Source organism: Phyllobates terribilis, unplaced genomic scaffold, assembly GCF_046119375.1.
Source record: "Phyllobates terribilis strain yellow unplaced genomic scaffold, ASM4611937v1 Scaffold_11__3_contigs__length_659146591, whole genome shotgun sequence".
Lineage (NCBI taxonomy): Eukaryota > Metazoa > Chordata > Amphibia > Anura > Dendrobatidae > Phyllobates > Phyllobates terribilis.
This window is the reverse complement of record NW_027362771.1, coordinates 580,799,842-580,871,930: the sequence shown is the minus strand read 5'-3', so window position 1 is coordinate 580,871,930 and position 72,089 is coordinate 580,799,842. Positions and strand designations below refer to the sequence as shown.

Genomic DNA, 72,089 nt, shown 5'->3' with positions numbered 1-72,089 from the left:
CAGATTATGGATCCAGGGAAACTGCAGACAAAGCCGCGTCAGGGCTCATTCACATCAGCGTATATCGACCGCAGTTCTTGGTGACCCGAACATCACGTACGTGAAATGTGGAGACCGAAGTACAAGCGCCAGAAAACCCGCGGCTATACGGTGGTGTGAACAACATCTTCAAGGCGACCGCAGGTTCCCGGCCAAACTCCGAGGACGGACTTGTCGGCCCTATCTTCTATCATCTCCTCCAATTTCTACATGTTAGTGCCTCCTTCCTAAGCACTCTCACTTGTGCAGACCCTCCTTTATTCCTCCTGGAAAGGTACGAGCGAGGCGAAGGCTGCTTTGCTCGTCAGTACGGTTGTGTTGGAGCGCAGAACCGCACCGTGAGCGGACAAAAAACTCAAACCACTATAGATATTTTGGCTGCCAGCGACTTTCCATCATAGGCCACAATGTAAGCAGCCGGACTGGGACTCGCTTGTAGCCAGTTGTGGCCAAATCACAACTCAAAAATAGTCTCACGGATTTTAGGCTTTTTGGCCTCGTGACTTGTCTGTGATTGGGGGGGGTCCAGATTTCAGGGCCTTGGAACCTGCAGAGCAAGGCCTGAATGCCCTGTAAGTGGCGACTGCTCGGCCTCAGCTCCATCCACCCTCCATGGGATTTCCTGCAGGGGTCACTATTCCCGGCAGCCCCATAGATAATGAGGGGGGCAGAGACCGAGCCCAATTCTAGGGGGTCCCAAGGTCCCAGTTGCTGGACCACCTTTGTTACCCCCCTATGCTTTGCATATGATAGCGTTTTGTTTTTTTTTTGGGGGGGGGGGTTACCTTTTAAGCCACAGTCTACCCTGAGCCGACTGGCAGACACTACCATCTCCTGATCTGTGCTTGGAAACATCAGGTGACAGGTGGGCAAACAGCCTGGGGGCTACAGCAGGCTCACAGCCCACCTCTGAGGACAGCAAGGCTAATTTAGTCTATGTGCCCACGATGCAGAAATGCTCTGGATTTTTCCTGAGCGTTTCTGCATCTCCCTGGCAGAAAAAAACGCATGCGGACTGTGCATGCGGACTGTGCATGCGGACTGTGCATGCGGACTGTGCATGCGGACTGTGCATGCGGACTGTGCATGCGGACTGTGCATGCGGACTGTGCATGCGGACTGTGCATGCGGACTGTGCATGCGGACTGTGCATGCGGACTGTGCATGCGGACTGTGCATGCGTTTTTCCCACCAGGTAGAAGCGTTTGTCAAGCGTTCTTCACATGCATTTCCGCATGCAGATTGACAAGCGCTTTCCAAGCGATTTTAGCATCACTTGGAAAGTGCTTGACAACTTGGTCACACTATATAAATCCATGCATGGATTTATATAGTGTGACCGTAAAAGAATGGTAAAAAATAAATCTATACTTACCTTCTGATGGCCCCTGCAGTCTTGCTTCGCTCTGTCCTGGCTGCCGGCAGATTGCGGTACACTGAAGGACCTGCCGTCAGCGTTGCGTGACCCGTCACATGACTATGACATCAGCGCAGGTCCTCCAGTCCATCGTGAGCTGCCAGCAAGTGAAGATGAGCAACTCCATATACATGCCATAATTTATAACAAGGAGAAAAATGGAGCCTTCAATAGCTTAGAACAATTATTCAAATGTTATTACATATAAAGATTAAAATCAGTAACAAAAAACCCCCATATAACATTATGCAGAAAAAAGTGATCAACACAGACCTCAAGCTGTGAGTAGCCAGTGGCGCCAATTACAATGTGGTATCATGAATAGTGACTATGCCACAAGGGCATTCCTATACGTAGTACATACTGATAGTATCTAATGAGTCCATAAGTGAAACCCTGTGCCAAAGGGAAGGTATAGGACCTAGTGCATCTTGGTAGTTATCAATAGGCTCAAGGGAGAATACATATTAAATAATTGGACTCATGAACATACCCAGCAGTTGGAGATGGACGCCAATGGGACCGTCAACCTGGTGAGGAGATTCCCCACGTCCCCTACGCACGTTTCGCTTGTATAAATGACGGCTTCATCATGGGGGAATATGCACATACACCTTCCAGGACCTTCGTACACCATGTGATGAGTCACATGGTGTAGTCTCAGCCAATGGCTGATGGTTCTAACGGCGCACGCGCGCCCACTCATCCGAGCTACCGCCCCCCAGGCGTCAACACGCGGACGACCTGCAGATATGCCGAGGACCTGCAGGTTTACAGAGTGTTTTTCACACGACCGGTTCCCTTTATAGACGATCTCCCCCCTCTATGGAGACGGCACTTTCCCAAATTCTAGTGCATGTTTTCTAGAAAACTGTCTGCAGACTATTACTCCTGGGAATGTGGGAGAAAGTCTGCGGCTTCTTATGGTTGTCAATGTGATTGCGCTGAAGTGTGAAACAGCACCGTGACTATTGCCGGTAGGACCGAGGGATGGTGACATCTACTCACAAATTACCAGGAGGAACAACAGAAGATCCTAAGCAGCAATGCCTAATGGTGAATTACAAGCAAGACGTGTCTGGAGAGGGGGCACACTGTCTCCTGGAGGGTGGGATATATGGGGGTCCTCCCTCTCTCCTGATAAGGAGCGTCTCTCCCTGTAGGACCCCTGGGAGGCAGGAATTTGTGGGGGGGTCCTTCCTCTCTGTGGGACCCTGCTATAAGGAGTGTCTCTCTGGAGGACCCCTGGAGGGTGGGAATACATGGGGGTCCCCCTTCTGTCCTGATAAGGAGCGTCTCCCTCTTTGCGGTACCCCTGGGAGGTGTGAATATATGGGGGTCCTCCCTCTCTGCGAGACGCCTAGGAGGGGGGGGGGGGGGATACACGGGGGTCCTCCCTCTCCGCGGGACCCCGGGGGGTGGATACACGGAGGTCCTCCCTCTCCGTGGGACCCGGGGGGGGGGGGGGGGGGGGATACACGGGGGGTCCTCCCTCTCTGCAGGACCCCGAGGGGGGGGGGATACACGGGGGGTCCTCCCTCTCTGCGGGACCCCGAGGGGGGGGGGGATACACGGGGGGTCCTCCCTCTCTGCGGGACCCCGAGGGGGGGGGGGATACACGGGGGGTCCTCCCTCTCTGCGGGACCCCGAGGGGGGGGGGGATACACGGGGGGTCCTCCCTCTCTGCGGGACCCCGAGGGGGGGGGGGATACACGGGGGGTCCTCCCTCTCTGCGGGACCCCGAGGGGGGGTGGATACATGGGGGTCCTCCCTCTCTGCGGGACCCCGAGGGGGGGGGGGGGGGGGGGGAGTGGATACATGGGGGTCCTCCCTCTCTGCGGGACCCCGAGGGGGGGGGGGAGTGGATACATGGGGGTCCTCCCTCTCTGCGGGACACCGAGGGGGGAGGTATATGGGGGTCTTCCCTCTCTGCGGGACCCCGAGGGGGGGGTAGGGGGTGGATACACGGGGGTCCTCCCTCTCTGCGGGACCCCGAGGGGGGAGGTGGATACATGGGGGTCCTCCCTCTCTGCGGGACCCCGAGGGGGGTGGGGGTGGATACATGGGGGTCCTCCCTCTCTGCGGGACCCCGAGGGGGGGGGGGGGGGTGGATACATGGGGGTCCTCCCTCTCTGAAGAACCCCGAGGGGGGGGGGTGGATATATGGGGGTCCTCCCTCTCTGAAGAACCCCGAGGGGGGGGGGGGTGGATATATGGGGGTCCTCCCTCTCTGAAGGACATCAAGGGGGGGGGTGGATACATGGGGGTCCTCCCTCTCTGAAGGACATCAAGGGGGGGTGGGGTGGATACATGGGGGGTCCTCCCTCTCTGAAGGACATCAAGGGGGGGTGGGGTGGATACATGGGGGGTCCTCCCTCTCTGAAGGACCCCGAGGGGGGGGTGGATACATGGGGGGTCCTCCCTCTCTGAAGGACCCCGAGGGGGGGGTGGATACATGGGGGGTCCTCCCTCTCTGAAGGACCCCGAGGGGGGGGTGGATACATGGGGGGTCCTCCCTCTCTGAAGGACCCCGAGGGGGGGGTGGATACATGGGGGGTCCTCCCTCTCTGAAGGACCCCGAGGGGGGGGGTGGATACATGGGGGGTCCTCCCTCTCTGAAGGACCCCGAGGGGGGGGTGGATACATGGGGGGTCCTCCCTCTCTGAAGGACCCCGAGGGGGGGGTGGATACATGGGGGGTCCTCCCTCTCTGAAGGACCCCGAGGGGGGGGGTGGATACATGGGGGGTCCTCCCTCTCTGAAGGACCCCGAGGGGGGGGTGGATACATGGGGGGTCCTCCCTCTCTGAAGGACCCCGAGGGGGGGGTGGATACATGGGGGGTCCTCCCTCTCTGAAGGACCCCGAGGGGGGGGTGGATACATGGGGGGTCCTCCCTCTCTGAAGGACCCCGAGGGGGGGGTGGATACATGGGGGGTCCTCCCTCTCTGAAGGACCCCGAGGGGGGGGTGGATACATGGGGGGTCCTCCCTCTCTGAAGGACCCCGAGGGGGGGGTGGATACATGGGGGGTCCTCCCTCTCTGAAGGACCCCGAGGGGGGGGTGGATACATGGGGGGTCCTCCCTCTCTGAAGGACCCCGAGGGGGGGGGTGGATACATGGGGGGTCCTCCCTCTCTGAAGGACCCCGAGGGGGGGGTGGATACATGGGGGGTCCTCCCTCTCTGAAGGACCCCGAGGGGGGGGGGGTGGATACATGGGGGGTCCTCCCTCTCTGAAGGACCCCGAGGGGGGGGGGTGGATACATGGGGGGTCCTCCCTCTCTGAAGGACCCCGAGGGGGGGGGGGGTGGATACATGGGGGGTCCTCCCTCTCTGAAGGACCCCGAGGGGGGGGTGGATACATGGGGGTCCTCCCTCTCTGAAGGACCCCGAGGGGGGGGGGGGTGGATACATGGGGGTCCTCCCTCTCTGAAGGACCCCGAGGGGGGGGGGGGTGGATACATGGGGGTCCTCCCTCTCTGAAGGACCCCGAGGGGGGGGGGGTGGATACATGGGGGGTCCTCCCTCTCTGAAGGACCCCGAGGGGGGGGTGGATACATGGGGGGTCCTCCCTCTCTGAAGGACCCCGAGGGGGGGTGGATACATGGGGGGTCCTCCCTCTCTGAAGGACCCCGAGGGGGGGGTGGATACATGGGGGGTCCTCCCTCTCTGAAGGACCCCGAGGGGGGGGTGGATACATGGGGGGTCCTCCCTCTCTGAAGGACCCAGAGGGGGGGGGTGGATACATGGGGGGTCCTCCCTCTCTGAAGGACCCAGAGGGGGGGGGTGGATACATGGGGGGTCCTCCCTCTCTATGGGACCCCTGGGGGGGGGGGGGGATATATGGGGGTCCTCCCACGCTCGCTCCCTCCTATAGGGGATGGGGGCGGCTTCTGGTTGTCACTGACCATAGTGGAGGACATAGAGGATAATGATAACCGCCTGAGCCCATAGGAGGCGGAATGTGATGCCATCCCCGGTGTGAGGCGCCATACACCGCCGCCATTGTGCAGCATCACACACATACAATGAGCCGGGGCCGCACTCACCATTATACAGCGCGATCTCCCCTTCCCGGGCCTCCAGCCGCAGCTCCCGCTGCTCCGCGTGTCTCTGTATCTCCCCGTTCGCGTCCCCGATACTCAGGAGCCGCACGCCGGGAAACACCGACACCGCCGCCATCTTTACAGAGGCGGGCTGAGAGGACGGCGCTAGGAATTATGGGGAAGGAGGGAGGAGAGCGGCGAGAATGTTACGGGGAACAGCGACACCCAGCGGTCAGGAGGGAGAAATGCAAGGAAGAATATGCAGACGGGCGACATCTTGCGGTTAAAATTGGGTAACGCATGTTTTACGGGAATCTTGTTTCAGAGAGTAGAGCGCTAAGGGCATCTATAGGTGGAAATGTGGAATTGCACGTTGAAATAAACTTTTTAGACCCTTTTTAAAATTTGTGAGATTTTATTTATTGTTCTGCAAAAGGGAAAAGACAAAAATACACATTGATCTATATTTTCTATGACAGAAACAGCATATTATTGATTAGGCAAATACGCTGCCATACAAAGCCCCAACTAATAGCCCCACTTACGTGTCACATGTGCTCTTATATAAATTGCCAGCCGCACGGGCTCCTGTATGTGTGAGCTACAAGCCCCACATAAGGGATTGATCTCTATAAATACGCCAAACAGCCAAACCACTGACAGGTCAAAGAGAGAATGTTTATAGTAATCCCACGAGGGCCGGACCCTCTCCCCTCTGTACCTGACTGTCACTATTAGTTTGTTCATTGTAATTTGTATTTGTGTTTTATGTGTAACCACTCATGTACAGCACCAGGGAATCAATGGTGCTCTAAATAATAATAATAATAATAATATTATTATTATTATCAGGTGACAATGGTGCAGGTCTTGTGGTGTGCTCCTGACGCGCCCCCTGGGCCGTGTGTGTGTGGGGAACCCAAAACCGGACCTTTTGTGGATGCTGGGGGTTGTAGTCTCCGTGGCGGCGACCCGGTCCGTGACCAGGGCAGTCAAACCAAATGGCGGTCTATATACTGAATGTCCGACTACGCCACCCGTGGATTGCGGTCAGAGTGAACCGCCGCTGCAGGGCAGACCGCTGAGGCTGGTGTTGTGGGTGCAGCAGAGCGTAGCATAACTCCCCACGGGAGGAGTATAGCCTCAGGGCAGCAAGTGTGGAAGTTGGGGGTGATGGTGCGTGGGAGCAGCAGTAACGACACAGAGTCCTGTAATGCAGTCCAGGGGATTTACTCACAGTTCTTTATTCACGTTACTCCAGCTGGTCATAACGTCCCACGTCGTACTGTGCTCACCAGGTGAGGGGCTCGGCCTACTCCCAGATAACTTTGGAGCGTTTCACAGGACCCCTTTTGTGTGTCCTTTCTCTGGCCTGTCATACCCCACCAGTGACCTTGTTTCTGTCTGGCTGCCTTGGGCCTTCTCGGGTAAACGTTGGTGCCGTTTCCCTGACCCTATGTGGTGCCTTTCTAGCGGGTGTAGCGAGGGGCTGCGCCACATAAAATGTCACAGCCTCCGGTTTCTAGCTGAGGGTCGTTTCCTGCCTCCACTAGTTTCGGGGACCGGTCTCCCCCTTTGGCCTGACCCCCTACGCAGGTACATTCGGGCGTGCGGTGGCGTCCACACCCCTGGGGTCCCTTCGTTCCTTGTTCCTGGAGCCTCCTCCGCTCCCTTTCCTTCCTTCTCCTTCCTCCAGGCTCCGGCCGCTCTCTCAGGCCTGCCTGCGGAGCAGAGCTCGGTCTGAGCCTCTGCTCCCTGTCTTCTCCTCTTACTGAACTCACCCAGAACTAAGATGGTGCCCACCTTTTATACCTTCTCCTCAGTGCACCCAGGAACTGCCCTGTCCCTCCTATGCACTACAGGGTCTCCCCTTCCTCGGTGTTCCCTCCCCCCACTTCAGCCAGGGACAGGGACTGTCGTGTTCCACTTGGAGCATATCGGTCGCTCTGCCCCCTGGAAATGTGGTGTAATGCATGCAGGTGTCGGGGTCCTGATCCACACTCCATCCTTACCTGGAAGTGAGATATCGCACATCTGGATGAGATGCAATACCTCTGTAGCGACCGAACCCTCGGGGCAGGTCTTGTGGGGTGTTCCCGGTAAACAGCAGGTCTTGTGGGGTGTTCCCGGTAAACAGCAGGTCTTGTGGGGAGTTCCCTGTATACAGCAGGTCTTGTGGGGTGTTCCCGGTATACAGCAGGTCTTGTGAGGTGTTTCCGGTATACAGCTGGTCTTGTGGGGTGTTCCCGGTATACAGCAGGTCTTGTGGGGTGTTCCCGGTATACAGCAGGTCTTGTGGGGTGTTCCCGGTATACGGCAGGTCTTGTGTGGTGTTCCCGGTATATGGAGGGTCTTGTGGGGTGTTCCCGGTATACGTCAGGTCTTGTGGGATGTTCCCTGTATAGGGCACGTCTTGTGGGGTGTTCCCGGTATACAGCAGGTCTTGTGGGGTGTTCCCTGTATACGGCAGGTCTTGTGGGGTGTTCCCGGGATACGGCAGGTCTTGTGGGATGTTCCCGGTATACAGAAGGTCTTGTGGGGTGTTCCCTGTATACGGCAGGTCTTGTGGGGTGTTCCCGGTATACGGCAGGTCTTGTGGGGTGTTCCCGGTATACAGAAGGTCTTGTGGGGTGTTCCCGGTATACGGCAGGTCTTGTGGGGTGTTGCCAGTATACGGCGGGTCTTGGGTGTTCCCGTTATATGGCGGGTCTTGTGGGGTGTTCCCGGTATATGGTGGGTCTTGTAGGGTTTTCGTGCTATCAAATTATTAGTACCTACCAAAAGTGGTCCAAAGAAGGTCAACCAGTAAACCAGTGACAGACTTATGGGGGTCCAGTCATCACCGATGTATTTAGGGAGTGAAGGATAACCCGCCTGGTTCTCTCCCATGGAAGAGCAACTGCTGATTATGATAGAAAGGTGTCAGTATGCGCAGAGCATCACGGCTCGTTGTGTACGGGGCTCTGTAGCCTCAGATTGGATAGACTAGCCATACTGACCACTACCCACTTACAGTGGGCACAGAAACATCAGAACTGAACCATGGAGTAATGGGAGAAGGCGGCCAGTCTGATGAATCACATCAACGTCATGCCCGGGTGCGTGTGCATCACTTACCTGGGGAGGAGATGTCACCAGGAAGGATGCATGTTTGGAAATAATACTGTTCTGCAGGCCATTGCTCCTCTGCAGGCTATCTGTCATCTCAAAATAAGGGGGCAGAATCAGGGGCGCACATTGACATCATGGGGCCCCCTCAACAAAAGGAAAAAAAGTAATATTCGGTGGGGTCACAGAAGAGCAGATCTCACAACCTTCCAGCCGTTACATAGCCATTTTCCTCCTGCTGAAGTCCTAGATTCCTCTTTCATTGCCCCCATAAAATATGTAAACAAATGTGCCCCCAAACACAGTATGATACCCCAACTGTGACCCCCACACAGCCCTCCATGTAGTGTAATGGGCCTACATACAGTATAATGGCCCCATACCTCTCCACACTGTATAATGGCTCGCACTAGCCCTCCATACAATATAATGCCCCCTACACAAACCTTCACACTACATAATTGCTTGTATACAGTATATTGGCCCTCTATAAAGTATAAAGGCTCCCACATAGCCCTCCATATAGTATAATGTACTCCCCATAGTCCTCCATACAGTATAATGCACCCCATAGTCCTGGTATACTGCAGGTCTTGTGGGGTGTTCTCTGTATACGGCAGGTCTTGTGGGGTGTTCCCGGTATATGGCAGGTCTTGTGGGGTGTTCCCGGTATACAGCGGGTCTTGTGGGGTGTTCCCGGTATACGGCAGGTCTTGTGGGGTGTTCCCGGTATATGGCAGGTCTTGTGGGGTGTTCCCGGTATACAGCAGGTCTTGTGGGGTGTTCCCGGTATACGGCAGGTCTTGTGGGGTGTTCCCTGTATACAGCAGGTCTTGTGGGGTGTTCCCTGTATACAGCAGGTCTTGTGGGGTGTTCCCGGTATACAGCAGGTCTTGTGGGGTGTTCTCTGTATACGGCAGGTCTTGTGGGGTGTTCCCTGTATACGGCAGGTCTTGTGGGGTATTCCCGGTATACGGCAGGTCTTGTGGGGTGTTCCCTGTATACGGCAGGTCTTGTGGGGTGTTCCCTGTATACGGCAGGTCTTGTGGGGTATTCCCGGTATACGGCAGGTCTTGTGGGGTGTTCCCGGTATACAGCAGGTCTTGTGGGGTGTTCCCGGTATACGGCAGGTCTTGTGGGGTGTTCCCGGTATATGGCAGGTCTTGTGGGGTGTTCCCGGTATACAGCGGGTCTTGTGGGGTGTTCCCTGTATACGGCAGGTCTTGTGGGATGTTCCCGGTATACAGCAGGTCTTGTGGGATGTTCCCGGTATACGGCAGGTCTTGTGGGATGTTCCCGGTATACAGCAGGTCTTGTGGGGTGTTCCCTGTATACGGCAGGTCTTGTGGGGTGTTCCCGGTATACGGCAGGTCTTGTGGGGTGTTCCCGGTAAACAGCAGGTCTTGTGGGGTGTTCCCGGTAAACAGCAGGTCTTGTGGGATGTTCCCGGTATACAGCAGGTCTTGTGGGGTGTTCCCTGTATACAGCAGGTCTTGTGGGGTGTTCCCGGTATACGGCAGGTTTTGTGGGGTGTTCCCGGTATACAGCAGGTCTTGTGGGGTGTTACCTGTATACGGCAGGTCTTGTGGGATGTTCCCGGTATACAGCAGGTCTTGTGGGATGTTCCCGGTATACAGCAGGTCTTGTGGGGTGTTCCCTGTATATGGCAGGTCTTGTGGGGTGTTCCCGGTAAACAGCAGGTCTTGTGGGGTGTTCCCGGTATACAGCAGGTCTTGTGGGGTGTTCCCGGTATACGGCAGGTCTTGTGGGGTGTTCCCGGTATATGGCAGGTCTTGTGGGGTGTTCCCGGTATACAGCGGGTCTTGTGGGGTGTTCCCTGTATACGGCAGGTCTTGTGGGATGTTCCCGGTATACAGCAGGTCTTGTGGGATGTTCCCGGTATACGGCAGGTCTTGTGGGATGTTCCCGGTATACAGCAGGTCTTGTGGGGTGTTCCCTGTATACGGCAGGTCTTGTGGGGTGTTCCCGGTATACGGCAGGTCTTGTGGGGTGTTCCCGGTAAACAGCAGGTCTTGTGGGGTGTTCCCGGTAAACAGCAGGTCTTGTGGGATGTTCCCGGTATACAGCAGGTCTTGTGGGGTGTTCCCTGTATACAGCAGGTCTTGTGGGGTGTTCCCGGTATACGGCAGGTCTTGTGGGGTGTTCCCGGTATACAGCAGGTCTTGTGGGGTGTTACCTGTATACGGCAGGTCTTGTGGGATGTTCCCGGTATACAGCAGGTCTTGTGGGATGTTCCCGGTATACAGCAGGTCTTGTGGGGTGTTCCCTGTATATGGCAGGTCTTGTGGGGTGTTCCCGGTAAACAGCAGGTCTTGTGGGGTGTTCCCGGTAAACAGCAGGTCTTGTGGGGTGTTCCCGGTATACAGCAGGTCTTGTGGGGTGTTCCCTGTATACAGCAGGTCTTGTGGGGTGTTCCCGGTATACGGCAGGTCTTGTGGGGTGTTCCCGGTATACGGCAGGTCTTGTGGGGTGTTCCCGGTATACAGCAGGTCTTGTGGGGTGTTCCCAGTATACAGCAGGTCTTGTGGGGTGTTCCCTGTATACAGCAGGTCTTGTGGGGTGTTCCCGGTATACAGCAGGTCTTGTGGGGTGTTCTCTCTATACGGCAGGTCTTGTGGGGTGTTCCCGGTATATGGCAGGTCTTGTGGGGTGTTCCTGGTATACAGCGGGTCTTGTGGGGTGTTCCCTGTATACGGCAGGTCTTGTGGGATGTTCCCGGTATACAGCAGGTCTTGTGGGATGTTCCCGGTATACGGCAGGTCTTGTGGGATGTTCCCGGTATACAGCAGGTCTTGTGGGGTGTTCCCTGTATACGGCAGGTCTTGTGGGGTGTTCCCAGTAAACAGCAGGTCTTGTGGGGTGTTCCCGGTAAACAGCAGGTCTTGTGGGATGTTCCCGGTATACAGCAGGTCTTGTGGGGTGTTCCCTGTATACAGCAGGTCTTGTGGGGTGTTCCCGGTATACGGCAGGTCTTGTGGGGTGTTCCCGGTATACAGCAGGTCTTGTGGGGTGTTCCCTGTATACGGCAGGTCTTGTGGGATGTTCCCGGTATACAGCAGGTCTTGTGGGATGTTCCCGGTATACAGCAGGTCTTGTGGGGTGTTCCCTGTATATGGCAGGTCTTGTGGGGTGTTCCCGGTAAACAGCAGGTCTTGTGGGGTGTTCCCGGTAAACAGCAGGTCTTGTGGGATGTTCCCGGTATACAGCAGGTCTTGTAGGGTGTTCCCTGTATACAGCAGGTCTTGTGGGGTGTTCCCGGTATACGGCAGGTCTTGTGGGGTGTTCCCGGTATACGGCAGGTCTTGTGGGGTGTTCCCGGTATACAGCAGGTCTTGTGTGGTGTTCCCAGTATACGGCAGGTCTTTTGGGGTGTTCCCTGTATACGGCAGGTCTTGTGGGGTGTTCCCTGTATACGGCAGGTCTTGTGGGGTATTCCCGGTATACGGCAGGTCTTGTGGGGTGTTCCCGGTAAACAGCAGGTCTTGTGGGATGTTCCCGGTATACAGCAGGTCTTGTGGGGTGTTCCCTGTATACAGCAGGTCTTGTGGGGTGTTCCCTGTATACGGCAGGTCTTGTGGGATGTTCCCGGTATACAGCAGGTCTTGTGGGATGTTCCTGGTATACGGCACGTCTTGTGGGATGTTCCCGGTATACAGCAGGTCTTGTGGGGTGTTCCCTGTATACGGCAGGTCTTGTGGGGTGTTCCCGGTAAACAGCAGGTATTGTGGGGTGTTCCCGGTAAACAGCAGGTCTTGTGGGATGTTCCCGGTATACAGCAGGTCTTGTGGGGTGTTCCCTGCATACAGCAGGTCTTGTGGGGTGTTCCCGGTATACGGCGGGTCTTGTGTGGTGTTCCCGGTATACGGCGGGTCTTGTGGGGTGTTCCCGGTATACGGCAGGTCTTGTGGGGTGTTCCCGGTATACAGCAGGTCTTGTGTGGTGTTCCCAGTATACGGCAGGTCTTTTGGGGTGTTCCCTGTATACGGCAGGTCTTGTGGGGTGTTCCCTGTATACGGCAGGTCTTGTGGGGTATTCCCGGTATACGGCAGGTCTTGTGGGGTGTTCCCGGTATACAGAAGGTCTTGTGGGGTGTTCCCTGTATACAGCAGGTCTTGTGGGGTGTTCCCGGTATACAGCAGGTCTTGTGGGATGTTCCCGGTATGCGACAGGTCTTATGGGGTCTTCCCGGTATACGGCGGGTCTTGTGGGGTGTTCCCGTTATATGGCGGGTCTTGTGGGGTATTCCCGGTATATGATGGGTCTTGTAGGGTATTCGTGCTATCAAATTATTAGTACCTACCAAAAGTGGTCCAAAGAAGGTCAACCAGTGAACCAGTGACAGACTTATGGGGGTCCAGTCATCGCCGATGTATTTAGGGAGTGAAGGATAACCCGCCTGGTTCTCTCCCATGGAAGAGGGACTGCTGATTATGATAGAAAGGTGTCAGTATGCGCAGAGCATCACGGCTCATTGTGTACGGGGCTCTGTAGCCTCAGATTGGATAGACTAGCCATACTGACCACTACCCACTTACAGTGGGCACAGAAACATCAGAACTGAACCATGGAGTAATGGGAGAAGGCGGCCAGTCTGATGAATCACATCAACGTCATGCCCGGGTGCGTGTGCATCACTTACCTGGGGAGGAGATGTCACCAGGAAGGATGCATGTTTGGAAATAATACTGTTCTGCAGGCCATTGCTCCTCTGCAGGCTATATGTCATCTCAAAATAAGGGGGCAGAATCAGGGGCGCACATTGAAATCATGGGGCCCCCTCAACAAAAGGAAAAAAAGTAATATTCAGTGGGGTCACAGAAGAGCAGATCTCACAACCTTCCAGCCGTTACATAGCCATTTTCCTCCTGCTGAAGTGGCCTATAAAGTATAAAGGCTCCCACATAGCCCTCCATATAGTATAATGTACTCCCCATAGTCCTCCATACAGTATAATGCTCTCCCCATAGTCCTCTATATAGTATAATGCACTCCCCATAGTCCTCCATACAGTTTAATGCTCTCCCTATAGTGCTCCATATAGTATAATACACTCCTTATATTCCTCCATACAGTATAATACACTCCCCATAGTCCATATAGTATAATGCACTCCCCATAGTCCTCCATACAGTATAATGTACTCCCCATAGTCCTCCATACAGTATAAAGTACTCCCCATAGTCCTCCATACAGTATCATGCACTCCCTATAGACCTCCATACAGTATAATGCACCCCATAGTCATCCATACAGTGTAATACTCTCCCCATAGTCCATATAGTATAATGCACTCCCCATAGTCATCCATACAGTATCATGCACTCCTCATAGTCCTCCATACAGTATAATGCACCCCATAGTCCTCCATACAGTATAATACACTCCCCATAGTCCATATAGTATAATGCACTCCCCATAGTCCTCCATACTGTATAATGCACTCCCCATAATGCTCCATACAGTATAATGAACTTTGCATAGTCCTCCATACATTATAATGCACTCCCCATAGTCCATATAGTATAATGCACTCCCCATAGTCCTCCATACAGTATAATGCACTCCCCATAGTGCTCCATACAGTATAATGCATCCCCATAGTGCTTCATACAGTATAATGCACTTCGCATAGTCCTCCATACATTATTATGCACTCCCCATAGTCCATATAGTATAATGCACTCCCCATAGTCCTCCATACAGTATAATGCACACTCCATAGTCCTCCATACAGTATAATGCACCCCCATAGTCCTCAATACAGTAGAATGCACTCCACATAGTCCTCCATACAGTATAATGCACCCCCATAGTCCTCCATACAGTATAATGCAACCCCATAGTCCTCCATACAGTATAATTCACTCCCTATAGTCCTCCATACAGTAAAATGGTCCCACATATTCCTCCTTACAGTATAATGCACACTCCATAGTCCTCCATACAGTATAATGCACCCGCATAGTCCTCCATACAGTATAATGCACTACACAAAGTCCTACATACAGTACAATGCACCCCCATAGTCCTCCATACAGTATAATGCACTCTACATAGTCCTCCATACAGTATAATGCACCCCATAGTCCTCCATATAGTATAATGCACTCCCCATAATCCTCCATACAGTATAATGCACTCCCCATAGTCCTTCATACAGTATAATCTCTCCACATAGTCCCCCATACAGTATAATATACTCCGCATAGTCCTCCATACAGTACAATGTACTCCGCATAGTCCTCCATACAGTATAATGCACTCCCCATAGTCCTCCATACAGTATAATGCTCTCCCCATAGTCCTCCACACAGTATAATGGCCCCACATAGTCCTCCATACAGTATAATGCACACTCCATAGTCCTCCATACAGTATAATGCACACTCCATGCACCCCCATAGTCCTCCATACAGTATAATGCACCCCCATAGTCCTCCATACAGTATAATGCACTCCACATAGTCCTCCATACAGTATAATACACCCCCATAGTCCTCCATACAGTATAATGCACCCCCATAGTCCTCTGTACAGTATAATTCACTCCCCATAGTCCTCCATACAGTATAATGGTCCCACATAGTCCTCCATACAGTATAATGCACCCCCGTAGTCCTCCATACAGTATAATGCACCCGTAGTCCTCCATACAGTATAATGCATTCCACATAGTCCTCCATACAGTATAATGCTCTCCCCATAGTCCTCTATATAGTATAATGCACTCCCCATAGTCCTCCATACAGTATAATGCTCTCCCTATAGTGCTCCATATAGTATAATACACTCCTTATATTCCTCCATACAGTATAATACACTCCCCATAGTCCGTATAGCATAATGCACTCCCCATAGTACTCCATACAGTATAATGTACTCCCCATAGTCCTCCATACAGTATCATGCACTCCCTATAGACCTCCATACAATATAATGCACCCTATAGTCCTCCATACAGTGTAATACACTCCCCATAGACTATATAGTATAATGCACTCCCCATAGTGGTCCATACAGTATCATGCACTCCTCATAGTCCTCCATACAGTATAATGCACCCCATAGTCCTCCATACAGTATAATGCACTCCCCGTACTCCATATAGTATAATGCACTCCCCATAGTCCTCCATACAGTATCATGCACTCCCCATAGTCCTCCATACAGTATAATGCACTCCCCATAGTGCTCCATACAGTATAATGTACTTTGCATAGTCCTCCATACATTATAATGCACTCCCCATAGTCCATATAGTATAATGCACTCCCCATAGTCCTCCATACAGTATAATGCACTCCCCATAGTGCTCCATACAGTACAATGCACTCCCCATAGTTCTCCATACAGTATAATGCACTTTGCATAGTACTCCATACATTATAATGCACTCCCCATAGTCCATATAGTATAATGCACTCCCCATAGTCCTCCATACAGTATAATGCACACTCCATCGTCCTCCATACAGTATATTGCACCCCCATAGTCCTCCATACAGTATAATGCACCCCCATAGTCCTACATACAGTATAATTCACTCCCCATAGTCCTCCATACAGTATAATGCACCCACACAGTCCTCCATACAGTATAATGCACACTCCATAGTCCTCCATACAGTATAATGCACCTGCATAGTCCTCCATACAGTACAATGCACTACACAAAGTCCTTCATACAGTACCATGCACCCCCATAGTCCTCCATACAGTATAATGCACTCTACATAGTCCTCCATACAGTATAATGCACCCCATAGTCCTCCATACAGTATAATGCACTCCCCATAGTCCTCCATACAGTATAATGCACTCCCCATAATCCTCCATACAGTATAATGCACTCCCCATAGTCCTTCATACAGTATAATCTCTCCGCATAGTCCTCCATACAGTATAATATACTCCGCATAGTCCTCCATACAGTATAATGTACTCCGCATAGTCCTCCATACAGTATAATGCACTCCCCATAGTCCTCCATACAGTATAATGCACTCCCCATAGTCCTCCATACAGTATAATGCTCTCCCCATAGTCCTCCATACAGTATAATGCACCCCCCATAGTCCTCCATACAGTATAATGAACTCCCCAAAGTCCTCCATACAGTATAATGCACTTCCCATAGTCCTCCATACAGTATAGCGCACACTCCATAGTCCTCCATACAGTATAATGCACACTCCATAGACCTCCATACAGTATAATGCACCCCCATAGTCCTCCATACAGTATAATGCACCCCCATAGTCCTCCATACAGTATAATGCACTCCACATAGTCCTCCATACAGTATAATACACCCCCATAGTCCTCCATACAGTATAATGCACCCCCATAGTCCTCCATACAGTATAATTCTCTTCCCATAGTCCTCCATACTGTATAATGGTCCCACATAGTCCTCCATACAGTATAATGCACCCCCATAGTCCTCCATACAGAATAATGCACCCCCATAGTCCTCCATACAGTATAATGCACTCCACATAGTCCTTCATACAGTGTAATGCACTCCATATAGTCCTCCATACAGTATAATGCACCCCCCATAGTCCTTCATACAGTATAATGAACTCCCCAAAGTCCTCCATACAGTATAATGCACTTCCCATAGTCCTCCATACATTATAATGCACTCCCCATAGTCCTCCATTCAGTATAATGCACTCCCCATAGTCCTCCAGGATGCCGATACAGTTGAATTTGTGATGACAGACGGAAGGGGGGCCCAGTACCATTACTGGCTCTAGGACCTCCAACCCGGCTAATGGACCCCATAGCAGCCGCATGGGCTGCCGCTATTGGCGGTACGCCGCTGGGCAGAATAAGTCTGCATAGTAAGTAGTGCTCTGGCCACATCTTACATAAAGGAGTACGTAGTGAGCTCATTAGCTCCCTCTAGTGGTTGCTGCAGACAGATGTAACCACTGACCACTAGACCGATATCTCAAAAATCGAATTATCTCTATTTTTTTTCTCTTAGTTCAAATGAGATTCAACATTGTGGCATGTGCAGTAGATTACAGCTCTGGAGCCTCATTTCATCTAGATGCTGTAATGATTTTCTCACTCGGGTAACACTAACAGGAAGCTGCAAAATTCTCATTAGTAGATAACTAGAAAGTGTGAAAAACAACAACATTTTATGTTTAGTTACCAAATTAGCAATTAGTAATAGGTAGAATGTCACCGCACTGTAGTTTGATATCCCGGGGCTAGGGGCTCTTTCCCTTTCCCTCAAGCTACAGGCACCTTAGCTATCTCAGCTCCTCGGATTACTTCTAATGGTGAAGACTCAGGGGCCACATGCCTTGCTGAGCTCCTAAATCAGCCCTTATCTGTCCCTTGACCGACGCAGGAAAGTGGGGAGTTGTAGTGTATAAGAATACACAAACCAGACTAACAAGGGAAGACGTACAGGGATAAATGAATATACCAGTCATAAAAATATGCTCTCACAAAAAGCACAGTGTAACACCGGGAAGTAAAGGAAGGAAAAACCAAATAGAAGAGGATGAGGATATGCACACAGACAAATCACTAAGCAACAGTCTTTAGAACAACACTCCAAACACCTCCTCAAAACAACCAACACCTCTAACTCCAAAACCAGGCAGTATGAAACTAACACTGGCAATCCCAGATATATAGCCGAGGGGAGTGGCCAACACTGAACAGCTGAGATCATCAAAGCAGGAATGCTCCAGGAGCTCTCAACTGAACAGATTAACCCTTGCACTGGTAGAAGAAACCTGCACTGTTTAATATGATGGGGAAGGGCTTCTAATCAGTGCAGGAGTATGTGAGATCAGACACCATGGTCTTCTGGCTCCTCTCTGTTGTGATAAAACCTGTGACACAGGATTTGTGGGTTACAGTGGAGATCCATCAATTTATCTATCTATCATAAGATGGCTGGAGTATGAAAGAAAGAGGACTTATCTTGGGCACCTTATCTCACTTTTCTCCAGCCTGCCACCCATTATACTCATAACAACCACGAGAGCGAAAATATGATTCATGTCTCCTAAAGTAGCATGTGATCTATTGTGTAATGGGTCCATGTTCACACTGGGACATTATAGATACGAGCCATGAGACTGTAGACAGAAGTCAATGAGAAGATGAAAGTTTATTCACACTGAAGTCAGCAGATGAGTCGCCATCTGTTATATGATCTTAAAACCCAATGAAGTCACAGTGATGGACATCAGAGGTGACATCGGTTCTTGACCTTCTTTTGTACGAATGATGGAAAACTTTGATGCCAAAAACACAAAACAAAACACGTGAATTTTTCCGGAAAAGGGCTCCATACGTTGTACTTGGTCCATTTATGAAGACGATGTAGGCTCTATGACGTAGGAAACGATGATATCAGAGAACGGCTACGCAGCGTGTTGACCAAAGAGGACTATGTTCGGACTCTTCCACCATGAGGTCATAGTTGAGGTTCCAAGTGTTGGAAGTCACAGTTGTTACCAGAGCTGAGGAGGCTTCTGGCTTATGGGGCTCTGAAGGTGCTGAATGGTGAGACTGACCCTCTATATGTCTGAGAATCCATGTTTCCCGGATAGTCATGAGACGTGTCAATGTTGGAGGTGGAATTCTGACCCAATGACAAAGAAAATACATGTGAGATAATTGTGAAAAATTCTACAGTAGAACTTTTTAGTAATAATTTTCCTAATTTACTGGTGGTCTTGGCTAGGAATTAACACCAGATTACCTGGTGGTCTAGGGCTGTGGTTAACATCAGTGTGTTGACTGTCTAAGGAAGTAAAGGAGCTAATGCCAGCTACCCTGGTGGTCAGATATAATGTCAGCTATCCTGGTGGTCTAAAGAAATGGAAATGTTCATTATAGCTTCCATGATGGTCTAGGGAAGTAAATGAGCTAATACTAGCTTGTCTAGTTGTCTAGCATAATGTAGAAGTTAACGTTATTATCCCTGGTGGTCTAGGGTTGTGACTGATTTAATGTCAGTGATCCTGGTGGTCTGGAGAAGTAGAATATTAATTCCAGCTGTGTTTGTGGCATAGGAAAGTAAAAGAGCTAATGCAAGCTTCCCTGGTAGTCTACGGTAGTGAAGTGACTGTTTCAATGTCAGCTGTCCTGGTGGTCAAGAGTAGTGCATATGTTAATTTCCATTATGGTCTAGGCTAGAGAAAGGGTTAATGACAGCTTTCTTGATGGTCTAGAGCATTAAATGAGCTATTGACAAGTTTCTTATTTGTCTTAATGTTAGCAATCCTGGTGGACTAGGGTAATGGCTACGTTTATACCTGGTGTCAGGACTCCTGTTCTGTCGTCTGTGGGTCAGCAATTAAATGGGCAGAGAGATTAGAGTAACACATGACCGGAGGATCACAATACACTATGGGGTTTGCTTAGATACACATAAGTCTGCCTAGGGGCTGTATTCACAAAACGGTTGGATATTTTTTAATCAAGTCTACTTGCAAAGGAATGGGGTAATATACTAATAGTTCAATAACTCACCAAATTATAGACCATGTTCTGGCTGCCAGTAGGCCAATCTGTGGAGAGAGATGAAACTTTACATAGACGACTCCAAAAACAGAAAATGTATTCAGAAGCAGGGATAGCAGACATGTAGGAAGAGAGAGAAGATGTATGAAAAGGAGAGGAGATGTAGGGAAAGGAGAGACAATGTACGGAAAGGAGAGAAGATGTAGGGAAAGGAGAGAGGATGTAGGGAAAGGAGAGAAGATGTAAGAAGAGGAGAGAACATGTAGGAAGAGGAAAGAAGATGTAGGGAAAGGAGAGAAGATATAGGGAAAGGAGAGAAGATGTAGGGAAAGGAGAGAAGATGTAGGGAAAGGAGAGAAGGTGTAGGGAAAGGAGGGAAGGTGTAGGGAAAGGAGAGAAGATGTAGGGAAAGGAGAGAAGATGTCGGGAAAGGAGAGAAGATGTAGGGAAAGGAGAGAAGATGTCGGGAAAGGAGAGAAGATGTAGGGAAACAAGAGAAGATGTAGGGAAAGGAGAGAAGATGTAGGAAAAGGAGAGAAGATATAGGGAAAGGAGAGAAGATGTAGGGAAAGGAGAGAAGATGTAGGGAAAGAAGAGAAGATGTAGGGAAAGGAGAGACAATGTAAGGAAAGGAGAGAATATGTCGGGAAAGGAGAGAAGGTGTAGGGAAAGGAGAGAAGATGTACGGAAAGGAGAGAAGATGTAGGGAAAGGAGAGAAGATGTAGAGAAAGAAAAGAAGATGTAGGGAAAGGAAAGGAGATGTAGGGAAAGAAGAGAAGATGTAGGGAAAGAAGAGAAGGTGTAGGGAAAGGAAAGGAGATGTAGGGAAAGAAGAGAAGATGTAGGGAAAGAAGAGAAGGTGTAGGGAAAGGAGAGAAGGTGTAGGGAAAGGAGGGAAGGTGTACGGAAAGGAGAGAAGATGTAGGGAAAGGAGAGAAGATGTCGGGAAAGGAGAGAAGATGTAGGGAAAGGAGAGAAGATGTCGGGAAAGGAGAGAAGATGTAGGGAAACAAGAGAAGATGTAGGGAAAGGAGAGAAGATGTAGGGAAAGGAGAGAAGGTGTAGGGAAAGGAGAGAAGGTGTAGGGAAAGGAGAGAAGGTGTAGGGAAAGGAGAGAAAATGTAGGGAAAGGGCAGAAGATGCAGGGAAAGGAGAGAAGATGTACGGAAAGGAGAAAAGGTGTAGGGAAAGGAGAGAAGGTGTAGGGAAAGGAGAGAAGGTGTAGGGAAAGGAGAGAAGGTGTAGGGAAAGGAGAGAAGATGTAGGGAAAGGAGAGAAGATGTAGGGAAAGGAGAGAAGGTGTAGGGAAAGGAGAGAAGGTGTAGGGAAAGGAGAGAAGATGTAGGGAAAGGAGAGAAGATGTAGGAAAAGGACAGAAGATGCAGGGAAAGGAGATAAAATGTAGGGAAAGGACAGAAGATGTAGGGAAAGGACAGAAGATGTAGGAAAAGAAGAGAAGATGTAGGGAAAGGAGAGAAAATGTACGGAAAGGAGAGAAGATGTAGGGAAAGGAGAGAAGATGTAGGGAAAGGAGAGAAGATGTACGGAAAGGAGAGAAGATGTAGGGAAAGGAGGGAAGGTGTAGGGAAAGGAGAGAAGATGTAGGGAAAGGAGAGAAGATGTAGGAAAAGGACAGAAGATGAAGGGAAAGGAGATAAAATGTAGGGAAAGGACAGAAGATGTAGGGAAAGGACAGAAGATGTAGGAAAAGAAGAGAAGATGTAGGGAAAGGAGAGAAGATGTACGGAAAGGAGAGAAGATGTAGGGAAAGGAGAGAAGATGTACGGAAAGGAGAGAAGATGTAGGGAAAGGAGAGAGGATGTAGGGAAAAGAGAGAAGGTGTAGGGAAAGAAGAGAAGATGTACGGAAAGGAGAGAAGATGTACGGAAAGGAGAGAAGATGTAGGGAAAGGAGAAAAGATGTCGGGAAAGGAGAGAAGATGTAGGAAAAGAAGAGAAGATGTAGGGAAAGGAGAGAGGATGTAGGGAAAAGAGAGAAGGTGTAGGGAAAGAAGAGAAGATGTAGGGAAAGGAGAGACGATGTACGGAAAGGAGAGAAGATGTAGGGAAAGGAGAGAAGATGTCGGGAAAGGAGAGAAGATGTAGGGAAAGGAGAGAAGATGTCGGGAAAGGAGAAAAGATGTAGGAAAAGAAGAGAAGATGTAGGGAAAGGAGAGAAGATGTAGGGAAAGGAGAGAAGATGTCGGGAAAGGAGAAAAGATGTAGGAAAAGGAGAGACGATGTAGGGAAAGGAGAGAAGATGTAGGGAAAGGAAAGAAGATGTAGGCAAAGGAGAGAAGATGTAGGAAAAGGACAGAAGATGCAGGGAAAGGACAGAAGATGTAGGGAAAGGACAGAAGATGTAGGAAAAGAAGAGAAGATGTAGGGAAAGGAGAGAAGATGTAGGGAAAGGAGAGAAGATGTAGGGAAAGGAGAGAGGATGTAGGGAAAGGAGAGAAGGTGTAGGGAAAGGAGAGATGATGTACGGAAAGGAGAGAAGATGTAGGGAAAGGAGAGAAGATGTCGGGAAAGGAGAGAAGATGTAGGAAAAGGAGAGAAGATGTCGGGAAAGGAGAGAAGATGTAGGGAAACAAGAGAAGATGTAGGGAAAGGAGAGAAGATGTAGGGAAAGGAGAGAAGGTGTGGGGAAAGGAGAGAAGGTGTAGGGAAAGGAGAGAAGGTGTAGGGAAAGGAGAGAAGATGTAGGGAAAGGGCAGAAGATGCAGGGAAAGGAGAGAAGATGTACGGAAAGGAGAGAAGGTGTAGGGAAAGGAGAGAAGGTGTAGGGAAAGGAGAGAAGGTGTAGGGAAAGGAGAGAAGGTGTAGGGAAAGGAGAGAAGATGTAGGGAAAGGAGAGAAGATGTAGGGAAAGGAGAGAAGGTGTAGGGAAAGGAGAGAAGGTGTAGGGAAAGGAGAGAAGGTGTAGGGAAAGGAGAGAAGGTGTAGGGAAAGGAGAGAAGATGTAGGGAAAGGAGAGAAGATGTAGGGAAAGGACAGAAGATGCAGGGAAAGGAGAGAAGATGCAGGGAAAGGAGAGAAGATGTCGGGAAAGGACAGAAGATGTAGGAAAAGGAGAGAAGATGTAGGGAAGGGAGAGAAGATGTAGGGAAAGGACAGAAGATGTAGAAAAAGGAGAGAAGATGTAGGGAAAGGAGAGAAGATGTAGGGAAAGGAGAGAGGATGTAGGGAAAGGAGAGAAGATGTAGGGAAAGGAGAGAAGATGTAGAGAAAGGAGAGAAGATGTAGGGAAAGGAGAGAAGGTGTAGGGAAAGGAGAGAAGGTGTAGGGAAAGGAGAGAAGGTGTAGGGAAAGAAGAGAAGATGTAGGGAAAGGAGAGAAGGTGTAGGGAAAGGAGAGAAGGTGTAGGGAAAGGAGAGAAGATTTAGGGAAAGGAGAGAAGATTTAGGGAAAGGAGAGAAGATGCAGGGAAAGGAGAGAAGATGTAGGGAAAGGACAGAAGATGTAGGGAAAGGACAGAAGATGTAGGAAAAGGACAGAAGATGTAGGGAAAGGAGAGAAGGTGTAGGGAAAGGAGAGAAGGTGTAGGGAAAGGAGAGAAGATGTAGGGAAAGGACAGAAGATGTAGGGAAAGGACAGAAGATGTAGGAAAAGAAGAGAAGATGTAGGGAAAGGAGAGAAGATGTAGGGAAAGGAGAGAAGATGTAGGGAAAGGAGAGAGGATGTAGGGAAAGGAGAGAAGGTGTAGGGAAAGAAGAGACGATGTAGGGAAAGGAGAGATGATGTACGGAAAGGAGAGAAGATGTAGGGAAAGGAGAGAAGATGTCGGGAAAGGAGAGAAGGTGTAGGGAAAGGAGAGAAGGTGTAGGGAAAGGAGCGAAGATGTAGGGAAAGGGCAGAAGATGCAGGGAAAGGAGAGAAGATGTACGGAATGGAGAGAAGGTGTAGGGAAAGGAGAGAAGGTGTAGGGAAAGGAGAGAAGGTGTAGGGAAAGGAGAGAAGATGTAGGGAAAGGAGAGAAGATGTAGGGAAAGGAGAGAAGGTGTAGGGAAAGGAGAGAAGGTGTAGGGAAAGGAGAGAAGGTGTAGGGAAAGGAGAGAAGATGTAGGGAAAGGAGAGAAGATGTAGGGAAAGGACAGAAGATGCAGGGAAAGGAGAGAAGATACAGGGAAAGGAGAGAAGATGTCGGGAAAGGACAGAAGATGTAGGAAAAGGAGAGAAGATGTAGGGAAGGGAGAGAAGATGTAGGGAAAGGAAAGAAGATGTAGAAAAAGGAGAGAAGATGTAGGCAAAGGAGAGAAGATGTAGGGAAAGGAGAGAGGATGTAGGGAAAGGAGAGAAGATGTAGGGAAAGGAGAGAAGATGTAGAGAAAGGAGAGAAGATGTAGGGAAAGGAGAGAAGGTGTAGGGAAAGGAGAGAAGGTGTAGGGAAAGGAGAGAAGGTGTAGGGAAAGAAGAGAAGATTTAGGGAAAGGAGAGAAGATTTAGGGAAAGGAGAGAAGATGCAGGGAAAGGAGAGAAGATGTAGGGAAAGGACAGAAGATGTAGGGAAAGGACAGAAGATGTAGGAAAAGGACAGAAGATGTAGGGAAAGGAGAGAAGGTGTAGGGAAAGGAGAGAAGGTGTAGGGAAAGGAGAGAAGATGTAGGGAAAGGAGAGAAGATGTAGGGAAAGGACAGAAGATGCAGGGAAAGGAGAGAAGATGCAGGGAAAGGACAGAAGATGTAGGGAAAGGACAGAAGATGTAGGAAAAGGAGAGAAGATGTAGGGAAGGGAGAGAAGATGTAGGGAAAGGACAGAAGATGTAGAAAAAGGAGAGAAGATGCAGGGAAAGGAGAGAAGATGTAGGGAAAGGAGAGAAGATGTAGGGAAAGGAGAGAGGATGTAGGGAAAGGAGAGAGGATGTAGCGAAAGTAGAGAAGATGTAGGGAAAGGAGAGAAGATGTAGGGAAAGGAGAGAGGATGTAGGGAAAGGAGAGAGGATGTAGGGAAAGGACAGAAGATGTAGGGAAAGGAGAGAGGATGTAGGGAAAGGAGAGAGGATGCAGGGAAAGGACAGAAGATGTAGGGAAAGGAGAGAAGGTGTAGGGAAAGGAGAGAAGGTGTAGGGAAAGGAGAGAAGATGTAGGGAAAGGAGAGAAGGTGTAGGGAAAGGAGAGAAGATGTAGGGAAAGGAGAGAAGATGTAGGGAAAGGAGAGAAGGTGTAGGGAAAGGAGAGAAGATGTAGGGAAAGGAGAGAAGGTGTAGGGAAAGGACAGAAGATGCAGGGAAAGGAGAGAAGATGCAGGGAAAGGACAGAAGATGTAGGGAAAGGACAGAAGATGTAGGAAAAGGAGAGAAGATGTAGGGAAGGGAGAGAAGATGTAGGGAAAGGACAGAAGATGTAGAAAAAGGAGAGAAGATGCAGGGAAAGGAGAGAAGATGTAGGGAAAGGACAGAAGATGTAGAAAAAGGAGAGAAGATGTAGGGAAAGGAGAGAGGATGTAGGGAAAGTAGAGAAGATGTAGGGAAAGGAGAGAGAATGTAGGGAAAGGAGAGAAGATGTAGGGAAAGGAGAGAAGATGTAGGGAAAGGAGAGAAGGTGTAGGGAAAGAAGAGAAGATGTAGGGAAAGGAGAGATGATGTACGGAAAGGAGAGAAGATGTAGGGAAAGGAGAGAAGATGTAGGAAAAGGACAGAAGATGTAGGAAAAGGACAAGATGCAGGGAAAGGAGAGGAGATGTAGGGAAAGGAGAGAAGATGTAGGGAAAAGCAAGAAACGTGGGGGAGGAAGAAGCAGAACTGCAGAGTTTGTGATTATAGAGATGACGAAATGTGAGCGATGATCGGAAAAATGAGAAACATTTACAGGAAGCAAACATTCACAAAGACCTTTTGTCACATCTTGGGCAATCCAGATCGACTCTTTATCCCTGAAGAGAAGAAAATGCAATCTTAGTGTTATTCATGATATCCTGCAGGGCACATCTACCTCAAGGGCAACACCAACCTCCCGCATATGCCACAAAGCAGGTAGGACGATCACCAATCCATAACAAAAGACGCATGGAAAAATGACATCATTAAATAAGAAACATGTCAAAGATACAAGAAGCATGTAGAAATGAGATCACCACTCTATCACATAAGAAACATGTAGAGATGACATCACAAATCCATAACAAAAGGAACCTAAAAGGTGACATCACTAATGCATAACACAAGACACATGTAGAAATGACATCATGATTCTATTAAATAATAAACATATTAAGATGACATCACTGATCCATAACACAAGACACATATAGAGATGACATCACCAACTCATAACCTAAGAAACATGTAGAGATGACATCATCAACTCATAACATAGGAAACATGTAGAGATTACATCACCAAGTCATAACATATGAAACATGTAGAGATTACATCACCAAGTCATAACATAGGAAACATGTAGAGATGACATCACCAACTCATAACATAGGAAACATGCAGAGATGACATCACCAACTCATAACCTAAGAAACATGTAGAGATGACATCATCAACTCATAACATAAGAAACATATAGAGATGACATCACCAAGTCATAACATAGGAAACATGTAGAGACGACATCACCAAATCATAAAATAGGAAACATGTAGAGATGACATCATCAACTCATAACATAGGAAACATGTAGAGATGACATCACCAACTCATAACCTAAGAAACATGTAGAGATGTCATCATCAACTCATAACATAAGAAACATATAGAGATGACATCACCAAGTCATAACATAGGAAACATGTAGAGATGACATCACCAACTCATAACATAGGAAACATGTAGAGATGACATCATCAACTCATAACATAGGAAACATGTAGAGATGACATCACTAACTCATAACATAAGAAACATGTAGAGATGACATAATTAACTCATAACATAGGAAACATCTAGGGATGACATCACCAACTCATAACATAGGAAACATGTAGAGATGACATCACCAACTGATAACATAAGAAACATGTAGAGATGACATCAACAACTCATAACCTAAGAAACATGTAGAGATGTCATCATCAACTCATAACATAAGAAACATGTAGGGATGACATCACCAACTCATAACCTAAGGAACATGTAGAGATGACATCATCAACTCATAACATAGGAAAGATGTAGAGATGACATCACCAAGTCATAACATATGAAACATGTAGAGATTACATCATCAAGTCATAACATAGGAAACATGTAGAGATGACATCACCAACTCATAACATAGGAAACATGCAGAGATGACATCACCAACTCATAACCTAAGAAACATGTAGAGATGACATCACCAACTCATAACATAGGAAACATGCAGAGATAACATCACCAACTCATAACCTAAGAAACATGTAGAGATGACATCACCAACTCATAACATAAGAAACATGTAGAGATGACATCACCAAGTCATAACATAGGAAACATGTAGAGATGACATCACCAACTCATAACATAGGAAACATGTAGAGATGACATCATCAACTCATAACATAGGAAACATGTAGAGATGACATCACCAACTCATAACCTAAGAAACATGTAGAGATGTCATCATCAACTCATAACATAAGAAACATATAGAGATGACATCACCAAGTCATAACATAGGAAACATGTAGAGATGACATCATCAACTCATAACATAGGAAACATGTAGAGATGACATCACCAACTCATAACATAAGAAACATGTAGAGATGTCATCATCAACTCATAACATAAGAAACATGTAGAGATGACATCACCAACTCATAACATAGGAAACATGTAGGGATGACATCACCAACTCATAACCTAAGGAACATGTAGAGATGACATCATCAACTCATAACATAGGAAACATGTAGAGATGACATCACCAAGTCATAACATAAGAAACATGTAGAGATGACATCACCAACTCATAACCTAAGGAACATGTAGAGATGACATCACCAACTCATAACATAGGAAACATGCAGAGATGACATCACCAACTCATAACCTAAGAAACATGTAGAGATGACATCAACTCATAACATAAGAAACATATAGAGATGACATCACCAAGTCATAACATAGGAAACATGTAGAGATGACATCACCAACTCATAACATAGGAAACATGTAGAGATGACATCATCAACTCATAACATAGGAAACATGTAGAGATGACATCACCAACTCATAACCTAAGAAACATGTAGAGATGTCATCATCAACTCATAACATAAGAAACATATAGAGATGACATCACCAAGTCATAACATAGGAAACATGTAGAGATGACATCACCAACTCATAACATAGGAAACATGTAGAGATGACATCATCAACTCATAACATAGGAAACATGTAGAGATGACATCACCAAGTCATAACATATGAAACATGTAGAGATTACATCATCAAGTCATAACATAGGAAACATGTAGAGATGACATCACCAACTCATAACATAGGAAACATGCAGAGATGACATCACCAACTCATAACCTAAGAAACATGTAGAGATGACATCTCCAACTCATAACATAGGAAACATGTAGAGATGACATCACCAACTCATAACCTAAGAAACATGTAGAGATGACATCACCAACTCATAACATAGGAAACATGTAGAGATGACATCATCAACTCATAACCTAAGAAACATGTAGAGATGACATCATCCACTCACAACATAGGAAATATGTAGAGATGACATCACCAACTCATAACCTAAGAAACATGTAGAGATGACATCATCAACCCATAACATAGGAAATATGTAGAGATGACATCACCAAGTCATAACCTAAGAAATATGTAGAGATGACATCACCAACTCATAACCTAAGAAACATGTAGAGATGACATCATCAACTCATAACATAGGAAACATGTAGAGATGACATCACCAAGTCATAACATAGGAAACATGTAGAGATGACATCACTGATCCATAATACAGGATGCGAGTAGCAATGACATCACTAATGACACTAGTTCTTTAAATACATTTTTAAGGAGCTTGTGAGCCTATTTTTTTTACCCTTATGGACACCACAAGTGAATAATGACATTTGGGCCTCATTTATCAAAACTGTCATAAAAGAACAACCATCTTAGTTGCCCCTAGCAACCAATCAGAACTCAGCTTTCTTATTTTATACTGCCTTGGGAAAATGAAAGCCGCGCTGTGATTGGTTGCTATGGGAAACAAAAGACAGTTTTGATTTTAAAAAAGCCACCTTTCTTACCTTTGTTCCTTTTTCTTCTTTTTACCTGTAAGAAAAGACACAGATCATAGATAGAATAAGCATCGCTAGGGGCAGATTGTAGTAGGAGGAGACCCATGGTCATAAAAATGACATATCATTCTGGACATTATTAATAGATTTCACCAATTTATATACCAACCGTGACCCCCAACATCTCCTGCCATATAAATCAATGTTCAGTATCTTCCATTTTAACCCTTTACATCAGCAGCCAATTTTCATTTTTGTTGGTTTTTTCTCCTTCCCGTCTTCCAGGAGTGATAACCTTTTTATTTTCCCATTCAGATCGCCCTCTTAGGGCTTATTTTTTGGCGGGACGAGTTATAGGTTTGAAAGATGCCTTTTATTTTACCATTCAATTTACTGAAAAATGGGGAAAAATTTCCAAATATGGTGAAAGTGGGAAAAAAATTACAATTCTGCCATATTTTTTTTTTGTGCGTCGTTTTTACGACATACATTACGTGATAAAAATTACTCTTAAACTTGATTCTTCAGGTCAGTACGATTATGGAGACACCAAACTTGTTTAGATTTTTTTTTTTTATTAAAGTGTAGAAAAAAAAAATTCAGAAATTTTTGGACAAAACTTTTTCGGGTTTGTGTCGCCATATTCTGCGATCCATAACATTATTGTTTTTCCATTGACAGAGCGGGGCGAGGGCTTGTTTTTTGCATGACGAGCAGACGGTTTTATTTATACCTCATTTGGCCATTTTTTTTTTACATGTTTTGATCTGTTTTTATTGCATTTTTTTAGGGCGGAATAGTGATCGAAAAAAACACATTTTTGGCCTTTTTTAATAATTTTTCTCATTACGCCGTTTGTCATTCAGATTTACTGGAATTAAATTTATATTTTGATACATCAAACTTTTCTTTTTTTTTAAATTTGTTTAATTTATTTATTTTCAATTGGGGAAAAGGAGGGGTGATTTGAACTTTTTAATTTTTTTTATATATTTTTCCAAAACTTTTTTTTTACTTTATTTTTTAGCTCCTTATTGGACTTGAACCTCGCTTATACTATATACTGCAAAACCACAATATTTTAGTATACAGTGTAAACCTCGGTGTCCTATGAAGCACAGCCTATAGCTGAGTACTACCAAGATGGCGGCAAAGAGGCCTTCAGCAGGCCCCCGACTACCAAAATGACCCATAGGCGCCAAATGATTGCATCATCGGGCATTGATAGAAGCCGGTAAGCGCCAGAGGCACGTTCTATATACCGCTATCAGTGGTGTTTAACCTCTTAGATGCTGCTGTCAATCATCACCGCAGCATTTAAGAGGTTTAAAATGGGGTAAAATGTCCCTTTCTACACCCATAAGCCCCCCAGCCCTCAACATCATTTGTTATGGCAGCCTGGGGGCTTACCGAGGGCCCTCGTGTCTGTCATGTTTGTACACAAATTTGGGCTTGATAGAAGATCAGCAATGTTACAGTATCACAGTGTATTGTACAAGTGATCCCCGGATCAAGAAATAATGTGAAAGTAAAAGAAAAATAGTAAAAAATAAAAAAAAAAAAAAAAAATAAAAAAAGTTCCGATCATACTATATTACGTGAATGAAATCGAAAAAAATAAATAAATAAATAAATCAGAATATTTATCCCATACGGTAAATGTCGAAATGGGATAAAAATCAAAATGGCAGGATAACTGTTTTTTTTTATTTTGGTCACTTTGCCTCCCCCTAAAACATGGAATAAAAAGAGATCAGAAAGTTATATGGCCCCAAAAGTGGTAATGATAAAAACGGCAACTCGCAACAAAGAAAAATCAAGCCCTGGTACGTACATCTCCATTGATTGAAAAATACAAAAATGTTCTAAGTCTTGGAAGTAGAAGAAGAAAAATGGAAAGTGAAGAGGGACCCTATTGGGACTCTGTCACCCAAGGGTCCGCATAAATCTGGAGCCCGTTCTGACCCGGTCCTTGTGGCATTTCATCATCTTGTAGTTGACAATGTTGTAGACCAGTTGATAGACTATATCTACTTACCTCTTCTCACCAGGTAGAAGGTCACCAATACTGCAGCCATGAGGATCAGAAGACCACCCAGTCCGACTAAAACAAAGACCCATACCGGAACTGTAATACAACATGGACAACATTCACACACGTTAGAGAACATTGCTGGTTGTAAAACTACAAAAGCACTGATTTTCTGAGTTGTGCACACCATACATAGATCTATCCATAATGGGCACACACCTCGCCAGCATGAGATGGGCCTGTGCGCATGCCCTGCTATGACTAAAGGGGAGAAAGGATGAAAAAATCTCTGATATCTGTATATATCTGATCATGGACACGACCTGATATACAGTATAAACCGTTGAATTAGGATAGGTGAGAAATATCTGACCTCTGAAGGTTGCGCTGCTATGACCGTCACCGATGATCTATTGGTTCTGATCCCATATTCCTCCTTTCTGAAGTTGAATAAAGGAGCATAGAAGTGACCGGCTGTTCATGGCTATGTGTGATGTACTGGACAATCTGCGGCATTCCCCGAAGACAATGAATGGAGCAACTGCACGCACGCTAGACGCCACACTACTAACACTGGAGGTACAGAACCTGTGCTTTTAGACTAGGTGACAACTAAAAGGATCAGATATTTATCGTCTATCCTATGGATAAATTATAAATTGTAGACCCCCTCAAGTATTCTTGTAGAGAGGGCCATTATAAAAGTAGTTATATTCTTGTACACATATGGCAGTATTCTAGTAGTTATATTCTTGTACATAGGGGCAGTATTATAGTAGTTATATTCTTGTACATAGGGGGCAGTATTATAGTAGTTATATTCCTGTACATAGGGGGTAGTATTATAGTAGTTATATTCTTGTACATAGGGGGCAGTATTATAGTAGTTATACTCTTGTACATAGGAGCAGTATTATAGTAGTTATATTTTTATACATAGGGGGCAGTATTATAGTAGTTATATTCTTGTACATAGGGGGCAGTATTATAGCAGTTATATTCTTGTACATAGGGGCAGTATTATAGTAGTTATATTCTTGTACATAGGAGCAGTATTATAGTAGTTATATTCTTGTACATAGGAGCAGTATTATAGTAGTTATATTCCTGTACATAGGGGGCAGTATTATAGTAGTAATATTCTTGTACATAGGGGGCAGTATTCTAGTAGTTATATTCTTGTACATAGGGGCAGTATTATAGTAGTTATATTCTTGTACATAGGAGAAGTATTATAGTAGTTATATTCTTGTACATAGGGGGCAGTATTCTAGTAGTTATATTCTTGTACATAGGGGCAGTATTATAGTAGTTATATTCTTGTACATAGGAGCAGTATTATAGTAGTTATATTCTTGTACATAGGGGCAGTATTATAGTAGTTATATTCTTGTACATAGGGAGCAGTATTATAGTAGTTATATTCTTGTACATAGCAGTATTATAGTAGTTATATTCTTGTACATAGTGGGCAGTATTATAGTAGTTATATTCTTGTACATAGGGGCAGTATTATAGTAGTTATATTCTTGTACACATGTGGCAGTATTATAGTAGTTATATTCTTGTACAGAGGAGCAGTATTAAAGTAGTTATATTATTGTACATAGAGGGCAGTATTATTGTAGTTATATTCTTGTACATAGGGGACAGTAATATAGTAGTTATATTCTTGTACATATGAGCAGTATTATAGTAGTTATATTCTTGTACATAGGGACAGTATTATAGTAGTTATATTCTTGTACATAGGGGGCAGTATTATAGTAGTTATATTCTTGTACATAGGGGCAGTATTATAGTAGTTATATTCTTGTACATAGTGGGCAGTATTATAGTAGTTATATTCTTGTACATAGGGGCAGTATTATAGTAGTTATATTCTTGTACACATGTGGCAGTATTATAGTAGTTATATTCTTGTACAGAGGAGCAGTATTAAAGTAGTTATATTCTTGTACATAGGGGGCAGTATTATAGTAGTTATATTCTTGTACATAGGGGGCAGTAATATAGTAGTTATATTCTTGTACATATGAGCAGTATTATAGTAGTTATATTCCTGTACATAGGAGCAGTATTATAGTAGTTATATTCTTGTACATAGGGACAGTATTATAGTAGTTATATTCTTGTACATAGGGGGCAGTATTATAGTAGTTATATTCTTGTACATAGGGGCAGTATTATAGTAGTTATATTCTTGTACATAGTGGGCAGTATTATAGTAGTTATATTCTTGTACATAGGGGCAGTATTATAGTAGTTATATTCTTGTACACATGTGGCAGTATTATATTAGTTATATTCTTGTACAGAGGAGCAGTATTAAAGTAGTTATATTCTTGTACATAGGGGACAGTATTATAGTAGTTATATTCTTGTACACAGGGGCAGTATTATAGTAGTTATATTCTTGTACATAGGGGGCAGTATTATAGTAGTTATATTCTTGTACATAGGAGCAGTATTACATAGGAGCAGTATTATAGTAGTTATATTCCTGTATATAGGAGCAGTATTATAGTAGTTATATTCTTGTACATAGGAGCAGTATTATAATAGTTATATTCTTGTACATAGGGGGCAGTATTATAGTAGTGATATTCTTGTACATATGAGCAGTATTATAGTAGTTATATTTTTGTACATAGGGGGCAGTATTATAGTAGTTATATTCCTGTACATAGGAGCAGTATTATAGTAGTTATATTCTTGTACATAGGGGGCAGTATTATAGCTGTTACGGTCTTGTACATGGGGGCAGTATTATAGTAGTTATATTCTTATGCATAGAGGCAGTATTTGTCACGCTGGGTATAGGGAGAACCCAGTGTAAAAAGACGTGAAAAGGGTAGGGAGCCCTACAACTAGGGAGAGTGGAGACCCCTAAACAGATCTAATGACAAACACTGACTCCCCTATAGACCCTAAATAGGTTCTGCACCGATCGCCGAGCAAGAAACCTGAACCTAGCTGACCCTAAGGCTAGGCCCTAGGTAGAGAGCGGGAGGGGTGAGCACTGAGTCAGCCCCACTACAAACTAAAATACACACAGGGGAAACAAACAGGGGATACACTTAGCTCCAGGATGACACAGGAGAAAACACGGCAACAATCCTGGAAGGAACTCCAAGAAAATTCTAGTCGACTACTAGAATCCCAGGACTGAATAGGTAACATGCTATCACCAGCAACTCTCTGAGGATCTGAGTGTATTTAAGGACATAGCAAAGAAGTGCTGATTAACAGCAAAAAAGGTGAGGATACCTCAGGGTCCTAAAGGGAAAGGTATAATCACCAAGCAAGGTGAGGATCACTGCTGGGTCCTAAAGAGAGAGGAATCATAAAAGGATCAGGGAGATGTTTGTAAGGACAAACGCAGCGACCTTCTACAGCCAGACACCGTTTGACTGTCTGTCAACCCTGACACACCCATGACAGTATCCCCCCCCCCTTCTGCGAGTGGTCTCTGGATACTCGGGACCAGATTTATCTGGATGAAAGGCATGGAATGAACGAACCAACCTAGGGGCATTCACCTCTGATGCTGAGACCCAAATCCTTTCCTCTGGACCGTAACCCCTCCAGTGCATCAAGTACTGAAGGGAACGATGCTGAAGACGAGATTCCATAATCTTCTATATTTGGAACTCGAAATTGCCATCAACCATGATTGGGGGTGGCGACAAGGGGGAGGACTCAAGAGGTGCCACATACTTCTTGAGCAGAGACCTGTGAAACACATTGTGGATCCTAAGAGCCCGAGGTAACTCCAGACGAAATACTGCTGGGTTAAAGATGGCTTTTTTGGGGGTTTTTTTTGTAGGGACCAATAAACCTAGGTCCCAACTTCCAGGAAGCAACCTTCAACTCGATATTCCTGGTAGACAACCACACAAAGTCATTCACACTTAGGTCCAGACCTGGTGAGCGTTTCCTGTCAGCCATATGTTTGTATCTGTCTCCCATGAGTTTCAAATTATTCTGAACCCCCTCCACACAGAAGAGATCAACAAAGCAAAATGCTCCTCCTCAGGAACTCCCGAAGCCCCTCCACCACTAAAGGTACCAAACTGTGGATGAAAACCGTATGCACCAAAGAAAGGTGACCTGCCAGTAGACTCTTGGTGATGATTGTTCATAGATAGCGAACTTGGCCAAAGGTAAGTAAGTTGCCCAATCTTCCTGGTTTTTGGAGACAAAATACCTGAGGTAAGTCTCCAAATTTTAATATATGCTCTCAGACTGTCCAATCGACTGAGGATGGAAGGCAGAAGATAAAGATAACTACACCCCCAGTCGAGTACAAAAAGCTTTCCAGAATTTAGAAACAAACTGGGTCCCCCTGATCTGACACCACATCGGAAGGAACCCTGTGAAGCTTCACGATCTCATTAATGAATACCTGAGCCAGAGTCTTGGCATTCGGAAGTGCCGGTAATGCACTGATCCTATCCACAACCAGACAAATATTAAACCACATCCTGATGCAATCCGGCCACCAAAAATGACGTGAAAGGAGGTCTGCAGTTGCCTTACTACCTGGATCCTCAGCAAGTACAGAGTTGTGATGTTTCCTAATTACTGTACGGTGCAGATTAGGTGGCACAAACAACCTCCCCGAAGGACAGGAGATGGGACATTCCCCTGAGCCTCCAACACCTCCCCTTCCGGGTCAGGGTACAAGCCGAAATGACCACCCCCTTCTGCAAAATAGGGACAGGGTTCTCATGGTCACCACCACCAGCGAAGCTCCGTGACAATGCATCAGCCTTGATGTTTTTTACCCCTGGATGGAAAGTGACAACAAAATTGAACCTAGTGAAAAACAAAGACCACCTAGCCTGCCAAGGATTGAGAAGCTTAGCAGACTGGAGATATGACAGGTTCTTATGGTCCGTGATAACAGTAACAGGATGGACAGCCCCCTCCAACCAATGTCGCCATTCTTCTAAAGCCAATTTAATCTTCAAAAGCTCCCTATTACCCACGTCATAACTTCTCTCGGCCGAAGACAGCTTCTTGGAAAACAAAGGGCATGTACGCCATTTACCAGGGGACGGACCCTGAGGTAACACAGCCTTAACCCCCACCTCCGACACATCCACTTCAACCACGAAAGGTTGAGACACATCGGGTTGACTGAGTATAGGTGCCGTGCCTCTCTTTAAAGAGGAAAAAGCCTGCTGGGTGGCATTCAACCAATTAGAAAAATCCGACCCCTTCTTTGTCATGTCAGTGAGGGGTTTCACTATTACCGAATAATTTTGGATACATTTCCGGTAAAAATTAGTAAACCCCAGAAAGCGCTGCAATGCCTTCAAGTTCTCAGGACAATCCCAATCAAGTATAGCACGGATCTTCTCCGGATCCATCCGAAAACCTGACAATCGATACCTGAAAAATTGCACCTCATGGACAGCGTAAACACATTTCTCCAGTTTGGTATAAAGTTTGTTATCTCTTAAAATCTGTAGTACCTGTTTACCATGACCCTGATGTGTCTCTAAATCAGTTGAGTAAATCAAAATATCATCCAAATAGACCACCACAAACCTGCCCACTAAATGGTGGGAAATATCGTTTACGAAATGCTAGTAAACTGCAGGTGAATTGGTGAGACAAAAAGGCATAACCAGACTCTCAAAATGCCCCTCAGGGGTATTGAAAGCAGTTTTCCATTCATCCCCCTCTCTGATTCTAACCAGATTGTAGGCTCCCCTTAAATCCAACTTGGAGAACACTTTAGCTCTCACAATCTGCTACGTTGGGGGCAGTATTATAGTAGTTATATTCTTGTACATAGGGGCAGTATTATAGTAGTTATATTCTTGTACATATGGACAGTATTATAGTAGATATATTCTTGTACATCGGGGGCAGTATTATAGTAGTTATATTCTTGTACATCGGGGGCAGTATTATAGTAGTTATATTCTTGTACATAGGGGGCAGTATTATAGTAGTTATATTCTTGTAGATAGGGAGCAGCATTATAGTAGTTATATTCTTGTACATCGGGGGCAGTATTATAGTAGTTATATTCTTGTACATAGGGGGCAGTATTATAGTAGCTACATTCTTGTACATAGGGGCAGTATTATAGTAGTTATATTCTTGTACATAGGAGCAGTATTATAGTAGTTATATTCTTGTACATAGGGGCAGTATTATAGTAGTTATATTCTTGTAGATAGGGGCAGTATTATAGTAGTTATATTCTTGTACATAGGGGGCAGTATTATAGTAGTTATATTCTTGTACATAGGGGGCAGTATTATAGTAGTTATATTCTTGTATATAGGAGCAGTACTATCGTAGTTATATACTGGTACATAGGGGGCAGTATTATAGTAGTTATATTCTTGTACATAGGGGGCAGTATTATAGTAGTTATATTCTTGTACATAGGGGGCAGTATTATAGTAGTTATATTCTTGTACATAGGGGGCAGTATTATAGTAGTTATATTCTTGTAGATAGGGGCAGTATTATAGTAGTTATATTCTTGTACATAGGGGGCAGTATTATAGTAGTTATATTCTTGTACATAGGGGGCAGTATTATAGTAGTTATATTCTTCTATATAGGAGCAGTACTATAGTAGTTATATACTGGTACATAGGGGGCAGTATTATAGTAGTTATATTCTTGTACATAGGGGGCAGTATTATAGTAGTTATATTCTTGTACATAGGGGGCAGTATTATAGTAGTTATATTCTTGTAAATAGGGGGCAGTATTATAGTAGTTATATTCTTGTACATAGGGGGCAGTATTATAGTAGTTATATTCTTGTACATCGGGGGCAGTATTATAGTAGTTATATTCTTGTACATCGCGGGCTGAGCACTTACCATTAACAGTCAGGGAGAGAACATTGCTGACTTCAGATAACTGGAGCTCACTTCCTACATAGGTTTTGTATTTACAGACGTATTCCATAGACTTCATGGTGTATGGGCTTGTGATAGTGAATTTCACAGTGTTCTTTGTCTCAGGAGCTTCTTTTTGCTGTAGACGCTGTCCAGTGCTGTTTAAGTACAAGTAGAAGATGCCTTCAGGGTATTTTGTTGGTGCTGTGCATTGTAGTTCTACTGTGTCTCCCATGTAGATGGTTCCTGATGTCATCAAGGATAGCTGTGGTGGAGGTAAATTTTCTGTGTGATACGTATAGAAAATTATTTTTATGTCAGTTCTCAATTTACATATTGAATTAAATTACATAAAACATGGTCACAATGATGTCACATTACAAGCAGAACAGTGAGTGCTGCTCTGGAGTATAATCGAAGATGTAACTCAGGATCAGTAATGTAATGTATACTGTATATAAATTGACTCCACCAACAGAATAGTGAGTGCAGCTCTGGAATATAGTACAGGATGTAAATCAGGATCAGTACAGGATCAGTAATGTAATGTATGTACATAGTGACTGCACCAGCAGAATAGTGAGTGCAGCTCTGGAGTATAATACACGATGTAACTCAGGATCAGTACAGGACCAGTAATGTAATGTATGTGCACAGTGACTGCACCAGCAGAATAGTGAGTGCAGCTCTGGAATATAATACACGATGTAACTCAGGATCAGTACAGGATCAGTAATGTAATGTATGTACACAGTGACTGCACCAGCAGAATAGTGAGTGCAGCTCTGGAGTATAATACACGATGTAACTCAGGATCAGTACAGGATCAGTAATGTAATGTATGTACACAGTGACTGCACCAGCAGAATAGTGAGTGCAGCTCTGGGGTATAATACAGGATGTAACTTAGGATCAGTAATGTAATGTATGTACACAGTGACTGCACCAGCAGAATAGTGAGTGCAGCTCTGGAGTATAATACAGGATGTAACTCAGGATCAGTAATGTAATGTATGTACACAGTGACTGCACCAGCAGAATAGTGAGTGCAGCTCTGGAGTATAATACAGGATGTAACTCAGGATCAGTAATGTAATGTATGTACCCAGTGACTGCACCAGCAGAATAGTGAGTGCAGCTCTGGGGTATAATACAGGATGTAACTCAGGATCAGTACAGGATCAGTAATGTAATGTATGTACACAGTGACTGCACCAGCAGACTAGTGAGTGCAGCTCTGGAGTATAATACAGGAGGTAACTCAGGATCAGTACAGGATCAGTAATGTAATGTATGTACACAGTGACTGTAGCAGCAGAATAGTGAGTGCAGCTCTGGAGTATAATACAGGATGTAACTCAGGATCAGTACAGGATCAGTAATGTAATGTATGTACACAGTGACTGCACCAGCAGAAAAATGAGTGCAGCTCTGGAGTATAATACAGGATGTAACTCAGGATCAGTACAGGATCAATAATGCAATGTATGTACACAGTGACTGCACCAGCAGAATAGTGAGTGCAGCTCTGGAGTATAATACAGGATGTAACTCAGGATCAGTACAGGATCAGTAATGTAATGTATGTACACAATGACTGCACCAGCAGAATAGTGAGTGCAGCTCTGGAGTATAATACAGGATGTAACTCAGGATCAGTACAGGATCAGTAATGTAATGTATGTACACAGTGACTCCACCAACAGAATAGTGAATGCAGCTCTGGAGTATAATGCAGGAAGTAACTCAGGATCAGTACAGGATAAGTAATGTAATGTATGTACACAGTGACTGCACCAGCAGAATAGTGAGTGCAGCTCTGAAGTATAATACTGGATGTAACTCAGGATCAGTACAGGATCAGTAATGTAATATATGTACACAGTGACTGCACCAGCAGAATAGTGAGTGCAGCTCTGGAGTATAATACAGGATGTAACTCAGGATCAGTACAGGATCAGTAATGTAATGTATGTACACAGTGACTGCACCAGCAGAATAGTGAATGCAGCTCTAGAGTATAATACAGGATGTAACTCAGGATCAGTACAGGATCAGTAATGTAATGTATGTACACAATGACTGCACCAGCAGAATAGTGAGTGCAGCTCTGGAGTATAATACAGGATGTAACTCAGGATCAGTACAGGATCAGTAATGTAATGTATGTACACAGTGACTCCACCAACAGAATAGTGAATGCAGCTCTGGAGTATAATGCAGGAAGTAACTCAGGATCAGTACAGGATAAGTAATGTAATGTATGTACACAGTGACTGCACCAGCAGAATAGTGAGTGCAGCTCTGAAGTATAATACTGGATGTAACTCAGGATCAGTACAGGATCAGTAATGTAATGTATGTACACAGTGACTGCTCCAGCAGAATAGTGAGTGCAGCTCTGGAGTATAATACAGGATGTAACTCAGGATCAGTACAGGATCAGTAATGTAATGTATATACACAGTGATTGCACCAGCAGAATAGTGAGTGCAGCTCTGCAGTATAATACTGGATGTAACTCAGGATCAGTACAGGATAAGTAATGTAATGTATGTACACAGTGACTGCACCAGCAGAATAGTGAGTGCAGCTCTGGAGTATAATACAGGATGTAACTCAGGATCAGTACAGGATAAGTAATGTAATGTATGTACACAGTGACTCCACCAACAGAATAGTGAATGCAGCTCTGGAGTAAAATACAGGATGTAACTCAGGATCAGTACAGGATAAGTAATGTAATGTATGTACACAGTGATTGCACCAGCAGAATAGTGAGTGCAGCTCTGCAGTATAATACTGGATGTAACTCAGGATCAGTACAGGATAAGTAATGTAATGTATGTACACAGTGACTGCACCAGCAGAATAGTGAGTACAGCTCTGGAGTATAATACAGGATGTAACTCAGGATCAGTACAGGATCAGTAATGTAATGTATGTACACAGTGACTCCACCAGCAGAATAGTGAGTGCAGCTCTGGGGTATAATACAGGATGTAACTCAGGATCAGTAATGTAATGTATGTACACAGTGACTGCACCAGCAGAATAGTGAGTGCAGCTCTGGAGTATAATACAGGATGTAACTCAGGATCAGTAATGTAATGTATGTACACTGTGACTGCACCAGCAGAATAGTGAGTGCAGCTCTGGAGTATAATACAGGATATAACTCAGGATCAGTAATGTAATGTATGTACGCAGTGACTCCACCAGCAGAATAGTGAGTGCAGCTCTGGAGTATAATACAGGATGTAACTCAGGATCAGTAATGTAATGTATGTACAGAGTGACTGCACCAGCAGAATAGTGAGTGCAGCTCTGGAGTATAATACAGGATGTAGCTCAGGATCAGTATAGGATCAGTAATGTACTGTATGTACACAGTGATTGTACCAGAAGAGTAGTGAGTGCAGCTCTGGGGGATAATACTGTATATATACTATATATACTGTACTAGAGGTCCTCCCCCTACATCCACCATTTGTGTGCCTTTTGGTGGATCTGTGTGATCGCTATGTGAGCAACATCCCTCTGGCCGCTTCCGGTACTTTTCAAAAGTGCGACTCCACATACACAATATGGGTAGGACACGTGCGGTTAGAAGACTGTGGTTGTGAAATGGCACCTATGTTGATCTTTCACCACCCAGTTACCTAACCAGACTACAAACTGGAATATAAATGCCTGAACAATCCAGAATCCCTCTATAATGGTGTACATTATCCTCCTCTATTGATCCCCACATGCCGTACTAACACTCAAACTCAAAACATAAACCACCCAACTATTGGCGCCTTTTTCAAGTTACATAGTTATATGAGTTGAAAAAAGACTTAGGTCCATCAATTTGACTGTTTCTCCACCAGTTCTACATTTTCTATTGCTAGATTATTATATAACCCAATTTTTTTAAATGTGGGGCCCAAAACAGGATCCCATATTCTAGATGTGGCCTACTAAGTGATTTATAGGGGGGTAATAATATGCTAGGATCACAGGATTTTATCTCTTTTTATACACCCTAAAATCTTTTTTGCTTTTGCAGCAGCTGCCTGACATTGAGTGCTGCTGCTCAGCTCATTGTAACCAGAATACCCAGATCCTTCTCCTGTTCTGTAGTCCCAAGTGTATTTCCCTTTAATGTATAAATACCAATGACAACTTTAGGGGACCCTGATCCTGACCCAATGGGCACTATCGAGTAGTATTACTTATTTATGTTTCTCCAAAGGGCACTATTTGCATACAATTAGAGCAGCGATGTCCAACTCATATACACAGAGGACCAAAATGAAAAACTTGGACAAAGTCATGGGCCAACCAGTATAGAATATAATGGGCCCCACATAGTCCTCCATACAGAATAATGGGCACCACATAGTCCTCCATACAGAATAATGGGCCCCACATAGTCCTCCATACAGAATAATGGGCCCCACATAGTCCTCCATACAGAATAATGGCCCCACATAGTCCTCCATACAGTATAATGGGACCCACATAGTCCTCCATACAGAATAATGGCCCCATATAATCCTCCATACAGAATAATGGGCCCCACATAGTCCTCCTTACAGAATAATGGACCCCACATAGTCCTCCATACAGTATAATGGCCCCACATAGTCCTCCATACAGTATAATGGCCCCTAATAGTCCTCCATACAGAATAATGAGCCCCACATAGTCCTCCATACAGAATAATGGGCCCCACATAGTCCTCCATACAGAATAATGGCCCCGCATAGTCCTCCATACAGTATAATAGCCCCACATAGTCCTTCATGCAGAATAATGGGCCCCACATAGTCCTCCATACAAAATAATGGCCCCACATAGTCCTCCATACAGTATAATGGCCCCACATAGTGGTGGTGGTTCTGGTGTCGCAAACCAAATATAACCACCCTGCGGGACTGATATGGCCCACAGGCCGGAGTTTAACATGTATAAATTAGAGCATGGAGCGCCCAGGGAATTTTGCCAGGTCAAGTCCACTGCTGTCCCCTTAAGTAAGTTCCATTTACACTGAAAGATAATTGGGAATGAGGGTTCTTAAAAACGCTCATTTTACAATTATCCTTCCGTATAAACTGGCTGCCGATCACCCGATGAATGAGCAAAATCGATTTTTTTTCACGTAGCCATTGACTTGTATTGCTGATTTTGATGCAACCCTTGGATCAAAATCAGTTATGTCTTAGTGAATTTCTGCGGACCTCTTAGTCTGCGAAAAATCACGGGCATGTGAATGGCCCCATAGACTATCACAGGTACTTCGCCCATTAATTAGGGATCTCAAATAAGGGAGAAAGCTCAAGCAGACAATGATTCTCTCACAGAATAGATTTTATGCTTCTTTTCATTTTTTTGTTCGTCGGGTGAATTTTGTAAGGATAGGAATCCTGGACGAGCCCCCCAAAAACCTGATCCGAAGAGATCATCCTACGTGGACGAGACCGGCCTACTCTAACATGTGATAAGTGGTGGGATGTACCTACAGAATGTCACCTGTAAATTGTGTTTAAAGGTGGTCTGGGGATTATTCTGTCCTATGGTCGGCATTTGTTTAGTTATATTCCGGATCCTACCTGATGTCACCACAAGCAGTTCCATCACAATCAGACCTGAAGGAAGAAAGAACAGAAATATATCATCTGATGTGGGTTTTGGCTCTAGAGCCGATCACAGATGAGATCACTTTTCTCACAATCAATACACACATGTAATGCAGCAGTGCAGTAAATGAGGTTGCAGGGGTATTAGTGTCTGTGGCCCTATGCCTGCGGACCACACGGGCTGCTCAGCCAAAGGTGACGGTAATACCCAGCTGCTATAGAGCTTAAGAGGCCCAGACACCCAGAGATAATACAAACCAGTATACATCATGGAATATAACATCCAGGCCTCCCCTTTTCCCATACATTACCAGCCGGGGTACATACGTGTCATCCATATTGGCAAAGTAAATCATAGTCCGATCCTGCCACTCGTCATAAAACAGAAATAATACTCATCCCACCATCCTGACACCTGCGAGATAATATGGCCAAGTCATTACTTCCCACTGGACACCAGATAATCTCACCTGGTCCACCCAACCTCCTTACTGGACACAGCCAATATAAACTGGTCCCTCCGACCTCCTTACTGGTCACAGCTAATATATACTGGTCCCTTCGACCTCCTTACTGGATAAAACTAATATAAACTGGTCCCTCCAACCTCCTTACTGGAAACAAACTAATATAAACTGGTCCCTCTGACCTCCTTACTGGAGATCAACTAATATAAACTGGTCCCTCCAACCTCCTTACTGGAAACAAACTAATATAAACTGGTCCCTCTGACCTCCTTACTGGAGATCAACTAATATAAACTGGTCCCTCCAACCTCCTTACTGGACACCAACTAATATAAACTGGTCCCTCCAACCTCCTTACTGAACGCCAACTAATATAAACTGGTCTCTCAGACCTCCTTACTGGAGATCAACTAATAAAACTGGTCCCTCCAACCTCCTTACTGGACGCCAACTAATATAAACTGGTCCCGCCAACCTCCTTACTGAACGCCAACTAATATAAACTGGTCCCTCCAACCTCCTTACCGAACGCCAACTAATATAAACTGGTCCCTCTGACCTCCTTACTGGAGATAAACTAATAAAACTGGTCCCTCCAACCTCCTTACTGGACGCCAACTAATATAAACTGGTCCCGCCAACCTCCTTACTGGACGCCAACTAATATAAATTGGTCCCTCCAACCTCATTACTGGATGCCAACTAATATAAACTGGTCCCTCCAACATCTTTACTGGACACCAACTAATATAAACTGGTCCCTCCAACCTCCTTACTGGACGCCAACTAATATAAACTGGTCCCTCCGACCTCCTTACTGGATACCAACTAATATAAACTGGTCCCTCTGACCTCCTTACTGGAGATCAACTAATATAAACTGGTTCCTCCAACCTCTTTACTGGACACCAACTAATATAAACTGGTCCCTCCGACCTCCTTACTGGACGCCAACTAATATAAACTGGCCCCTCCAACCCCCTTACTGGACACAGCTAATATAAACTCGTCCCTCCGACCTCCTTACTGGAAATAAACTAATATAAACTGGTCCCTCCGACCTCCTTACAGGACACAGCTAATATAAACTGGTCCCTCCAACCTCCTTACAGGACACAACTAATATAAACTGGCTAATCCGACCTCCTTACTGAACAAAGCTAATATAAACTGGCCCCTCCGACCGCCTTACTGGACACAGCCAATATAAACTGGTCCCTCCGACCGCCTTACTGGACACAGCCAATATAAACTGGTTACATCAACCTCCTTACTGGAAACAAACAAATATAAACTGGTCCCTCCAACATCTTTACTGGACACCAACTAATATAAACTGGTCCCTCCAACCTCCTTACTGGACGCCAACTAATATAAACTGGTCCCTCCGACCTCCTTACTGGATACCAACTAATATAAACTGGTCCCTCTGACCTCCTTACTGGAGATCAACTAATATAAACTGGTCCCTCCAACCTCTTTACTGGACACCAACTAATATAAACTGGTCCCTCCGACCTCCTTACTGGACGCCAACTAATATAAACTGGCCCCTCCAACCCCCTTACTGGACACAGCTAATATAAACTCGTCCCTCCGACCTCCTTACTGGAAATAAACTAATATAAACTGGTCCCTCCGACCTCCTTACAGGACACAGCTAATATAAACTGGTCCCTCCAACCTCCTTACAGGACACAACTAATATAAACTGGTCCCTCTGACCTCCTTACTGGACACAGCCAATATAAACTGGTTACTCCAACCTCCTTACAGGACACAGCCAATATAAACTGGTCCCTCTGACCTCCTTACTGGACACAGCTAATATAAACTGGTCCTTCCGACCTCCTTACTGGACACAGCCAATATAAACTGGTTACTCCAACCTCCTTACGGGACACAGCTAATATAAAATGGCCCCTCTGACCCCCTTACTGGACACAGCTAATATAAACTGGCCCCTCCAACCTCCTTGCTGGACACAGCTAATATAAACTGGTCCCTCTGACCTCCTTACTGGACACTGCTAAAGTAAACTGGTCCCTATGAACTCCTTACTGGACACAAACTAATATAAACTGGTCCCTCCAACCTCCTTACTGGAGACCAGCTAATATAAACTGGCTAATCCGACCTCCTTACTGAACAAAGCTAATATAAACTGGCCCCTCCGACCGCCTTACTGGACACAGCCAATATAAACTGGTCCCTCCGACCGCCTTACTGGACACAGCCAATATAAACTGGTTACTTCAACCTCCTTACTGGAAACAAACAAATATAAACTGGTCCCTCCGACCTCCTTACTGGTCACAACTAATATAAACTGGTCCCTCCAACCTCCTTACTGGACACCAACTAATATAAACTGGTCCTTCCAACCTCCTTACTGGACGCCAACTAATATAAACTGGTCCCTCCGACCTCCTTACTGGACACCAACTAATATAAACTGGTCCCTCTGACCTCCTTACTGGAGATCAACTAATATAAACTGGTCCCTCCGACCTCCTTACTGGACGCCAGCTAATATTAACTGGCCCCTCCAACACCCTTACTGGACACAGCTAATATAAACTGGTCCCTCCAACATCTTTACTGGACACCAACTAATATAAACTGGTCCCTCCAACCTCCTTACTGGACGCCAACTAATATAAACTGGTCCCTCCGACCTCCTTACTGGATACCAACTAATATAAACTGGTCCCTCTGACCTCCTTACTGGAGATCAACTAATATAAACTGGTCCCTCCAACCTCTTTACTGGACACCAACTAATATAAACTGGTCCCTCCGACCTCCTTACTGGACGCCAACTAATATGAACTGGCCCCTCCAACCCCCTTACTGGACACAGCTAATATAAACTCGTCCCTCCGACCTCCTTACTGGAAATAAACTAATATAAACTGGTCCCTCCGACCTCCTTACAGGACACAGCTAATATAAACTGGTCCCTCCAACCTCCTTACAGGACACAACTAATATAAACTGGTCCCTCTGACCTCCTTACTGGACACAGCCAATATAAACTGGTTACTCCAACCTCCTTACAGGACACAGCCAATATAAACTGGTCCCTCTGACCTCCTTACTGGACACAGCTAATATAAACTGGTCCTTCAGACCTCCTTACTGGACACAGCCAATATAAACTGGTTACTCCAACCTCCTTACGGGACACAGCTAATATAAAATGGCCCCTCTGACCCCCTTACTGGACACAGCTAATATAAACTGGCCCCTCCAACCTCCTTGCTGGACACAGCTAATATAAACTGGTCCCTCTGACCTCCTTACTGGACACTGCTAAAGTAAACTGGTCCCTATGAACTCCTTACTGGACACAAACTAATATAAACTGGTCCCTCCAACCTCCTTACTGGAGACCAGCTAATATAAACTGGCTAATCCGACCTCCTTACTGAACAAAGCTAATATAAACTGGCCCCTCCGACCGCCTTACTGGACACAGCCAATATAAACTGGTCCCTCCGACCGCCTTACTGGACACAGCCAATATAAACTTGTTACTTCAACCTCCTTACTGGAAACAAACAAATATAAACTGGTCCCTCCGACCTCCTTACTGGTCACAACTAATATAAACTGGTCCATCCAACCTCCTTACTGGACACCAACTAATATAAACTGGTCCTTCCAACCTCCTTACTGGACGCCAACTAATATAAACTGGTCCCTCCGACCTCCTTACTGGACACCAACTAATATAAACTGGTCCCTCTGACCTCCTTACTGGAGATCAACTAATATAAACTGGTCCTTCCGACCTCCTTACTGGACGCCAACTAATATTAACTGGCCCCTCCAACACCCTTACTGGACACAGCTAATATAAACTGGTCCCTCCAACCTCCTTACTGGACGCCAACTAATATAAACTGGTCCCTCCAACCTCTTTACTGGACACCAACTAATATAAACTAGTCCCTCCAACCTCCTTACTGGACGCCAACTAATATAAACTGGTCCCTCCAACCTCTTTACTGGACACCAACTAATATAAACTAGTCCCTCCAACCTCCTTACTGGACGCCAACTAATATAAACTGGTCCTTCCAACCTCCTTACTGGACGCCAACTAATATAAACTGATCCCTCCGACCTCCTTACTGGACGCCAACTAATATTAACTGGCCCCTCCAACCCCCTTACTGGACACAGCTAATATAAACTGGTCCCTCCGACCTCCTTACTGGACACAGCCAATATAAACTGGTCCCTCTGACCTCCTTACTGGACACAGCTAATATAAACTGGTCCTTCCGACCTCCTTACTGGACACAGCCAATATAAACTGGTTACTCCAACCTCCTTACAGGACACAGCTAATATAAACTGGTCCATCCGACCTCCTTACTGGAAATAAACTAATATAAACTGGTCCCTCCGACCTCCTTACAGGACACAGCTAATATAAACTGGTCCCTCCGACCTCCTTACTGGACAAAGCTAATATAAACTGGTCCCTCCAACCTCCTTACTGGAAATAAACTAATATAAACTGGTCCCTCCGACCTCCTTACTGGACACAGCTAATATAAACTGGTCACTCCGACCTCCTTACTGGACAAAGCTAATATAAACTGGTCCCTCCGACCTCCTTACAGGACACAGCCAATATAAACTGGTTACTCCGACCTCCTTACAGGACACAGCTAATATAAACTGGTCCCTCCGACCTCCTTACTGGAAATAAACTAATATAAACTGGTCCCTCCGACCTCCTTACAGGACACAGCCAATATAAACTGGTCCCTCCGACCTCCTTACTGGACGCCAACTAATATAAACTGGCCCCTCCGACCGCCTTACTGGACACAGCCAATAAAAACTGGTCCCTCCGACCGCCTTACTGGACACAGCCAATATAAACTGGTTACTCCAACCTCCTTACTGGAAACAAACAAATATAAACTGGTCCCTCCGACCTCCTTACTGGTCACAACTAATATAAACTGGTCCCTCCAACCTCCTTACTGGACACCAACTAATATAAACTGGTCCTTCCAACCTCCTTACTGGACGCCAACTAATATAAACTGGTCCCTCCGACCTCCTTACTGGACACCAACTAATATAAACTGGTCCCTCTGACCTCCTTACTGGAGATCAACTAATATAAACTGGTCCTTCCGACCTCCTTACTGGACGCCAACTAATATTAACTGGCCCCTCCAACACCCTTACTGGACACAGCTAATATAAACTGGTCCCTCCAACCTCCTTACTGGACGCCAACTAATATAAACTGGTCCCTCCAACCTCTTTACTGGACACCAACTAATATAAACTAGTCCCTCCAACCTCCTTACTGGACGCCAACTAATATAAACTGGTCCCTCCAACCTCTTTACTGGACACCAACTAATATAAACTAGTCCCTCCAACCTCCTTACTGGACGCCAACTAATATAAACTGGTCCTTCCAACCTCCTTACTGGACGCCAACTAATATAAACTGATCCCTCCGACCTCCTTACTGGACGCCAACTAATATTAACTGGCCCCTCCAACCCCCTTACTGGACACAGCTAATATAAACTGGTCCCTCCGACCTCCTTACTGGACACAGACAATATAAACTGGTCCCTCTGACCTCCTTACTGGACACAGCTAATATAAACTGGTCCTTCCGACCTCCTTACTGGACACAGCCAATATAAACTGGTTACTCCAACCTCCTTACAGGACACAGCTAATATAAACTGGTCCATCCGACCTCCTTACTGGAAATAAACTAATATAAACTGGTCCCTCCGACCTCCTTACAGGACACAGCTAATATAAACTGGTCCCTCCGACCTCCTTACTGGACAAAGCTAATATAAACTGGTCCCTCCGACCTCCTTACTGGAAATAAACTAATATAAACTGGTCCCTCCGACCTCCTTACTGGACACAGCTAATATAAACTGGTCACTCCGACCTCCTTACTGGACAAAGCTAATATAAACTGGTCCCTCCGACCTCCTTACAGGACACAGCCAATATAAACTGGTTACTCCGACCTCCTTACAGGACACAGCTAATATAAACTGGTCCCTCCGACCTCCTTACTGGAAATAAACTAATATAAACTGGTCCCTCCGACCTCCTTACAGGACACAGCCAATATAAACTGGTCCCTCCGACCTCCTTACTGGACGCCAACTAATATAAACTGGCCCCTCCGACCGCCTTACTGGACACAGCCAATAAAAACTGGTCCCTCCGACCGCCTTACTGGACACAGCCAATATAAACTGGTTACTCCAACCTCCTTACTGGAAACAAACAAATATAAACTGGTCCCTCCGACCTCCTTACTGGTCACAACTAATATAAACTGGTCCCTCCAACCTCCTTACTGGACGCCAACTAATATAAACTGGTCCTTCCAACCTCCTTACTGGACGCCAACTAATATAAACTGGTCCCTCCGACCTCCTTACTGGACACCAACTAATATTAACTGGCCCCTCCAACCCCCTTACTGGACACAGCTAATATAAACTGGTCCCTCCGACCTCCTTACTGGAAATAAACTAATATAAACTGGTCCCTCCGACCTCCTTACAGGACACAGCTAATATAAACTGGTCCCTCCGACCTCCTTACTGGACAAAGCTAATATAAACTGGCCCCTCCGACCTCCTTACTGGAAATAAACTAATATAAACTGGTCCCTCCGACCTCTTTACTGGACACAGCTAATATAAACTGGTCCCTCCGACCTCCTTACTGGACAAAGCTAATATAAACTGGTCCCTCCGACCTCCTTACAGGACACAGCCAATATAAACTGGTTACTCCGACCTCCTTACAGGACACAGCTAATATAAACTGGTCCCTCCGACCTCCTTACTGGAAATAAACTAATATAAACTGGTCCCTCCGACCTCCTTACAGGACACAGCTAATATAAACTGGTCCCTCCGACCTCCTTACTGGACGCCAACTAATATAAACTGGCCCCTCCGACCGCCTTACTGGACACAGCCAATATAAACTGGTCCCTCCGACCGCCTTACTGGACACAGCCAATATAAACTGGTTACTCCAACCTCCTTACTGGAAACAAACAAATATAAACTGGTCCCTCCGACCTCCTTACTGGTCACAACTAATATAAACTGGTCCCTCCAACCTCCTTACTGGACGCCAACTAATATAAACTGGTCCTTCCAACCTCCTTACTGGACGCCAACTAATATAAACTGGTCCCTCCGACCTCCTTACTGGACACCAACTAATATAAACTGGTCCCTCTGACCTCCTTACTGGAGATCAACTAATATAAACTGGTCCCTCCGACCTCCTTACTGGACGCCAACTAATATTAACTGGCCCCTCCAACCCCCTTACTGGACACAGCTAATATAAACTGGTCCCTCCGACCTCCTTACTGGACACAGCCAATATAAACTGGTTACTCCAACCTCCTTACAGGACACAGCTAATATAAACTGGTCCCTCCGACCTCCTTACTGGAAATAAACTAATATAAACTGGTCCCTCCGACCTCCTTACAGGACACAGCTAATATAAACTGGTCCCTCCGACCTCCTTACTGGACAAAGCTAATATAAACTGGTACCTCCGACCTCCTTACTGGAAATAAACTAATATAAACTGGTCCCTCCGACCTCCTTACTGGACACAGCTAATATAAACTGGTCCCTCCGACCTCCTTACTGGACACAGCTAATATAAACTGGTCCTTCCGACCTCCTTACTGGACACAGCCAATATAAACTGGTTACTCCGATCTCCTTACAGGACACAGCTAATATAAACTGGTCCCTCCGACCTCCTTAGTGGAAATAAACTAATATAAACTGGTCCCTCCGACCTCCTTACTGGACACAGCTAATATAAACTGGTCCCTCCGACCTCCTTACTGGACAAAGCTAATATAAACTGGTCCCTCCGACCTCCTTACAGGACACAGCCAATATAAACTGGTTACTCCGATCTCCTTACAGGACACAGCTAATATAAACTGGTCCCTCCGACCTCCTTACTGGAAATAAACTAATATAAACTGGTCCCACCGACCTCCTTACAGGACACAGCTAATATAAACTGGTCCCTCCGACCTCCTTACTGGACGCCAACTAATATAAACTGGCCCCTCCGAGCGCCTTACTGGACACAGCCAATATAAACTGGTCCCTCCGACCGCCTTACTGGACACAGCCAATATAAACTGGTTACTCAAACCTCCTTACTGGAAACAAACAAATATAAACTGGTCCCTCCGACCTCCTTACTGGTCACAACTAATATAAACTGGTCCCTCCAACCTCCTTACTGGACGCCAACTAATATAAACTGGTCCTTCCAACCTCCTTACTGGACGCCAACTAATATAAACTGGTCCCTCCGACCTCCTTACTGGACACCAACTAATATTAACTGGCCCCTCCAACCCCCTTACTGGACACAGCTAATATAAACTGGTCCCTCCGACCTCCTTACTGGAAATAAACTAATATAAACTGGTCCCTCCGACCTCCTTACAGGACACAGCTAATATAAACTGGTCCCTCCGACCTCCTTACTGGACAAAGCTAATATAAACTGGTCCCTCCGACCTCCTTACTGGAAATAAACTAATATAAACTGGTCCCTCCGACCTCCTTACTGGACACAGCTAATATAAACTGGTCCCTCCGACCTCCTTACTGGACACAGCTAATATAAACTGGTCCTTCCGACCTCCTTACTGGACACAGCCAATATAAACTGGTTACTCCGATCTCCTTACAGGACACAGCTAATATAAACTGGTCCCTCCGACCTCCTTAGTGGAAATAAACTAATATAAACTGGTCCCTCCGACCTCCTTACTGGACACAGCTAATATAAACTGGTCCCTCCGACCTCCTTACTGGACAAAGCTAATATAAACTGGTCCCTCCGACCTCCTTACAGGACACAGCCAATATAAACTGGTTACTCCGATCTCCTTACAGGACACAGCTAATATAAACTGGTCCCTCCGACCTCCTTACTGGAAATAAACTAATATAAACTGGTCCCACCGACCTCCTTACAGGACACAGCTAATATAAACTGGTCCCTCCGACCTCCTTACTGGACGCCAACTAATATAAACTGGCCCCTCCGAGCGCCTTACTGGACACAGCCAATATAAACTGGTCCCTCCGACCGCCTTACTGGACACAGCCAATATAAACTGGTTACTCAAACCTCCTTACTGGAAACAAACAAATATAAACTGGTCCCTCCGACCTCCTTACTGGTCACAACTAATATAAACTGGTCCCTCCAACCTCCTTACTGGACGCCAACTAATATAAACTGGTCCTTCCAACCTCCTTACTGGACGCCAACTAATATAAACTGGTCCCTCCGACCTCCTTACTGGACACCAACTAATATTAACTGGCCCCTCCAACCCCCTTACTGGACACAGCTAATATAAACTGGTCCCTCCGACCTCCTTACTGGAAATAAACTAATATAAACTGGTCCCTCCGACCTCCTTACAGGACACAGCTAATATAAACTGGTCCCTCCGACCTCCTTACTGGACAAAGCTAATATAAACTGGTCCCTCCGACCTCCTTACTGGAAATAAACTAATATAAACTGGTCCCTCCGACCTCTTTACTGTACACAGCTAATATAAACTGGTCCCTCCGACCTCCTTACTGGACAAAGCTAATATAAACTGGTCCCTCCGACCTCCTTACAGGGCACAGCCAAAATAAACTGGTTACTCCGACCTCCTTACAGGACACAGCTAATATAAACTGGTCCCTCCGACCTCCTTACTGGAAATAAACTAATATAAACTGGTCCCTCCGACCTCCTTACAGGACACAGCTAATATAAACTGGTCCCTCCGACCTCCTTACTGGACGCCAACTAATATAAACTGGCCCCTCCGACCGCCTTACTGGACACAGCCAATATAAACTGGTCCCTCCGACCGCCTTACTGGACACAGCCAATATAAACTGGTTACTCCAACCTCCTTACTGGAAACAAACAAATATAAACTGGTCCCTCCGACCTCCTTACTGGTCACAACTAATATAAACTGGTCCCTCCAACCTCCTTACTGAACGCCAACTAATATAAACTGGTCCTTCCAACCTCCTTACTGGACGTCAACTAATATAAACTGGTCCCTCCGACCTCCTTACTGGACACCAACTAATATAAACTGGTCCCTCTGACCTCCTTACTGGAGATCAACTAATATAAACTGGTCCCTCCGACCTCCTTACTGGACGCCAACTAATATTAACTGGCCCCTTCAACCCCCTTACTGGACACAGCTAATATAAACTGGTCCCTCCGACCTCCTTACTGGAAATAAACTAATATAAACTGGTCCCTCCGACCTCCTTACTGGACACAGCTAATATAAACTGGTCCCTCCGACCTCCTTACTGGACAAAGCTAATATAAACTGGTCCCTCCGAGCTCCTTACTGGAAATAAACTAATATAAACTGGTCCCTCCGACCTCTTTACTGGACACAGCTAATATAAACTGGTCCCTCCGACCTCCTTACTGGACAAAGCTAATATAAACTGGTCCCTCCGACCTCCTTACAGGACACAGCCAATATAAACTGGTTACTCCGACCTCCTTACAGGACACAGCTAATATAAACTGGTCCCTCCGACCTCCTTACTGGAAATAAACTAATATAAACTGGTCCCTCCGACCTCCTTACAGGACACAGCTAATATAAACTGGTCCCTCCGACCTCCTTACTGGACGCCAACTAATATAAACTGGCCCCTCCGACCGCCTTACTGGACACAGCCAATATAAACTGGTCCCTCCGACCGCCTTACTGGACACAGCCAATATAAACTGGTTACTCCAACCTCCTTACTGGAAACAAACAAATATAAACTGGTCCCTCCGACCTCCTTACTGGTCACAACTAATATAAACTGGTCCCTCCAACCTCCTTACTGGACGCCAACTAATATAAACTGGTCCTTCCAACCTCCTTACTGGACGCCAACTAATATAAACTGGTCCCTCCGACCTCCTTACTGGACACCAACTAATATAAACTGGTCCCTCTGACCTCCTTACTGGAGATCAACTAATATAAACTGGTCCCTCCGACCTTCTTACTGGACGCCAACTAATATTAACTGGCCCCTCCAACCCCCTTACTGGACACAGCTAATATAAACTGGTCCCTCCGACCTCCTTACTGGACACAGCCAATATAAACTGGTTACTCCAACCTCCTTACAGGACACAGCTAATATAAACTGGTCCCTCCGACCTCCTTACTGGAAATAAACTAATATAAACTGGTCCCTCCGACCTCCTTACAGGACACAGCTAATATAAACTGGTCCCTCCGACCTCCTTACTGGACAAAGCTAATATAAACTGGTCCCTCCGACCTCCTTACTGGAAATAAACTAATATAAACTGGTCCCTCCGACCTCCTTACTGGACACAGCTAATATAAACTGGTCCCTCCGACCTCCTTACTGGACACAGCTAATATAAACTGGTCCTTCCGACCTCCTTACTGGACACAGCCAATATAAACTGGTTACTCCGATCTCCTTACAGGACACAGCTAATATAAACTGGTCCCTCCGACCTCCTTAGTGGAAATAAACTAATATAAACTGGTCCCTCCGACCTCCTTACTGGACACAGCTAATATAAACTGGTCCCTCCGACCTCCTTACTGGACAAAGCTAATATAAACTGGTCCCTCCGACCTCCTTACAGGACACAGCCAATATAAACTGGTTACTCCGATCTCCTTACAGGACACAGCTAATATAAACTGGTCCCTCCGACCTCCTTACTGGAAATAAACTAATATAAACTGGTCCCACCGACCTCCTTACAGGACACAGCTAATATAAACTGGTCCCTCCGACCTCCTTACTGGACGCCAACTAATATAAACTGGCCCCTCCGAGCGCCTTACTGGACACAGCCAATATAAACTGGTCCCTCCGACCGCCTTACTGGACACAGCCAATATAAACTGGTTACTCCAACCTCCTTACTGGAAACAAACAAATATAAACTGGTCCCTCCGACCTCCTTACTGGTCACAACTAATATAAACTGGTCCCTCCAACCTCCTTACTGGACGCCAACTAATATAAACTGGTCCTTCCAACCTCCTTACTGGACGCCAACTAATATAAACTGGTCCCTCCGACCTCCTTACTGGACACCAACTAATATTAACTGGCCCCTCCAACCTCCTTACTGGACACAGCTAATATAAACTGGTCCCTCCGACCTCCTTACTGGAAATAAACTAATATAAACTGGTCCCTCCGACCTCCTTACAGGACACAGCTAATATAAACTGGTCCCTCCGACCTCCTTACTGGACAAAGCTAATATAAACTGGTCCCTCCGACCTCCTTACTGGAAATAAACTAATATAAACTGGTCCCTCCGACCTCTTTACTGTACACAGCTAATATAAACTGGTCCCTCCGACCTCCTTACTGGACAAAGCTAATATAAACTGGTCCCTCCGACCTCCTTACAGGGCACAGCCAAAATAAACTGGTTACTCCGACCTCCTTACAGGACACAGCTAATATAAACTGGTCCCTCCGACCTCCTTACTGGAAATAAACTAATATAAACTGGTCCCTCCGACCTCCTTACAGGACACAGCTAATATAAACTGGTCCCTCCGACCTCCTTACTGGACGCCAACTAATATAAACTGGCCCCTCCGACCGCCTTACTGGACACAGCCAATATAAACTGGTCCTTCCGACCGCCTTACTGGACACAGCCAATATAAACTGGTTACTCCAACCTCCTTACTGGAAACAAACAAATATAAACTGGTCCCTCCGACCTCCTTACTGGTCACAACTAATATAAACTGGTCCCTCCAACCTCCTTACTGGACGCCAACTAATATAAACTGGTCCTTCCAACCTCCTTACTGGACGTCAACTAATATAAACTGGTCCCTCCGACCTCCTTACTGGACACCAACTAATATAAACTGGTCCCTCTGACCTCCTTACTGGAGATCAACTAATATAAACTGGTCCCTCCGACCTCCTTACTGGACGCCAACTAATATTAACTGGCCCCTCCAACCCCCTTACTGGACACAGCTAATATAAACTGGTCCCTCCGACCTCCTTACTGGAAATAAACTAATATAAACTGGTCCCTCCGACCTCCTTACAGGACACAGCTAATATAAACTGGTCCCTCCGACCTCCTTACAGGACAAATCTAATATAAACTGGTCCCTCCGACCTCCTTACTGGAAATAAACTAATATAAACTGGTCCCTCCGACCTCCTTACTGGACACAGCTAATATAAACTGGTCCCTCCGACCTCCTTACTGGACAAAGCTAATATAAACTGGTCCCTCCGACCTCCTTACTGGACACAGCCAATATAAACTGGTTACTCCGACCTCCTTACAGGACACAGCTAATATAAACTGGTCCCTCCAACCTCCTTACTGGAAATAAACTAATATAAACTGGTCCCTCCGACCTCCTTACAGGACACAGCTAATATAAACTGGTCCCTCCGACCTCCTTACTGGACACAGCTAATATAAACTGGTCCCTCCAACCTCCTTACAGGACACAGCTAATATAAACTGGTCCCTCCGACCTCCTTACTGGACAAAGCTAATATAAACTGGTCCCTCCGACCTCCTTACTTGGCACAGCTAATATAAACTGGTCCCTCCGACCTCCTTACTGGACACAGCCAATATAAACTGGTCCCTCCGACCTCCTTACTGGACAAATCTAATATAAACTGGTCCCTCCGACCTCCTTACTGGACACAGCTAATATAAACTGGTCCCTCCGACCTCCTTACTGGACACAGCTAATATAAACTGGTCCCTCCGACCTCCTTACTGGACACAGCCAATATAAACTGGTCCCTCCGACCTCCTTACTGGACAAAGCTAATATAAACTGGTCCCTCCGACCTCCTTACTGGACACAGCTAATATAAACTGGTCCCTCCGACCTCCTTACTGGACACAGCTAATAGTAACTGGTCCCTCCGACCTCCTTACTGGACAAAGCTAATATAAACTGGTCCCTCCGACCTCCTTACTGGACACAGCCAATATAAACTGGCCCTCCGACCGCATTACTGGACGCAGCTAATATAAACTGGTTACTCCGACCTCCTTACTGGACACAGCTAATATAAACTGGTCCCTAAGACCTCCTTACTGGACACAGCCAATATAAACTGGTCCCTCCGACTTCCTTACTGGAAATAAACTAATATAAACTGGTCCCTCCGACCTCCTTACAGGACACAGCTAATATAAATTGGTCCCTCCGACCTCCTTACTGGACACAGCTAATATAAACTGGTCCCTCCGACCTCCTTACAGGACACAGCTAATATAAACTGGTCCCTCCGACCTCCTTACTGGACACAGCTAATATAAACTGGTCCCTCCGACCTCCTTACTGGAAAAGCTAATATAAACTGGTCCCTACGACCTCCTTACTGGACACAGCCAATATAAACTGGTTACTCCAACCTCCTTACTGGAAATAAACTAATATAAATTGGTCCCTCCGACCTCCTTACTGGACACAGCCAATATAAAGTGGCCCCTCCGACCCCCTTAATGGACACAGCTAATATAAACTGGCCCCTCCGACCTCCTTACTGGACACAAACTAATATAAACTGGCCCCTCCGACCCCCTTACTGGACACAGCCAATATAAACTGGCCCCTCCGACCCCCTTACTGGACACAGCCAATATAAACTGGTCCCTCCGACCCCCTTACTGGACACAGCCAATATAAACTGGCCCCTCCGACCCCCTTATTGGACACAGCTAATATAAACTGGTCCCTCCGACCTCCTTACTGGACACAGCTAAAATAAACTGGTCCCTATGAACTCCTTACTGGACACAAACTAATATAAACTGGTCCCTCCTACCTCCTTTCTGGACACAAACTAATAAAAAATGGTCCCCCCTACCTCCTTACTGGAGACCAGCTAATATAAACTGGTTAATACAACGTCCTTACTGAACAAAACTAATATAAATTGGTCCCTCCGACCGCCTTACTGGACACAGCCAATATAAACTGGTCCCTCCTACCGCCTTACTGGACACAGCCAATATAAACTGGTCCCTCCGACCGCCTTACTGGACACAGCCAATATAAACTGGTTACTCCAACCTCCTTACTGGAAACAAACAAATATAAACTGGTCCCTCCGACCTCCTTACTGGTCACAACTAATATAAACTGGTCCCTCCAACCTCCTTACTGGACGCCAACTAATATAAACTGGTCCTTCCAACCTCCTTACTGGACGCCAACTAATATAAACTGGTCCCTCCGACCTCCTTACTGGACACCAACTAATATAAACTGGTCCCTCCGACCTCCTTACTGGACACAGCTAATATAAACTGGTCCCTCCGACCTCCTTACTGGACACAGCCAATATAAACTGGTCCCTCCGACCTCCTTACTGGACAAATCTAATATAAACTGGTCCCTCCGACCTCCTTACTGGACACAGCTAATATAAACTGGTCCCTCCGACCTCCTTACTGGACACAGCTAATATAAACTGGTCCCTCCGACCTCCTTACTGGACACAGCCAATATAAACTGGTCCCTCCGACCTCCTTACTGGACAAAGCTAATATAAACTGGTCCCTCCGACCTCCTTACTGGACACAGCTAATATAACCTGGTCCCTCCGACCTCCTTACTGGACACAGCTAATAGTAACTGGTCCCTCCGACCTCCTTACTGGACAAAGCTAATATAAACTGGTCCCTCCGACCTCCTTACTGGACACAGCCAATATAAACTGGCCCTCCGACCGCATTACTGGACGCAGCTAATATAAACTGGTTACTCCGACCTCCTTACTGGACACAGCTAATATAAACTGGTCCCTAAGACCTCCTTACTGGACACAGCCAATATAAACTGGTCCCTCCGACTTCCTTACTGGAAATAAACTAATATAAACTGGTCCCTCCGACCTCCTTACAGGACACAGCTAATATAAATTGGTCCCTCCGACCTCCTTACTGGACACAGCTAATATAAACTGGTCCCTCCGACCTCCTTACAGGACACAGCTAATATAAACTGGTCCCTCCGACCTCCTTACTGGACACAGCTAATATAAACTGGTCCCTCCGACCTCCTTACTGGAAAAGCTAATATAAACTGGTCCCTACGACCTCCTTACTGGACACAGCCAATATAAACTGGTTACTCCAACCTCCTTACTGGAAATAAACTAATATAAATTGGTCCCTCCGACCTCCTTACTGGACACAGCCAATATAAAGTGGCCCCTCCGACCCCCTTAATGGACACAGCTAATATAAACTGGCCCCTCCGACCTCCTTACTGGACACAAACTAATATAAACTGGCCCCTCCGACCCCCTTACTGGACACAGCCAATATAAACTGGCCCCTCCGACCCCCTTACTGGACACAGCCAATATAAACTGGTCCCTCCGACCCCCTTACTGGACACAGCCAATATAAACTGGCCCCTCCGACCCCCTTATTGGACACAGCTAATATAAACTGGTCCCTCCGACCTCCTTACTGGACACAGCTAAAATAAACTGGTCCCTATGAACTCCTTACTGGACACAAACTAATATAAACTGGTCCCTCCTACCTCCTTTCTGGACACAAACTAATAAAAAATGGTCCCCCCTACCTCCTTACTGGAGACCAGCTAATATAAACTGGTTAATACAACGTCCTTACTGAACAAAACTAATATAAATTGGTCCCTCCGACCGCCTTACTGGACACAGCCAATATAAACTGGTCCCTCCTACCGCCTTACTGGACACAGCCAATATAAACTGGTCCCTCCGACCGCCTTACTGGACACAGCCAATATAAACTGGTTACTCCAACCTCCTTACTGGAAACAAACAAATATAAACTGGTCCCTCCGACCTCCTTACTGGTCACAACTAATATAAACTGGTCCCTCCAACCTCCTTACTGGACGCCAACTAATATAAACTGGTCCTTCCAACCTCCTTACTGGACGCCAACTAATATAAACTGGTCCCTCCGACCTCCTTACTGGACACCAACTAATATAAACTGGTCCCTCTGACCTCCTTACTGGACACAGCTAATATAAACTGGTCCCTAAGACCTCCTTACTGGACACAGCCAATATAAACTGGTCCCTCCGACTTCCTTACTGGAAATAAACTAATATAAACTGGTCCCTCCGACCTCCTTACAGGACACAGCTAATATAAATTGGTCCCTCCGACCTCCTTACTGGACACAGCTAATATAAACTGGTCCCTCCGACCTCCTTACAGGACACAGCTAATATAAACTGGTCCCTCCGACCTCCTTACTGGACACAGCTAATATAAACTGGTCCCTCCGACCTCCTTACTGGAAAAGCTAATATAAACTGGTCCCTACGACCTCCTTACTGGACACAGCCAATATAAACTGGTTACTCCAACCTCCTTACTGGAAATAAACTAATATAAATTGGTCCCTCCGACCTCCTTACTGGACACAGCCAATATAAAGTGGCCCCTCCGACCCCCTTAATGGACACAGCTAATATAAACTGGCCCCTCCGACCTCCTTACTGGACACAAACTAATATAAACTGGCCCCTCCGACCCCCTTACTGGACACAGCCAATATAAACTGGTCCCTCCGACCCCCTTACTGGACACAGCCAATATAAACTGGTCCCTCCGACCCCCTTAATGGACACAGCTAATATAAACTGGCCCCTCCGACCTCCTTACTGGACACAAACTAATATAAACTGGCCCCTCCGACCCCCTTACTGGACACAGCCAATATAAACTGGCCCCTCCGACCCCCTTACTGGACACAGCCAATATAAACTGGTCCCTCCGACCCCCTTACTGGACACAGCTAATATAAACTGGTCCCTCCGACCTCCTTACTGGACACAGCTAAAATAAACTGGTCCCTATGAACTCCTTACTGGACACAAACTAATATAAACTGGTCCCTCCTACCTCCTTTCTGGACACAAACTAATAAAAAATGGTCCCCCCTACCTCCTTACTGGAGACCAGCTAATATAAACTGGTTAATACAACGTCCTTACTGAACAAAACTAATATAAATTGGTCCCTCCGACCGCCTTACTGGACACAGCCAATATAAACTGGTCCCTCCAACCTCCTTACTGGAAACAAACAAATATAAACTGGTCCCTCCGACCTCCTTACTGGACACTGCTAAAATAAACTGGTCCATATGAACTCCTTACTGGACACAAACTAATATAAAATGGTCCCCCCTACCTCCTTACTGGAGACCAGCTAATATAAACTGGTTAATCCGACCTCCTTACTGGACAAAGCTAATATAAACTGGTCCCTCCGACCTCCTTACTGAACAAAGCTAATATAAACTGGTCCCTCCGACCGCCTTACTGGACACAGCCAATATAAACTGGTCCCTCCAACCTCCTTACTGGACACAGCTAATATAAACTGGTCCCTCCAACCTCCTTACTGAACACTGCTAAATTAAACTGGTCCCTCCAACCTCCTTACTGGAGACCAGCTAATATAAACTGGTTAATCCGACCTCCTTACTGGACACAGCTAATATAAATTGGTCCTTCCGACCGCCTTACTGGACACAGCCAATATAAACTGGTCCCTCCGACCGCCATACTGGACGCCAACTAATATAAACTGGTCCCTCCGACCTCCTTATTGGACACAGCCAATATAAACTGGTCCCTCCGACCTCCTTACTGGTCACAGCCAATATAAACTGGTCCCTCCGACCGCCTTACTGGTCACAGCCAATATAAACTGGTCCCTCCAACCTCCTTACTGGACACCAACTAATATAAACTGGTCCCTCTAATCTCCTTACTGGTCACAGCTAATATAAACTGGTCCCTCCAACCGCCATACTGGACGCCAACTAATATAAACTGGTCCCAGGTCCATGTGTGAAACCTTACCTAGAAATATCAGCAGCTCCATAACTCTGCTGTCGCTGAGATGTGACTTTTGTAGTCTCTGTCACCACACCCAGAAATAGGGAACTATAGGTGACCACAAACTCATCAGGAAACGACTTGTAGAAATCAACAGAATGGCGTAGATATGTCTGACACAATACTACATAGGTGGTGGCACCACGAGGCATCTCACGGTACTAGAAAGCACGTCTCATGCTCTGTGTGGGTTCAGTACTTAATATGATTTCATGTTTATATTGTTTTTCAATTTTTTTCAATTGTTCTTTTATTTTAATGTTTTATATTATAAATGTATTATGGAATTATCAGTCTTTTTTATCAGTATATTTTGTGTATGTAATTATGTATCATTTTTTGCTATTGGCATAAAAACTAACAGATAGGTAGTTGCTAACAGAGGCAACTACCGGCCTGTTTACCCGGCGCAGGGTCAGAGCAATCTCCAACTGCTCCTGTAGGCGATGCTCCACATCAACAGAGCAGCTCTTCCTCTTCAGGGCTGCTCTGTTGATGGGGTTTGACAGTCGACTCCCCGCAGTTAGGCAACAGGGAGCCAGCTGTCAGTCAGCATGAGGTCGGCAGTCATGCCCTGTCAACAGAGCAGAGCAGATGAGAATCCACTGCCCTGTTTACGTGACGTCAGTGAAAGCCGCTGAATTGCCAGCAGGAGCGGTCTGTGACTGCTCTGAGCTGGCAGAGATTAGCGTCGGACACCTGCCTGTTAGTTCTTCAGCCCATAGTGAAAAAAATGTAATAATCTTGTATAATAATTTTAAGGCTCACAAAAAATTTCTATTCTGCTGCACAAGGACCATTAATAAATAAATTGGGAGCATACTACCCATTATAATTTGGGTTAAGGCTGTCTTACTAAATTCAGCCCAAAATTTGCACATTGATGGCCCATTTAGATGAGCCAGTACTCAACGAACGAGTATTCGTAGGAACACTAGTTCCAGAATATCAGTCTGTCTAAAGAGGTTGGCAATCACCCGATTAACTTACACAACACTCGCTGTTCGGGGACAGTGCAAGCATAAAAATCATCGTTCTCGGCAGCACATTACACTGTATAAACGGTAATAGAATGCTCAGTAACAGAATGCTCGGTAATAGATTGCTCGATTGCTTGGTAATAGAATACTTGGCAATAGAATGCTCAACAACAGAAAGCTTGGTAATAGAATGCTCGGTATTAAAATGCTCAGTAATAGAATGCTCAGCAATAGAATGCTTGGCATTAGAATGCTCTGTGTTAGAATGCTCGGCAATAGAATTCTCGATATTAGAATGTTCTGCAATAGAATGCTCGGTTATAGAATGCTCAGTAATAGAATGCTTGGTAATAGAATGCTCGGTATTAAAATGCTCAGTAATAGAATGCTCTGTATTAAAATGCTTGGTAAAAGAATGCTCAGTATTAGAATGCTCAGTATTAGAATGCTCAGTAATAGAATGCTCGATAATAGAATGCTTGGCTATAGAATGCTCGGTAATAGAATACTCAACAATAGAATGCTCGGTATTAGAATGCTTGGTATTGGAATGCTCGATAATAGAATGCTTGGCAATAGAATGCTCGGTAATACAATTCTCAGTATTAGAATGCTCAGATATAGAATGCTCAGTAATAGAATGTTCGGTATTAGAATGCTCGGTAATAGAATGCTCGGTAATAGAATGCTCGGCAATAGTATGCTTGGTAATAGAATGCTCCGTATTAGAATGCTCGGTAATAAAATGGTCAGTATCAGATTGCTCAGTAATAGAATTCTTGGCAATAGAATGCTCAGTATTAGAAAGCTTGGTTATAGAATGCTTGGTAATAGAATGCTCAGTATTAAAATGCTCAGTTATAGAATACTTTGTATTAGATTGCTCAGCAGTAGAATCCTCTGTATTAGAATGCTCGGTAATAAAATGCTCGGCAATACAATGCTCAGTATTAGAATGCTCGGAAATAGAATGCTCAGTATTAGAATGCTCGGTAATAGAATGCTCGATAATAGAATGCTCAGCAATAGAATACTCGACAATATAATGCTCGGTATTAGAATGCTTGGTAATGGAAAGCTCAATAATAGAATGCTTAGCAATAGAATGCTTGGTAATATAATTCTCAGTATTAGAATGCTCAGAAATAGAATGCTCGGTAATACAATGCTCGGTAATAGAATGCTCGGCAATAGAATGTTCGTCAATAGAATGCTCGGTATTAGATTGCTCGATTGCTTGGTAATAGAATGCTCGGTATTAAAATGCTCAGTAATAGAATGCTCAGTAATAGAATGCTTGGTATTCGAATGCTCTGTGTTAGAATGCTCGGCAATAGAATGCTCGATATGAGAATGCTCGGCAATAGAATGCTCGGTTATAGAATGCTTGGTAATAGAATGCTCGGTATTAAAATGCTCAGTAATAGAATGCTCTGTATTAAAATGTTCGGTAAACGAATGCTCTGTATTAGAATGCTCAATATTAGAATGCTCGGTAATAGAATGCTCGGCAATAGAATGCTCGGTATTAGATTGCTCGATTGCTTGGTAATATAATGCTTGGCAATAAAATGCTCAACAATAGAAAGCTTGGTAATAGAATGTTCGGTATTAAAATGCTCAGTAATAGAATGCTCAGTAATAGAATGCTTGGTATTAGAATGCTCTGTGTTAGAATGCTCGGCAATAGAATGCTCGATATTAGAATGCTCGGCAATAGAATGCTCGGTTATAGAATGCTAGCACATTACACTGTATAAATGGTAATAGAATGCTCAGTAATAGAATGCTCGGTAATAGAATGCTCGGTATTAGATTGCTCGATTGCTTGGTAATAGAATGCTTGGCAATAGAATGCTCAACAGTAGAAAGCTTGGTAATAGAATGCTCGGTATTAAAATGCTCAGTAATAGAATGCTCAGTAATAGAATGCTTGGTATTAGAATGCTCTGTGTTAGAATGCTCGGCAATAGAATGCTCGATATGAGAATGCTCAGCAATAGAATGCTCGGTTATAGAATGCTTGGTAATAGAATGCTCGGTATTAAAATGCTCAGTAATAGAATGCTCTGTATTAAAATGCTCTGTATTAGAATGCTCAGTATTAGAATGTTCGGTAATAGAATGTTCGATAATAGAATGCTTGGCAATAGAATGCTCGGTAATAGAAAACTCGACAATAGAATGCTCGGTATTAGAATGCTTGGTATTGGAATGCTCGATAATAGAATGCTTGGTAATACAATTCTCAGTATTAGAATACTCAGAAATAGAATGCTCAGTAATAGAATGTTCGCTATTAGAATGCTTGGTAATACAATGCTCGGCAATAGAATGTTCAGCAATAGTATGCTCGGTAATAGAATGCTCAGTATTAGAATGCTCGGTATTAGAATGCTTGGTAATAGAATGGTCTGTATCAGATTGCTCAGCAATAGAATGCTCGGTAATAGAATGCTTGGCAATAGAATGCTCAGTAATAGAAAGCTTGGTTATAGAATGCTTGGTAATAGAATGCTCGGTATTAAAATGCTCAGTTATAGAATGCTTTGTATAAGAATGCTCAGCAATAGAATGGTCTGTATTAAAATGTTCGGCAATAGAATGCTCGGTAGTAAAATGCTCGGTATTAGAATGCTCGGTAATACAATGCTCAGTATTAGAATACTCGGAAATAGAATGCTCAGTATTAGAATGCTCGGTAATAGAATGATCGATAATAGAATGCTTGTCAATAGAATGCTCGGTAATAGAAAACTCGACAATAGAATGCTCGGTATTAGAATGCTTGGTATTGGAATGCTCGATAATAGAATGCTCGGTAATACAATTCTCAGTATTAGAATGCTCAGAAATAGAATGCTCAGTAATAGAATGTTCGGTATTAGAATGCTCGGTAATACAATGCTCGGCAATAGAATGTTCAGCAATAGTATGCTCGGTAATAGAATGCACAGTATTAGAATGCTCGGTATTAGAATGCTTGGTAATAGAATGGTCTGTATCAGATTACTCGATAATAGAATGCTTGACAATAGAATGCTCAGTAATAGAAAGCTTGGTTATAGAATGCTTGGTAATAGAATGGTCTGTATTAAAATGCTCGGCAATAGAAAGCTCGGTAGTAAAATGATCGGTATTAGAATGCTCGGTAATTCAATGCTCAGTATTAGAATACTCGGAAATAGAATGCTCAGTATTAGAATGCTCGGTAATAGAATGCTCGATAATAGAATGCTTGACAATAGAATGCTCGGTAATAGAATACTCGACAATAGAATGCTCGGTATTAGAATACTTGTTAATGGAATGCTCAATAATAGAATGCTTGGCAATAGAATGCTCGGTAATACAATTCTCAGTATTATAATGCTCAGAAATAGAATGCTCGGTAATACAATGCTCGGTAATACAATGCTCGGCAATAGAATGTTCATCAATAGAATGCTCGGTAATAGAATGCTCAGTATTAGAATGCTCGGTAATAGAATTGTCTGTATCAGATTGCTCGGTAATACAATTCTCAGTATTAGAATGCTTAGTAATAGAATGTTCGGTATTAGAATACTAGGTAATAGAATGCTCGGTAATAGAATGCTCGGCAATAGAATGTTCGTCAATAGAATGCTCGGTAATAGAATGCTCAGTATTATAATGCTTGGTAATAGAATGCTCTGTATTAAAATGCTCAGTAATAGAATGGTCTGTATCAGATTGCTCGGTAATAGAATGCTCAGTATTAGAATGCTTGGTAATAGAATGCTCGATAATAGAATGCTTGGCAATAGAATGCTCGGTAATAGAATACTCGACAATAGAATGCTCGGTATTAGAATGCTAGGTAATAGAATGCTCGGTAATAGAATGCTCGGCAATAGAATGTTTGTCAATAGAATGCTCGGTAATGGAATGCTCAGTATTAGAATGCTCAGTATTATAATGCTTGGTAATAGAATGCTCTGTATTAAAATGCTCAGTAATAGAATGGTCTGTATCAGATTGCTCGGTAATAGAATGCTTGGCAATAGAATGCTCAGTAATAGAAAGCTTGGTAATAGAATGCTCAGTATTAAAATGCTCAGTAACAGACTGCTCGCTAATAGAATGCTTTGTATTAGAATGCTCAGCAATAGAATGCTCTGTATAAGAATGCTCAGCAATAGAATGCTCAACAATAGAATGCTCGGTAATAAAATGCTTGGTAATAAAATGCTCGGTAATACAATGCTCAGTATTAGAATGCTCGGAAATAGAATGCTCAGTAATAGAATGTTCGGTATTACAATGTTCAGTAATACAGTGCTCGGTATTAGAAGGCTCAATATTAGAATGCTCGGAAATAGAATGCTCAGTATTAGAAAGCTCGGTATTAGATTGCTTGGTAATAGAATGCTCGGTAATAGAATGCTAAGTATTAGAATGTAGGTATTAGAATGCTCAGTATTAGAATGTAGGCAATAGAATGCTTGGTAATAAAATTGTGACGCTAAGTCACTTCTCATGGACAACCCGTGAGGCGAGAAAGTCAAGGAGTCCAAAATCAAATGTCTGAGGGGTACAACAAAGACAAAGGAATAAGACAAATAGACAGTCAGAGGCAAGGTTCGGAGTCAGGTAACTAAGGTCAGAGTGCATCAAAGGCAACAGGGGTAATACAAACAAGTAGTCAAAAGACGAATCCAAGGTCCGGCAACAAAGATCAGAGAGTCAAAACACAGAGCTAACACACCACTGAGCAAGGCTACAACTGGCAATTGTCTAACCATTGCCAGTCAGCTAAATAGCCGGGTAATCACGCTGAATGGATGACAGCTGGAGGAAACCCCACAGGCCTGGCCAGATTAAACAGCTTGGTTGTCATTCACATTACTGACAGCCCAGTCCGCTCCTGCCTCAGACTGGATGACTGGGCTGTCACTCACAATACTTGACAGCCCAGCAAGCCCTTGATCCCATAGGGCGGCTGAGCTGTCACTCACAGCATCCTTAGGACACAATGGGTGGTGGAATCGTGGCAAGAATGCTCGGAAATAGAACGCTCAGTAATAGAATGCTGGGTAATAGAATGCTTGGAAATAGAACTCTCGACAATAGAACACTCAGAAATGGAACACTTGATAATAGAACGCTAGGTAATAGAACGCTCGGAAATAGAACTCTCGGTAATAGAACTCTCGGTAATAGAACACTCAGAAATAGAACGCTCGGTAATAGAACGCTCAGAAATAGAATGCTCGGAAATAGAATGTTCGGAAATAGAACTCTGGGTAATAGAATGCTCGGAAATAGATCTCTGGGTAATAGAATGCTCGGAAATAGAACTCTCGGTAATAGAATGCTCGGAAATAGAACTCTCGGTAATAGAATGCTCGGAAATGGAACGCTCAGTAATAGAATGCTGGGTAATAGAATGCTTGGAAATAGAACTCTCGACAATAGAACACTCAGAAATGGAACACTTGATAATAGAACGCTAGGTAATAGAACGCTCGGAAATAGAACTCTCGGTAATAGAACTCTCGGTAATAGAACACTCAGAAATAGAACGCTCGGTAATAGAACGCTCAGAAATAGAATGCTCGGAAATAGAATGTTCGGAAATAGAACTCTGGGTAATAGAATGCTCGGAAATAGAACTCTGGGTAATAGAATGCTCGGAAATAGAACTCTCGGTAATAGAATGCTCGGAAATAGAACTCTCGGTAATAGAATGCTCGGAAATAGAACGCTCGGTAATAGAATGCTCGGAAATAGAACTCTCGGTAATAGAATGCTCGGAAATAGAACGCTCGGTAATAGAACGCTAAGAAATAGAACTCTGGGTAATAGAATGCTCGGAAATAGAACTCTGGGTAATAGAATGCTCAGAAATAGAACTCTCGGTAATAGAATACTCGGAAATAGAACTCTGGGTAATAGAATGCTCGGAAATAGAACTCTGGGTAATCGAATGCTCGGAAATAGAACTCTCGGTAATAGAATGTTCAGTAATAGAACGCTCAGTAATAGAATGCTCGGAAATAGAACTCTTGGTAATAGAATGCTTGTCCGCAAGTTTAAACAGGTCAGTAAATAGATGATTGTTTTTTATGTAGCTGATCGATCGTCACCATTTAACAGTCTAGATCGGCTCGTCTAAAAGGCATTTGTATATTTTTTTTGTAAATTTTGATTGTCCTTTTTTTTAAATTTCACCCTAATTCTTGTATGTACATAGTTTCTGAGCTTACTGTCAGGTGTATGTGACGCGCCCCTGGGCCTGTGTCGCGCTGCGTTGCGCACGCGGGAGCTTACCCGGAGCCGGATCTGTTTAGGGTTGTAGTCTCGTGGCGGTGACCCGGTCCGTGCCCAGGGAGTCAAACTGGACGGCAGTCTGTTAGCGGTAGAAAATGGTTGATGACTACGCCACCCGTTGAATGCAGCCAGGGGGCTGCTGCTGCAGGGCAGACCGCTGAGGCCGGTGGAAGGATGGTGCAGCGTGATAGTTTAACCCCCAACGGGAGGGGTATGGCCTCAGGGCAGCCGACGTGGATGATGGGGGTAGCAGGAACCACTCAGAGACGGTATGGTAGCGTTCAGGGTCTTTACTGGTAACAACGATAGACCCTCCCGGAGTACTTGCTAGCGAACGGGGCCTGGTCAGTCCTTGAGCAGATGGGATCTCCCCTGGCCAGGCGTAGTTGTAGGCCTCCCAAGCTGACTGTACTCTTCTGGCTACCTTGCTAGAAGCTGATGTAAGTAGCCCACGTCCCTGAGTGTACCGTGTGGTGCTCACCCGTATGGCCGGTGACTCGGGGCCTTCTAATGGCTTCCGCTCCACGATGGCGGTGCTGGTCCCACGCGTGTGACCGTGCCTTCGGGCTTCTGGGCCAGAGGACCTGAAATCCCCTGCCTGACGGATTCTGCTGCTGGGTAGGAGTTAGTCCCACAGCCTCGGACTCCGGGTCCGGTAAAGAATCTTCTTAGTCAGGGCGAGCTCTGCAGCTGCCAGCCCCTGACTCCTTGTAACTCTGCTGTTTCCTATGCTGCTTCTTGTCTCCACTCTCCTTGTCTCCAGGCTCAGGCCCCAGGACAGGGCCTGCCTGTGGAGCAGAGCCCATAGAGCAGCTCTGCTCCCTGTCTTCTCCTCTCAGAACTCCCTACCCTGCCTCAGCCCCAGGTTTATATAGGGGAAGTCCTTCCCCTCCCAAGACTGGGCAGGAGGTGTGGCATGCACAGGATCCCTGACCAAAGGACCTCCCACCTGCTCTCAGACGTAATATCTCTATCACTGTGGCAACCAGACCCCTGGGGTGTCACATATGTGCTGGTGAAGTATATGTCTGACAGTGGCTAGAGTTTGAAAGCCATTTCTCCAGCAAAGGTTCCATTAAAGAAAAAAAAATACAGTATACTTTTCTTGGCAGTCGCTCTCTACATAGAGAAGGGCAGTCTGCTGAGCTTCCTATACAGATAAGTAAATACCGCCATTCATTCCAGCCAGAGAGAGGCCAAAAGTACAGTACACCTAGTGAACGGCAGGCCCACGGGAATGTCAGGCTTTGTTCAGACTGAGCAGATCCATTCAAAAATACTCCATAAAAAAAATGCTTGGAAAATTCTTGCTATCCATTTCGATGGGAAATCCACTTTCTTCTTCTTTTTTAATGAAAAGGTTTAGAAAAAAATTCTGGTAAAGAAAAAAAACAGT

The 72,089-nt window shown here is 45.3% G+C and overlaps 2 protein-coding genes across 7 annotated transcripts in view; both read right to left on the bottom strand.

Moving 5' to 3' along the window:
* Positions 1-5,674, bottom strand: part of CARM1 (coactivator associated arginine methyltransferase 1) — an 18,907-nt gene extending 13,233 nt beyond the window's left edge. For all 5 annotated transcript variants that reach the window (XM_073654210.1, XM_073654212.1, XM_073654213.1 and 2 more), the window contains exon 1: positions 5,504-5,674. In XM_073654210.1, the coding sequence (XP_073510311.1) occupies positions 5,504-5,636 (133 nt within the window). In that variant the 5' untranslated portion in view covers positions 5,637-5,674. The remainder of the gene's footprint in view (positions 1-5,503) is intronic.
* A 12,968-nt stretch (positions 5,675-18,642) lies between these two features.
* On the bottom strand, positions 18,643-63,471 carry CUNH19orf38 (chromosome unknown C19orf38 homolog). Of its 2 annotated transcripts, none has more exons than XM_073650951.1 (8): positions 63,384-63,449; positions 43,857-43,892; positions 38,239-38,521; positions 31,385-31,474; positions 29,356-29,380; positions 25,964-26,004; positions 20,143-20,180; positions 18,643-19,249 (listed from the first exon to the last, which is right to left on the bottom strand). In XM_073650951.1, exons 3-8 carry the CDS (start codon positions 38,510-38,512, stop codon positions 19,145-19,147), a joined length of 573 nt encoding a protein of 190 aa, XP_073507052.1. In that variant the 5' UTR covers positions 38,513-38,521; positions 43,857-43,892; positions 63,384-63,449; the 3' UTR covers positions 18,643-19,144. The 2 variants fall into 2 exon arrangements, with proteins under 2 accessions (XP_073507052.1, XP_073507051.1); XM_073650950.1 differs by having other exon boundaries at positions 18,669-19,249; positions 38,239-38,541; positions 63,384-63,471.
* Positions 63,472-72,089: the final 8,618 nt, after the last annotated feature.

Bases quoted from the DNA above. Each gene is read 5' to 3' on its own strand.
- CUNH19orf38 (XM_073650950.1), bottom strand. From the start codon at position 63,405: ATGGAGCTGCTGATATTTCTAG. The intron at 31,475-38,238 runs GTAAGTGCTCAG...GTTGTATTACAG, and splicing joins TCTCTCCCTGACTGTTAATG to TTCCGGTATGGGTCTTTGTT. The intron at 26,005-29,355 runs GTAAGAAAGGTG...TCTTCTCTTCAG, and splicing joins AAGAAGAAAAAGGAACAAAG to GGATAAAGAGTCGATCTGGA.